Here is a 72,089-nt window from a genome sequence, read left to right as displayed (position 1 = left end):
AATCCATTCCACAGAATTGTGCTCCATAAATCAATGTAGAAAATGTGTGAAAAGTCTGAACATAATTTACATCTCCATCGTAATCCACTCAAGAAAGACATTTTCATGGATGAACATCCTCGTTATCAGCCAATCAGATTTTTTTTTAAAAGTTATATTTATGGACTTTTTGTGCCTTTATTCAGAGAGGACAGTAGAGAGCAGACAGGAAAGCATTGGGCGGAGAGAGGGGGGCAGGATCGGCAAAGGACCCCAAGACGGGAATCGAACTCGGGTCGCCGTGAATGTATTTGCGCCATACGGTGCACTAACCACTAGGCTATCGGCACCAACAGGCAATCAGATTTAAAGGGTTAGTTCACCCAAAAATGAAAATTATCCCATGATTTATTCACACTCAAACCATCCTAGGTGTATATGACTATCTTCTTTCAGCCAAACACAATCGGAGATATATTTAAAAATATTCTTGCTCCTCCAAGCATTATTGTAATGATGGGTCGGCAGAGTGGGGATCCATTTGCAGCTTTATTAAGAATAGTAGATACACAGGTAGACAGGGGCAAAGGCAAGAACATAAACAAGAACAGGCAATGGTCGAGGCAGGCGGCAGACAAACAGTATCAGGTCACAGGCGGAGATCAGGGCAGGCGGCAAGCAAACACAGTCCAGTATACAGGCAAGGTTCAGGGCAGGCAGCAGAGAATCACAACGGGTAAACAGTCCAACCGTAACAGAATAAACAATCCACATGAAAACGCTCAGGGATGATCACCGGGGCAAATCAAGACTTCGCGGTGAGAGAGAGTGTGTGTGTGACTTAAATAGTCCAGGTAATGATCTGCAGGTGTGTGTGGCAATTGGTGATTGGTGTGGAGTGTGCATGTGGTTGGAAGGGAGGATTATGGGAAATGAAGTCCAGGAACTGACAGGAACAGACGGTGATCGTAACAATTATAATGGTTGTGAATGGGGGGGCCACATTTTGAAGCAAAAAAAAAAAAAAAAAAGTGCATCCATCCATAATAAAAGTAATCAATGCAGCTCCAGGGGGTTAATAAAGGCCTTTTGAAGCAAAGCAATGGGTTTTTGTAAGAAAAATATTCATATTTAAAACTTTATTAACTATAATAACTAGCTTTCGGCAGACAGCTGTATGCATCGATTTACGGCGGAAGAGTATCCTTTGACCTGACGCACGACGTAATGACGATGATTGAGGATGGAGCAAAACAAAACACCAGTCATGAATTAGAAGTCTAAAATGACTTCTAATGTCGGAGGATTTCGATATAAGAGAAGAGGAGCTTGAGTTTGTTGCTCAGCCGTATTTGTTTGAACCGCGAGAGGCGTCTAAGCTTATGATACTCCAACATTCTCTGTCATACATTGGGTGAGAGATTACTCATTTGGCGCAAGTCGACTTGCGCAGTATGCATACGGTTGTCTGCCAGAAACTAGTTATTCGAATTTTAAAGTTTTAAATATGGATATTTTTCTTACAAAAACACATCGCTTTGCTTCAGAAGTCCTTTATTAACCCACTGAAGCCGTATGGATTACTTTTATCATGGATAGATGCTTTTTTTTTTTGGAAGGATGGCTTGAGGGTGAGTAAATCATAGGATAATTTTCATTTTTGGGTGAACTATCCCTTTAAGATTTAGGTTAGGGGCTTAAACCAAACTTTTGTTGAAATTTTATGGGTTATGATTATGGTTAGGGAGGGATATTGTTTGGAGTATGATTGTTTAGGAATGTGATTCCACTAAAAAGGATTTTGGGAAATCTGTTGAGAAGTCCATGGTAATTTGGGAAATAAGATACAGATTGTACACAGGAAGGAAAAGTGTAGGTGTACAGTTGTGGCCAAAAGTGATGTCTGGCCTAGGAAAATTGACATCTAAATCAAAAGAAAATCAATCTTTAACAATTTTTTAATAATAAAGATTTTGTAAGCATATTCTGTAGTTGTGCTTTGAGTCAATTGTTTTATTTGTGAGAACGCAATGAAACATGCCAAATTGTGCAAACATAATTTTTGGCCAGACTGTCATATAAAGAAATTATGAACACATGCAAAAACAAGAGAAATATTAATAACTGATAATGTTGTAGATAGTGTATGCTTTTTTCTTTAAACTTTTAGTTTTTCTATGCATTTTTTGTTTTTGCATAGTAAAATAAAATGTAGCTGTAGTTTGATTTTTTTTTTTTGCAAATAATTTTGTCAGATAAATACCTTAAATCAAGTTTTGTGTATTGTTCTTCCCTCTGAAACTGAAATATTTTCCTCATATTATATGGTTTAGTCAAGCTTTTAGAGTCATTAAAAAACAAACATCCCCTCCAGGTTTCGGCTGAATTTACATTTATTCATTCACATACTTTTATCCAACATTGCACTCAATTTATACATTTTATCAGTTCATGCATTTCTTAGGAATCAAAACATGTGATCTTGGTGCTGCCAATGCCATGTTGTACAGAGCTATAGAAATCACAATACTATATGTGATGAAGCACATGTGCTTCATCACATATAGTATTGTGATTTCTATAGCTCTGTACAACATGGCATTGGCAGCACCAAGATCACATCTTCAGGTGGACACCATAAATTCATCAGCTCTCTTTCCCTGGTTGTGCAGCTCATTATTGTGTGGTTTCATTTGGCTGCAAAGGGCCCAAATCAAAGGTGATGGGTGGGTGGAGGTGCCACTATCACACTGTCAGTGTTTCCATGTGCTTATAAAGAGTTTTACAGTGACGATGAACAAAGACAAAAGTGCAAAACACACACAAAGCTCTTCTCAATCCACCCAACAGTGTGTTGCCATGAAATGCAGCAAAGACCAATGAAGCACATGTCACATGCTCAGTGGCATTTTCTCAAGTCAGAGCTTCTTGGGATGTCCACCTGGACGCCATTCATGTACATCAATTAAGACAAGACCAGCTTGGCTGCCTTATTTATGTTCAATAAACCATCTAATCTGTCTTCATCACATCTGTCTCTGGGTCATTTTGAAGGCACATTATCAGATGGTTATTATCTGAGTGATGAGAATTATAATGTAGCAATATATTAATTGTGAAACTTTAAATAACTTAAATAGCATTAATATTAACATATTTCAACATAACATATGCCATTTAAAATTTTAATTGCTATAATAATTAACAATATTACTGTTTCTACTGTATTTTTGTGCATAAATGCAGCCTTAGTGAGATTAAGTGACTACTTTCCAAAACCTTAATGACCAGTATGACCCAAACTTTTGACCAGTACTGTATATCTTTTCATAAATAACTGTAACCAAAGCAAAAATGCATTATAATGTTTGTAGATTCCTTGTTACATCTGAAATTGGTTGTTTGTCATTTAAAATTTTCTTTGATCACCAAAATTACATATTTAAATGTTTTTTCCTGTGAAACAAAATTCTTCATGCCTTAAAATAGTTTGAATGTAACTTGCCTCATTTAGTATATGCGAATCTATGAATATGCAAATTAGCCCCGCCTCCACTCACTCACATCAGCTCAGAGATCCACTCGGTCAACTTACTGAGGTAATCGCTGCACAATGGTATCGCTCTTTACAACGTTGGACATATGATGGTAATTAAAATGATTAGCGTTTTGCGTGACTATGTTATCAAACAGTTAACAATGTGTCGCTAATGTTACACAAACCTTGTTCCCGTTCACGAGTCAGACGGCTGCCTTCTAACAATCAGTACCCTTAGAAACGCTTTGAACAACTCAGAACGTCAGTGGAGAAAGGCATATAGTTCATCATAACATTGTAATATACATCATACACCCACTATAATACTAAATCTATCGATTTTTCATATCAACAGAAAAATATACTGGGATAAACTTCTCTGGAGACTCCCCTGCTTCAGAGCGGTCATAGTTAATGATATGCTGAAGCCGCTGGCACATAGTTTGTGATGTCAGAAACACCAGCGATTTCAAACCGCGTTTTTGAAACTGTCTTTATCACTGCAATTTTAAAGATAAAATACTCTGCAATGGTGTTGACTTATGAATTTGCACATGGTTTGTCTTAAAGCATATTAAAAGCACCAGACAGACATATAAACAACATTAAAAACTTGATTTTCACCACAGGGGGACTTTAAGTAAAGTTTTACTAGTTCTTTTAAGAACTTTTCACTGATAGGTGATCCTTTGGGGAACCCAAATTTCCATTTTTGGGTGAACTATCCCTTTAAGAGTTAGGTTAGGGGCTTAAACCAAACTTTTGTTGAAATTTTATGGGTTATGATTATGGTTGATATTGTTTGGAGTATGATTGTTTAGGAATGTGAATCCACTAAAAAGGGTTTTGGGAAATCTGTTTAGAAGTTCATGGTCATTTGGGAAATAAGAAACAGATTGTACACAGGAAGGAAAAGTAGGTGTACAATACAAATAATTTTGTCAGATAAATACCTTAATCAAGTTTTGTGTATTGTTCTTCCCTCAGAAACTGAAATATTTTCCTCATATTATATGGTTCTTCTATAGCATTGCTGAGAAGAAAAACCCTTTTGGAACCTTTATATTTGTTGATGATGTATGTTGATTTTATTAGCGTTTTCTTTTTTTAACATGTACAGCACATTGGTCAACTCCAGTGTGTACACACTCACACACGCACAACGCAGCTGTATAACAGTAATTCTTCTGTCAGGAACAGTCTGTTAGAGATTTGTCTGTCTCTCTCACTCAGTGTCAGCATGGCTGGACCTTCTGTGTTGCCCACAGAGACAGAGCCTTCCTCTCCTGTCAGAGGATATTTTGCTTTATGGTGTGTGTGTGTGCGTGTGTGTGTGTGTGTGCGTTTGGACGGGACCCTGGGGCAGGACAGCCACATCTCTGTTTGTCAATAGGCAGAAGAGAGAGGACACAGTGACGAAGGCTGAGATGACTCAAGCAGATGGTACTCTTAACCTGCACTTAGATACTGTATTGAGAACAAAAGAAAATGTAGCAGTGAAGCGCTCACATTATAGCCTATACAGAGTGTTCAAGGTATTGCAGAACTGCCTACAATATGATAAATGGTTTTAGGATAAAAGTCAAAGCTTAACATAGAAAGGCTGGATAAGGGTAAATCTACAGCTAGTCTGTTTAATTTTGAGAGTCATTAAAAATATTAAACACATACTATATACATTTATTTAGCACAAAGCATTTACTTCATGTTTTATTCTTTTCTGTATGATTTTCAAAAAGTGTTAAGACACACATATATCAGTCCTGAAGCTGAACTCGTTTACCTGTAAATCATGGAAAAATTTGTTGTATGGATAAATTATTCATATATCAAATCCAAATTTTAATATTTCATTCATAGTCTCTATATGACAGAATTTCATATAATCAAAACTAAGCATCTAAAATATAACTTCAACTGCAATAATGGCTGATTTAAAAAACAAAAATTGTGTAATTACAGGAACTACCAGCAGGGGCTAACATTGCCACAGTGTGAACCAGTGTGAGTGATCAATCAAAATGGCTTCAGATAACCATAAAATAATATAAGGGAAAACAGTAAAAACAGTAAAAAGTACCATTTTTAGGTTCTTAGTTTAAAAAAGCTATATTTTCATTTCATATCTTGGGTGTAAAATCATTTATTGTAATTAGCAGGTGAGATGATCAGTGGGGCTGAATTTTTTCCTTTATCATTACGACTCAGAGTTTCTCAGTGAAAGACTGACCAGCGAATGAGTAGACATGAGATCTGGACTCTACATCATAGAAGGAGACCAGACCCTCCTCATAGTCCACAAACACCCCCACCTTCTGCGGTTTCACTCTCAGAGACAGGCGGACAGATGGAGCGGCACAGGTCCAATATTCATTCCCATTCCACAGACCCACAGTCCAGTATCCATTCTGAGGAGTCACTGTGATCTTTCCCTTTCTGTTAACAGATTCTCCAGCCACTCCTAAATCTATTTAGTCTTTCCCATCACCTGCACCTCAAAATAAAACCTCCCTAAAGAGACACAGATGCAGTTATCAAACCTCTCAGGGTAATCTGGGAGCTTTTGTTTAATGTCCTCATGTCTCGCTTTTCCCCCCATCATCAGACAGGATGAGATATAGATTAGCTGTATCTGGATCCAGAGGCACATCCATAGAGAGAAAGCAATCAGAGAATATGAATCACATCTTTACAATATAAAGATCTTTATGTGCTTAATATTTAATAAAGTGTTCAATATGCATTGAAACTATTGTTTCATCAACATCTAAACGCCTGTTAACTCTCAATAAGAGCTTCTGTAAACACATGACAGAAATAAAGTCAAACTGGTTAGTAATAAGTGAAGCTGGTAATGCTGTTTGTGGAGTTGTTTAATCCTCCTCTGCTGAGAGATTAAGGGTACGTTTACATGACAACGATATGCTTAAAACGGAGAAGTTTTTCCTTTGAGTTTTCCGTGTACAGACAGCACCATTGTCAAAACGATCCGTGAAAATGACTAAAAACGTTGTATTCTGCTGGCAGGCCATTAGATGGCGATGAAACACTATAGACTGAACATGTAATACGCATGTGCATGACGTCATCATTTTCACAAATTCGTGTTTTTGTTGTTTACACGGAGACCGTTTTCAAAAGTTTGCGTTTTCAGGCACCCAAAACACAGTTGTCATGTAAACGAACAGCCAAAACACAAAAAGTTTTCAATTTTTAGTTGAAAACGGTGTTGTGTAAACAGCCTCTTAATGTCTTTTATCTTTCATCTAAGGCTGTGGCTTAAGAAGTTATTGTTTCTCTTTTCTTCAGTGAAGACAAATCTGCTTGTTAACAGCAGGTGTTCATCACTAATGCTCAATCATCACTTAATTAATCACTTAATTACCTCATTAACTTTAACACTGCATCAATGTTACTTTAACAGTGGGACCATATGTACTCTTGAGCACTGTTGATTTAACACTGGGGATTTTGCTGTGTACTGTCAAAATCTGTGCACTGTATTTGATAGTGACTTACCAGTTTGACTGATTTTCTCGTCTGGAGTGTCTTGCAGCTGAGTCAGAGCTCTCACTCATATCAATGTTCATACTGATCTTAAGGCCAATTCCTGGGGTGTGGAGGGCTGCACAGAAATGGTTCAATCTGCAGCAGGAGAGAGGACAAATCCCTCAGCATTGGCGAGTGTGAGTGTTGTGCTGTGATGTGAGCAGACTGACCTGTAGGAGGTGGAGGTGATCCTCTGTGTGTAAGAGATGATCCAGCTCGTGTGTTTCTCTTCTTGAGCTCAGTGATTTCCTGCTGCAGCTCTTGAATGAGCTCTTCATCCTGTTTCTCTGCTGCTTTCTGTTTCTCCATCATCATTTACAGCAGATCGGACTGACATCTCTCAGTGGAGCGCTGAAGAGCTCAACACTAATGTTTTGCAACTCTTTTGTTAGTATCACAGTGTTTAGAATACAATATTTTAAATGCATTTAATGATCAGACTTTTTATAAGCAATAAACCATGGGAAGAGATCTGTGGCCTGGGACATTTAATGATGATTATGTCATCATCAATAACACACACCCAACAGATTATTCCCAGCATTCCTTTTGGCCTTTCTTTTCTTTTTTATTTATTTTTTATTTTTTTGGCATAACAACGGTGCCTTGTAAACACAGTTACTGCAGCCAAAATAACAAAAACAAAGTCATGAGCCCAATTTAAGCAAACACTGATCTCCATAATGGTAACATGAAACAAAACAATAAATCATCAACATCTAAACCTCTGTTAATTCTCAATAAGATCTTCTGTAGTTGTTTGACAGAAATAAAGTCAAACTGGTTTGTAATAAATGAAGCTGGTAATGCTGTTATTGTTGTTTAACCCTCCTCTTTTGAGATCTTGAGAGATCTGTTACTGTTTAATGTTTTGGTTTTGTTGTCTGAGTTCTGTGAGGTTGCCTGTGCTTGTGCTTCAGTCCAAGAGAAGAACAAGAAGCATTGATAATATGCTGCATGTTGCTTTATTTAAAAGACAGTAACTGTATTGCAGTGATGTATATTAACTACTTTGTAAAGTCTTTGCAGTTTAATAAATACAAATAAATGCACAGTCATTCATTGTTCCAACACTCTTTTGTGTGTCTTTGTATTAGCAACTTACGACTTTGAGTAAAATATCCTTAAGAAATTTAAGGCTATAATTTCCCTCATGTTTTCTAAGTATACTCAACTAATTACATTTTACAGTGCAAATATTGTCACATTTTTCAATATATGAAAAGCGACAATTCATGATGTATTATTCAGTATATTGTAATATGTTAAAAATTATTATTTCATATATTTTTCAGTATATTTAAACAATTTAGGCCTGGTTTTACAAACAGGGCTTAGATTAAGCCATGATTAAGCCTTAGTTCAATTAGGACATTTAAGTAGCTTTTATAAATGTGCTTTAGAAAAAAAAACATTAATGGTGTGCATCTTGAGACAAAACAAAGGCACTGATATATTTTACGTTTCTTTCAATTAAACTGCCCAAACGTGCATTTTAGTCTGGGACTAGGTTTAAACCTTGTCTGGGTAACGGGGGGTTAATATATTGATCATAAATATATGGAAATATATTTTTGGTCCATAAGGGACACCAGACAGGACTTCAGGGCTTTCATCTTCCATCACAGATGTCACAAAGAACATCTGATTTACTCAGACTGAACTTTTCCTGAAAGGGTTGCACAATCTGTCTAAGTGCTGTGTTGAGGTCAGGTCTTTTACTGAATGTTTCATTACAGATTGGACAGTAGCAGTCCTGTTTGTTGTCCCAGCACTGGTTCAGGCAGCTCTTACAGAAGTTATGTCCACATGGAGTGCTGACTGGATCAGTGAACACAACCAGACATACTGAACACTGAAGCTCCTCTGCCAGAGGACCACTGAAGAGCTGAAAAGAAGAGACATAATGAAAATATAATCACCTGCAGTTCACATCTGCACATATTAAATACTGTTTCTGTTCCATATGTAATTATGTTAATAGTAGGTAACTTACATATTATTTACAATATTTTTTATACAGTTTATTTTTTTGCTCTGGCAACGAAAATTGTTCTAACAAAGCCACAACAGAACACAGCGGCCTCCCTCAATGAATCAGTGTTATTGAACGGATTGCTAAAGTGAATGAATTAATGATTCACTCATAAAGACAATAGGCTCGTTTGAGATGCCAAACGTATCGCCTTGAATGTAGAGTAGGCGGCTGCAGTCAATAAAACGAGTGAAAAAGTAAGGAGCTGTTAAGTCGGACAACTGTCATTTTAGTAGTCCAGCGATATGCCTGAGCAAAGGCAAACAGCATTTCTAAAATGCATGCATCTCGCCGTAATTATCATCGGCTGATCGATTCTAAGCAGAATTTATGCTATTGGACAGATCGTTTACTAAACTGACTATAAGACAGTCACTTGGTGCCACCTACTGGTGTATCGATGCAACTTGCAGAAAATCCCCACCACTAATATACAGACTGTCTTGCAATGCTGTTCTGCAAATCCACACTTTGTTGCCCTCAGGTTTCTCAAATGATGTCATGAAAGGCAGTCTCCCTATAACATTAAAATCCAACTTTATATTTTATTTATACTATTTATGATGAATTTAACATGTATGCCAGCACTTTTGGATGTAAAATGAATCATATTCATTATGAATGCAGCTCTTAAAGGGTTAGTTCACCCAAAAATGAAAATAATGTCATTTATTACTCACTCTCATGTCGTTCTACACCCGTAAGGCCTTCATTCATCTTCGGAACACAAATTAAGATATTTTTGATTAAATCCGATGGCTCAGTGAGGCCTGCATTCAAAGCAATGACATTCCCTCTCTCAAGATCCATAAAGGTAGCCTACTAAAACACATTTAAAACAGTTCATGCGAGTTCAGTAGTTCTACCTTAATATTATAAAGCGACGAGAATATTTTTGTGCGCCAAAAAAAAAACAAAATAACGACTTTTCAACAATATAGTGATGGGCCGATTTCAAAACACTGCTTTGCGAATCGAATCAATGACTCGGATCTCCTATCAAACGGCTAAACTGCTGAAATCACGTGACTTTGGCGCTCCGAGTCACTGATTCGATTCGCAAAGCAGTGTTTTGAAATCGGCCCATCACTACATTGTTGAAAAGTCGTTATTTTGTTTTTTTGGCGCGCAAAAATATTCTCGTCGCTTTATAATATTAAGGTAGAACTACTGAACTCGCATGAACTGTTTTAAATATGTTTTTAGTACCTTTATGGATCTTGAGAGAGGAAATGTCATTGCTGTGAATGCAGGCCTCACTGAGCCATCGGATTTAATCAAAATATTTTAATTTGTGTTCCGAAGATGAATGAAGGCCTTACGGGTGTGGAACGACATGAGGGTGAGTAATAAATTACATTATTTTCATTTTTGGGTGAACTAACCCTTTAATCTAAATAAATGTCTTGCATTTTAAACATCATTAAAATATACAATTAATGGAATTTTCTCACCTAATCCAAAAAGTTTTCAATGGTATTTCTCTGTCCTGTTTCCAGCCCAAATATCTAAAAATCTTAAATCAAGATGCAGATTTGTAAAATGATATAAGATATTATGTTTTGTTTTTGGGGGACAATAGGGCAAATAATATAGAGTACTTGAGTGTAGCCTGGTCAAAGCAGTAATATGGTTAAAGGGGACCTCTATTATGCCCCTTTTTACAAGATGTAACATAGGTCTCTGGTGTCCCCAGAATGTGTCTGTGAAGTTTCAGCTCAAAATACCCCACAGATCATTTATTATACCATGTTGTAAATGCCCATTTTTAAGTGGAAGGAAAAACATGCTGTTTTCATGCATGTGTCTTTAAATGCAAATGAGCTGCTGCTCCCCTTTCCAGAAGAGGGCGGAGCCTGTACAGTTTGTGCCTCAGATACTCTGCCAAAAACTAAAACATCTGTTTGTTTTTGATCATCATCTCTATCGCTGTCATGCACACGTGACATTTCAGTTCTTCATCATTAAAGTTTATTATCTGCATGCATTTTAAAGCCATATCAGTCTAAACTTCTGATTTATGGTTTTCTGAGCGCACACATCCAAAGAACGTGCACAGAAAGCTGTCAGTCAGACGCCGCTTGAGTATTAAACTAAGTTCTCTTTCACGTCTTACTGCGCTTAAACTGTCAAATACACACAAAGTTTACATAAACAGTTGATTCTGTCTGTGAACGTAAACAGCAGGGAAAGAAATTGCATGTATATATTAGATCTGTGTATTAAAAATGAAAGCAGCATAATATACAGTACCTACTGCTGTATATGCTGTTAATATGAATCAAACAACAAAAGAAAAACATAAAATCACTCATTGCCCTTGACTGAATAACTTTAGTAGCTTTAATAAGAATACGTTTCTTACTTGAATGCTGCTGTTAATTGATCTGGCGAGGAGATAAACATGGTGGACTGTGTACAGCTCACTCAGGGCAGGGTCTATGCTAATAGGGCAGAGTCCGTCAGCAGTTGTGGGCGGGGCCTAAGCATTTGTGACGTAACAAAAGCAAATGGTTTGTTCTGAGACTTTGATTATGATTTTATAGGGATTAAAAAAAGAGGAGTGGGTGGATTTTTACCATAATAGATTGGTTGTGTACACACACTGTCGACACACATTTATGTTCAAACACCATGTAAAAGTGAATTTTGCATAATAGGTCCCCTTTAAATACATAAAAAAAAAAAAGTAAATCTTTATATATACATTACGCAACCTCATTTTCTGTTTAGTTTGCTCTGCTTTTATTCTACAATCTGTTCAACCTGTTTTGTGGCATGAGAGTGGAGGAGGAAGAGAAAAAAAAAATAAGAGAGGAGCACTGAAAGTTGGCTAACTAAACAATTTTCTTTTCTTGTTTAGCTTTTATTTGTTACGCAAATGGATTGACCACTAGCCAGCGTGCCAAGAGAGACCATATCATCTGCGTGTTTTGCAGTTTATGGCATTTTTATGTTATGACAGTATATAACTTAGTCATAGTTAACTGGAAGTGGCTCGTGGTGTTCAACACATCAGTGCAAGGATGTCATTTTTAGTTGCCAACCAACTGTGGATGTCAGGACAGTGTGTCATTGACTTGTTTTTCAAACAGTATTGTTCACTAACTTGCACATAAATACTAAGAACTTGGCGGTCAGAAACAGTCACCAGTTGGAAAGGGGGTCTTTTCTGTTCACCATAAATAAGAAAAAAATTAGAATAAGTGTTTAATATCCTAACATCAGGTTACTTTTGGCATTAAGCAGTTATGAAAAGTAGTAGTTAAAGTAGTAAAAGTAGGATGTACAGTGCACAGCATAAATGAGTACACCCCCTCTGAAACTTCTGAAAGTCAGCAATTACTCAATTACTTGGAAGACATGTTAGGGTTCTTTAGAGATATAATGTTCCAGCAAGTCCGCTTAATCAATTACCAAAGAAGCATGTCAAAATTATTCAGGAAAATAAGATTTTCTTATCAGGGAGATAAAATGTTGTGTAGCAAAAATGAGTACACCCTCCTAAAAGTTACTAAATAAATGAAATAAAAAATTTTCTGGTGTAAGTTTAAGGCAATGTTTGATCAACAGTATGTTGAACCAAAACATTTAAAGAGAAGTAATTTCTTGACAATTAAAAGTGTTATATAGCCCATTGAATCATTCTCAGACTTAATGCTGACAACAATGGAACCACTTGGGAGAGAACTGTCAGGAGACTTATTTCTTAGCACAAAAGAGGACAGTGGTACAAGAGGATTACCAAATCATTGTTTGAAAATATAGCAAAAGTAACACAGAAATTCAAAAACAATGGACTTGAGACAAGGCCCCTGAAATAATCAGGCCTTCATTTTAAGCTTTCATTTAGTGATGAGGGATTTTTTTGCTAGACAAAGAGCAGGAGAAATACCAAGTGAGTGTCTCAGAGCCAGCTAAAGCTATGAAAAGAGTGACTGTTTATCTCACAGGGTAAGATGCAGCCTGCAGAAATGACATGCATGGTTGTTGTTCTCACTGGAACTACCTACTGTAGTCAAAGCACAATAAAGTCAGTTAGCCATTTCCAAAGCCCATATTTACAAAATATAGATTCTGGGAATCAATACTCTGGTCTCATGAGACCAAATCAATCATTTTGGATCTAACAGCATCCAAAATGTTCTGGTGTTGCTAGAGGAGGAGTACAGTGAGAAGTGCCTGGTTCCCACAGTAAAGTTCAGTGGTAGTAAAGCTCTTATATACGGATGTATGAGTGCTGAAGGTGTGAGGGAGTTGTGCTTTATCAATGCTGTCATGAATTCCCACACCACTGTGTAATTTAATACACAAACTTGAAACAGAAGATGTTACCCATGTTTTTCAACATGACAATGAGGATATGCATTCTCCCAAGGTAAAAAAACCTTCTGTGGACATGCATTGCACTCAATCATAACACTTTTGAGCACCTGTGGGGGATTCTGTAGAGACGAGTTGAGCAACACTCCCCATTAAAGATCAGGGCATTTAAGCAGCTCATCATCCAGGAGTTAAACAGGACAGATGTGACAATTTGTCATGAACTTGTACTCTCCGTGCCAAGAAGGGTCAGAGCAGTATATTCAAAATTATGGAGGGCATACTAAGTACTAAAATATTATACATTTGTTGAATTAAATCTAGGGTGTACTCATTTCTGCAATCCTTAATTTAAACAAAATTGGCTAATTTACTTATTTTATGGCTATTAATGACATATATTTCTCAGTTTTTATTATGTATATGTTTAATACATTTTAGCTTTCCATGAATTGTATTGGTGATCATAAAGAAAATACATCTTTTGTATTTGTTCAGAGGGGGTGTACTCATTTACAGGTGCTGGTCATATAATTAGAATATCATCAAAAAGTTCATTTTTTTATTATAAATTATTTTTAAAAATGAAACTTTCATATATTCTAGATTCCCTACATGTAAAGTAAAACATTTAAAAAGTTTTTTTTTTTAAATTTTGATGATTAGAGCGTACAGCTCATGAAAGTCCAAAATCCAGTATTTCAAAATATTAGAATATTTCCTAAGATCAATCAAAAAATGGATTTGCAAAACAGAAAAGTTCAAGTATTTTAAAGTATGTTCTTTTGTGCACTCAATACTTGATCGGCAGGACATATTACAGCAAATGACTTGCTCCTAGCACAAATTACTGCATCAGTGAAGTGTGGCATGGAAGTGATCAGCCTGTGGCACTGCTGAGGCACTATTGAGCCTTCAGATCATCTGTATATTGTTGGATTGACTGTTTCTCATCTTTCTCTTGAAAATATCCCATAGATTCAGGTCAGGCATATTGGCTGGCCGATAAAGCACAGTAATATCATGGTCAGCAAACCACTTGGAAGTGGTTTTTGCACTGTGGGCAGGTGCTAAAGTCCTGCTGGAAAAAGGAAATCAGCATCTCCATAAAGCTTGTCAGCAGATGGAAGCATAAAGTGCTCCAAAATCTCCTGGAAGATGGCTGCATTGACTTTGCACTTGATAAAACACAATGGACCAACACCAGCAGACGTCACGGCCCCCCCAAATCATTATTGACTTCAGAAACTTCACACTAGACTTCAAGCAGCTTGGATTCTGTGCCTCTCCAGTCTTCCTTCAGACTCTGGGACCATGATTTCAACATGAAATGCAAAATTTACTTTTATCTGAAAAGAGGACTTTCGACCACTGTTCACTGTCCAGTTCTTTTTCTCCTTAGCCCAGGTAAGATGCTTCTGACGTTGTCTCTGGTTCAGAAGTGGCTTGGTAGTCCTTTTCCTGAAGATGTCTGAGTGTGGTGACTCTTGATGCGCTGACTCCGGCTTCATTCTACTCATTGTGAAGCTCTCCCAAGTGTTTGAATCGGCTTTACTTGACAGTATTCTCAAGCTTGCGGTCATCCCTGTTGCTTGTGCACCTTTGCCTACCCAATTTCTTCCTTCCAGTCAACTTTGCATTTAATATGCTTTGATACATCACTCTGTAAACAGCCACCCCATTCAGTAATGACCTTCTGTGACTTACTCTCTTTGTGGAGGGTGTCAATGATTGTCTCCTGGACCAATGCCAAGTCAGCAGTCTTCCCCATTAGTGTGGTTTCAAAGAACAAAAGATAACCGGAATTTATACTGTAGGGATGGTCATTTAATGAAACTCAAATGTAAATATTCTAATATTTTGAGATACTGGATTTTGGACTTTCATTAGCTGTACGCTCTAATCAACAAATTTTTTTAAAAAAACCTTTTGAAATGTTTTACTTTACATGTAAGGAATCTAGAATATATGAAAGTTTCATTTTTTAAAATAATTTACAATAAAAAATTTTTTTTACGATATTCTAATTAAATGACCAGCACCTGTATGCTGTGCACTGTAGTTCATGCACTCATGCAAGTATTTCAACGACCTCTAGAGGGTGATAGAATACAAAAAGGAATTCTTCTTTTGCAGAAATTAGTATGAACATCACAGTTGTTGGACTATATGAACCCTCAAGACTACCCAACACACAAACTGTCAGTGTGTCACCTTAAAGCCTTGGCCTCCACTAAACAGTGATAGATCTGGAGTAAACTTTATGGTTAGCACTATTAATATATACTGTTTTGAGGAACTCACAGCCAAACCTTGTCACGCTTTTGAATCAGCTGTATCAGTGGTCGTTTGACAGTTTTATTCCAAATTTTTTTTTTTTTAAATAGTTCTTCACAAGTACAAAGGAAAAGAAAATGGATATAAAACTAACACATAGCCTGTGTGTGTCTGTGTTTTATTTTCCAAACATTGTCATGCAAGACAATTGTTTTAAGCTTATAAGGCACAAAAGCATAAAAAACAAACAAAAGAAAAATGGAAATCAATTCACTATATTAATAACAATGTAGAAACCAAACAAAGTCAACATAGTTGTTATAAATAGCAAAACCATCCCCTTGAATTTATAATTCTGCATATTCAAAAACAATCATATCAAAGCAGCTGAAAGCAGTGACCGCAAGAAATACTTCATTTATATGATCCATTACTTGAGTATTACCATATTCACTCACATAATACACTCTGAATCCTTGATAGGGCACAAAACAAAAAAAGATAAAGGACAGGAAAACAGCATTTTTCAATTGTGCCTGTAACTCTAGACATTGATGTGTGGCCTCAAATTGCTTAATAAATAGCAGAAAAAAAAGTGGGAAAAATGCCAGAACACTCCAAATCAGAATCACTAGTATGCAAATAACATAGTTTAACGTCTTAACAGCAGGGTTCTGGAGAGCCTGACCGAAATGAAAGCACTGCGTAGAATCATTCTGCGCGATTCCGTAGTTAGCCATAGTTGGGAACAAAGCTCCCAATATGACCAACCAGATGGCTGCACTTGCAATCGTGGCGTGAAGGATGCGATGAAACTCTAGCCTGTGCTGCTGATCACAGTGATCCACATTACGCAGGATAAGAAGAAATACATAAAAGATGAATGCAAGATACATGTGGGCATGGATCATAATACTGACAATTTTGCAGAAATACATGCCCAGATTCCAGGTTTCAAAAACATAATAGTAAATGCGAAAGGGCACCGTGAGCAGGAAAATGGAGTGCACTGCTATTAGGTTTATTACAGATACTTTGGTGAAAGAGAGACGTCTTTTGGACTTTAACATAGAGGACATTAGTAAAACATTATGAGTCCCAGAAAGAAAGATGAATGTGTGTAAGATGCAAAGAGAAATTTTGAAGTTCTCCGGAAGGCCAGTGTTTGTGGTGTTAGTTATTATCATGCCTGACACTGTGCTTTGAAAAAAAGTAACAATTAAAACAAGTTATGTACAGTATTCAATGCTAATCATATTGCAATAGAGTCTACACTCTAAAAAAAGATGGTTCTTTGAAGGTTCTTCACACGTAGTAACAGTTCTATTTAGAACCGCATGACCCTGAAGAATGCTGAAATGGTTCATTGTGTTAGAGTTTAGGGTTCTTTTTTCTCGCCTTTTTGTTTTTCGAAATCTGTAACTTTCAAAGCCACATCATTACTGGTTTTCTGGACCATTCAATTACATAGACTGTCAACACATTCTCAACAGGTAAATGATTTTTCTTAAAATGTCTACAAAATTTAACTTTCAAATTCTAACTGGTTTCCTACCAATTACCTTTTTCACACTATTGAGGTCCTATAGCACTTTCAAAGCATGGTTATTTATGGAACCGTATAAAAATAGCAGCAAAAAGGGTTCTGCTATTGTTACAAGCCGAAGAACCCTAATTTGGTACTGTTTAGAACTATTTTTCTTTAGAGTGTAAGAAATGTATTATTATGAGATTTAAGATAAAACATAAACTCACTTTTCAACTTTTTTCCTGGTAAAATGTTTTTGCCCTGAAAAATATAAGATAGACAAGATAGATTCATTACATTTCTTCTTATCAATGTTTAACATTTTGAAATGCATCCAAGAGCCTGTTCATATCATACCTGTCAAAGTAAGAGGACTTGAAGATCTTCTAGGGTGTTTTAAATGTGCTGAACTTGACACTTCTTTCACACAAGGTAATGTTAGCAGTAGAAGTTTCAAACACTTTCCTTGTAATGCTTCTAAAACTTTTCAATTTTAAAGGAGGAAGCAAAAGAGAAAAGAATGAAAGATAAGAGAAAAAAAATCTGTGTAACTGACAGTTTTAGTCAAGGCAACCTGCACCTATATTTATACATTTATTTTAAAGTGTTTTTTTTTAAATCTTATAACTTGAGGTTTATTTTGCAAAATTATACTTACCCATTTACCCTAGTATCAATCGTATGAATATCAATATTCCTTCAGCAACAGCAGACAGACAGTTTGATCTAAGAGAAACAGTTCATCCATTCACTGTAGGTGCCAAGAGAGCTGAAGATCAATGTGATGTCAGCTTGTCAGTTCATGTGTAAATCTTCTGTCAGTGTCAAACAGCCAGCCTCCAAAACCTTCAGGAAACACCTCTAGACTGTTATTTGCCACAGTAGAGATTAAAGGGTACATAACACACACAGTTTCTCATGTTAATCTTGAGTACCTATAGAGTAGTAGTGCATCCTTCCTATCTCCGAAGAGTCTTTAGTTTTATCAGATTTATAAAAGACAGATATGCTGTACCGAGTCTTTCCGAAAACAGCCGAGCTCCCGGAGGCGTGCCGTGTGAGCGGAGCTAAAGACTGACGAACACGCGCAGCTTTTGTGTAACGATCGTCTGCAAGCTATCAATGGTCAGCAAAACAACTGTATTTAAACACACACAATACACCAACGCATTATCCATGGATAACTTTTGATTCATTATACGTTCGTGTTGTTTACATTATATGCGCCTATTGCCAACAAAACAGACATTTGAAGCAGTTTTACTCACCACCTGCAGTTCCGACTCATGACTGGGATCATTATCGCTGTGACCGCTCCATCTTTCAGTTTCAAACGATCTGTAAATCCAGCGTAGATCTGGGCCTTGTTTTTTTAAAACCATAAGCGCCGATCCTGAGGGCTCGAGCAGCCATGGAAAAATACGAGATATTCTCCATTCATTTTAACCAATAAAAAAGTGATTGCAACTTTCAGAGATGACTTTATCCTCATTTTGATATTTAATTTAAGGCGGTTTCTATGGTTATTTTAATGACAAATATCGAGAGTGCATCAATGTAATGCGTGAGCACAAATCTCTCAGCTCAACTTAACGCTGGGTTCTTTGGGAAGCAAGGTTATCTTTCCCTTACAACTAAAAACACACTTCTTAGGTGACATTGTTGATTTCGTGGTCTAAAAACAAAGTGATAAATTCTTTCTCGAGCAAGTCCTGTGCAGTGCTGCCGATGACTTCCGTTAAAAGAAACGAAGCACGTTGATGGGCAGCTCTTGCTCTCTCGCTCTGGTTGATGTGTGCGCGTGCGCTGTTCCGGGAGAAGTGCCCGTACAAGGAATTGTACAGGGCCATACTCCAAAAAAAACTTCCTGAAACTTATACGAACCCTGATGGAGTGTATTTGGCACAGAAATACTCTGTTATACGTTCAACTAATTTTTTTTAAACTTTAGCCATGTTTACCAAGAGAATCCAACTTTTTAACAGTGTAAATAAGTCAGAATGCATGAAATAGCATTCATGCATTCTGACTTATTTACACTGTTAATAAGTCAGGATAAGGTCATTCAGTTTAACCGTCCAAAGGCCAATACAGCCATTTCATTTGTGATTAAAATATCTTAAAATGTAATAAATGTATATATTTTTTATTCTGGCATGATTTTATAACATCATATATCAACATAGTGCAAAATGGTATTAAAATTATGTGTAGAAGTCGTTTTGTCATTATGTGTATAAGTTGTTTTGTTATGAGAAAGAATGTCAGGAAAAATGAATTTTACTGATGTCATTCGGAGTAAAAAATATACCATTTCAGATCAAGTCATGTGTCAATATCATGTGACAGGATGTGACATCATTCAGACAACTGCAAAGGAACACATGGTCGGTCGTGATAGATAGATATCAGTCTGTTAGCATTGTTTGAAAATATCGTCATTCGGTATAACCAAAAGTATCATTCATTAAAACCGAAGTTATGGTTAAACCGAATTACTTTTTTGGTAACAAATTTTGTCCATCTTGTAAAAAATGACAAAAGCAGTGTTAATTGATTATAAAAACTACAACCCCATTGTTAACACTTAATAAAACTTCAAAATTAATAATATCTCCATTGTATTTTTTTTTAAAAACCTTATTCGTCAATGACCCATATGTATGTATGTACATATAAAAAAATTCCTTGTGTTTGCGCACAATAAAGCGAATAAAGCTCATTCTGATTTAACCTCCTTACTAGTGTAGTTTACGTGTTTAAATTCACATGTTTTTGAACTTCCTGGCTTTCCATACGCTAGCGTATGCTTGAAAAAATGAAGTATACTTTGGGCTTCACAAGGTGGCTTCAGTCTGTAGGGGAAAGCAAAGGCTGACAATCACATGAGCGTAAATGGACAGAAATATCTGCGTGCTATCAAGGTGTGAATTACAGGGCGTTTAATCTGTCTTCATATGTATATATTCATATTTAATTGTAAATATTAATAAATATGAATATACATTTTTCAATAGCTCTGATTTTAAAGTGCCATTATCCATACCTAAAATGGGCAATAGCCTACCATTGCAACAACCTGAGCAGTTATACTCTAGAAAACCTTAAGATTGTGTATTTATTGCATATACAGTGCAAGAACATAATGTACTGTAAATGTATAAAATGCACATGTAATGGGTCAAAGATGTGCTTCCACTTGCTACACTTTCTTTCATGTATGGCCCTTTAATCACACTCTACCTGCACTCTCCGCCCAGATCTTGCCCAGATAATGAACTGGTTCAACTAGAGTCATTTACATTCATGCCAGCCGAGAGAGAGAATTGCTGCGGTGAGTGGTGCTTCATGAGAAAAATGTATTGTATTAATTGTATAACTGTTTTATGGATTAGATATAGATGTGTTAAGAAGTATATTGTATGCTTGTTGTTCATGCCATTGTTATATGTGTGGTAAAATCCAGTTTGATGTTCACCTCCATTATAGAGCATGGGCGAGTGTGATTGCCGAATCTGATGTGTTCAATGTGTTGCCAACAGGTTCAGACTATGTTTCAAACGTGTTGTTGTGTAACTTATGTAGTTTATGAAAACGGTAGTATTTGAGGGGCTGCTGACACGACACCTTTTTCAACTAGAAAAAGAAAACTTTTTATGTGTTTGGCATTTCATTTACATTACAACGGCATTTTGACGGCCTGAAAATGCAAACTTTTGAAAATGGGTTTCAAAGTGCAAGTTTTTTAATATGATGCCGTTATTGTATCCATGTGAACAAAAAACATTGTTGAAAACGATGACGTCATGCGCATGCGTATTATGTGTTCAGTCTAGGTGTGTACTGTATCTTCCGTTTACAATGTTGTTGTTGTGTAAACCTACACTTAGATTCGAACTAAGCTGCGAACATGGGCAAGTGTAACTGCCGAATCTGATCACTGCTGTTCAATGTGTTGCCAACAGAATAAAAGTCTATCCTAAAGTGCAAACTGGAGTCTATCATGTGAGTTCTGCACAACACAACGCAGAGGCAATCCTGTTACACATACAAGTTAAGCTGAAACCTTGCCATCTTTTGGCGCTTATCCACTGCATGGTACTGTTTGGTACGGCTCGCTTAAATAGTACCACCTCGGTTGAGGTTCCAAGAGTGCCATACCGATACTAAATGTGACATGTAACACTGTAGATCACTGATTGGTCAGAGAGAATTGTCACTACAAGCATCATTGGATTTGAAACACGAGACACCAAACCCGTTAGATTTAAATAGTAAGTAACAGCAAGGTCCCTTTCAAGGAAAGTCTGTTCACTCGGCGGCCATATTTGCAACGCCTCTGGGCAGCTATTTCGGGCATCCAAGACCAAAGTTGCATCCCAAATGACACACTATACACTAATACACTATGTACTTATGCACTATGTACTCATCCATGTAGTGCGTGAAATGCATAAGGTTATTTTGTCATTTAACAAAGTAGTCTGATACCTCATTCCCCTTCGCTATTAAAGCTGCGACAATTGAGTGCATGAAGTGTCCAACATTCCACACTTCGTTTTTTCTGTTAATTTAGTGCATCATCCGGGTATTTTAAGTGCACTTTTTCTGTGTGAATGCTCTACTCGCACTATTTGTACTTAAAAACGTCATAGAAAAGTGCATAAGTACGCGAATGGTTCTCGTGGTTCTGGTGTTGCGCAAAATTAATGTGGAGGGCAAGCAGTGAAAATTAGAATGGAAGAGATGGGGAAAAGTCCGTTCTGTGCTGGTTTAGAAAGGTATAAACAGAAAATCACAACATATTTTGGACGTGAACCTTATGTTATGAAGAGAAGCGATTTTTCTACTTAATTGAAACACTTGACTGTCATCGAAGAGGTAGATATATGTGAAGCTGCTGTCACGCCATGTTCAGTTCTAGTCTGGTTTGTTTATATCGCGCTGCTTTTCTGCTAGTGAAGTTAATGTATTTTTGATTTTCTGTTGTGATTGTGAAAAATGTCGCCATTGTAGGTCATTTATGCTGAATCAAGAATTGCAACAGGAGCTCACATCATCATTCAGGGAAAAAACTGGACGGTGTAATACAATTTTCGCCTTTTCTATGTGTAAAAACACTAAGGGAAGCAGGTTGAGGTGGTGACGGGAAGACGCCGTATATCAAATCTAATAATGTCACTGACTGAACCCACTGCCTATCACTCAATAAAATAATCACATAGCTGAGTGTTTCTGAAAGTTTTGTATTTTGTTTGGTTTAGTAATTAACTTTACATTTGCGAGTATGACTCTCACTCGGCTTGTGAATGAGTTTAACTTACACGCAGCCACTTTAAAACTGTTCACAAGCTTCTATGGGTTTAATTTTGGTTGTCATTTGTTGAAATAAATACAACAACAACAAAAAAAAATGCATTGTGTCGGTGTCTGTCATAGACTGTAAAAAAGGGTGTCTGTCCGCTGTATGCCCATCCGATTCTCCTCCATGGTTATATGGGAAAGTGAATATTTACAAAGAAAACATTAAAACTAGTTACATTTACACCCTTCCAACAAAGAAATTGATCGACTTCGGTCAGCTTGTTGAACACATTTTTTTATTTGGACATTTTCTACCATATGATGGCTGAAGCAGCAGCGCGTGACACTGTTTTCACGGTCCAGATCAACATTGTGAACGGAATTCTACAAAACTGAAGTGAAAACACCAAATGATCATGCAATGGGATAAAATATCTTCTCTTCCCTGCAAACGATACCATGAAGAATGTGATTATATAACCAAGTCAAAAACAAAAAAGGTAAAGCAGGTATCCATATTCATTTCAGTATCAGCAGATGCAAAACGCTATAAAAGGTGACAACTTTTAAAGTTAAAAAACGATAAGTTACGTAAACGATAAAAGCTCATTGTGGTTTCTCGGTTTGATAGATTTGAGCAACCATAAACGACGCAAAACATTTGAGTTTGTGATAGGATTCCTACATAGAAAAATCACTCCTTGCCCTCCAGTCGCATTTCGCATGCAGATATATTCGCATACGTTATGTGCAAACAACCTATTGGGATGCACCTCAAGTCCTATCTATTTGAATGGAGGAATCCTGAAATCTCAAAAACTGCTTGGCAAACTCCCTATTAAATTACATATTTCAAATCAGCAACAAAATCTGACATGAACCATCCCATAAATGTTGTTTCTTATGCTAAAATAGTCTTATTTTTCAGGCTAGACGAGGCAATGTGCATGTGCAGTCCTATGTGCGAGTCTCAAGGTTTCTATGGAAACCGGAGCCTCTAACGGCAGCTACAGTGACGCAATGACTTTACTAATCAGCGATTGGCTCTTTTACTTAGAAGGCGGGACTTATTCCGCCACATTGCGTGTTGCAGTTTCTCCCATTCATAGCTAATAGGAGTGAACCGTCTTTCTGTATCTATAATCTTTGGTAACAAACACCGCAGTATCATTTGTTCACGCGACTTTTTTAAACGACTTGCTTTAAACGACCGTCGCACTCAACTTGAAAAAAGAAATGGCTGTATCGTGGTAGTTTGATACACGCTCCAAACCACTGATTCGAAACAAAAGATTCATAAAGCTTCAAAGCTTCATGAAGCAGTGTTTTGAAATCGCACATCACTAGACATTGCTGAATAAAGTCGTTATTTTGTTTTTTAGCGCACAAAAAGTATTCTTGTATCTTCATAACATTAAGGTTGAACCACTGTAGTCACATGAACTGTTTTAAATATGTCTTTAGTACCTTTCTGGGCATCTGAAAGTGTTAATTATCTTGCTGGCAATGCAGGCCTCACTGAGCCATCGGATTTTATCAAAAATATCATAATTTGTGTTCTGAAGATGAACGAAGGTTTTACGGGTGTGGAACGACATGAGGATGAGTAATTAATGACAGAATTTTTATTTTTGGGTGTAATCGCCACTAACCATGAGTCAGTCTGACTTCATCAAGGTAAGGTTAGCCTCTGCAGTTGCTGTTGATGAGTTAAGTTTAGGTGGTTAGTGGCCCAATTAGCACCCGCTGGTAGAAATCTTTACTACGCCATCTGTCTTTCTACATTACTGGCCATTTAGAAATATTTGTGCTAATGAATGAAAGTTTCTAATGAAACATTTTGTAGTTAAATTGCACAAATTTTGTTGTATAATAATAATAATAAATTTGATAAAAATTAGATATTTTAACTGAAAAAAATTAAAATAAATACTTGTTGAAAATAAGATTTGTTTTGCAGTGCACCAGAAAGTAAACTACTGTTTGTAAAGCACTCAATGTATTTTACCAAGTAGATCAAAGTTCCAGAACCAGGAAGACTGTAAAATTCTTTGTAGTCTTATCTGTATCGCAACCAAAAGCCACACACACACACACACACACACACCCTATAATGAGTACAAAGGTTGCTTTTGTCAAATATAAAATCCTTAGAGATATTCATCTCTAAGGATGAATATGATTTCATGTTGGCTGAGCACCTTCTAATTCCATTATGCAATTTTTTGAAGATTCTTAAAATAGCTACACAAATTTAAAAAAAAATAAATAAAATAAAATAAGAAAAGCCCATGATCGTTGCTGTTGGTTCTCTGACAGAAAATATATTTTCTTTTCTGGATTATTCCCAATTCTGTCCCTGGAGTAATTACGGAGACCGTTCACTCTTTGTCATGAGCACTGAATAATCTGTGCATTTACCCTTAATGTGTGTGGCATTTGAAGCCAAGCAAAAGTATAAAATATAAAACACTCCCACCTTCCCAGTGTCGCCAAAGGGGGTATCAAATTTGAGTTTGTTTACTTAGTTTTGCTTAGTAAACAGAGATTAGTCCAGTTAACGAAGATCCAGCTTTAATTGTCCTCCTGTTACTCTGTTTTGGTTAAAGAAATAACCAACCCAAAAATAAAAAATTCAATCATTATTAGCCCTCATGTTGTACCAAGAATAATAAGCATAATGAAAGTATCAGAGAGGTTGTCTGAGTCATGCACTACATTTCAGTCATGTTAGTTTTGTGTAAGGAACTAACAGAAAGCTGTTGTTTACTGACAAAGAGAGAGCTCAATGCACTGCAACTGAATAAATCACATGCAAACAGAAAAACACCAGCAAATTAAAAAAACATCTTCATCAATTTGACAACACATGTGCTGCAAATACTCACAACGCACATATGATCAGGATGTTAAAATAAACAAAAAAACTCACCTTTCAGGTCATCGAAAACACCAGTGATTGGTCGACACTGAACAAAAAGCATGTCCCAACCAGGTTCCTCAGTTGTTGGGGACCCCTTATGACATTTCCGTTGTGTTCTGTGCTATTTGCAGTGCTTTTCTGTATTTGGTTGTGTTGTGAGTTTCTCTTTTACATGTTTTGTCAAACTGATGAAGATCTTTTCTTCCTTTGTTGGTTATTGGTTATTTCTATTTGCATGTGTTTTCTTCAGTTGCAGCACGCCTAACACCTTCACTAACTAAAAAAGATCCTCAGAAGAAAGACTTCCCCTTTTACAAGAATAGGCTACTAGCTTATTTTTGGCTGCCTCATGGGTTAATATTTCCAGATCAACTTAAATCCTGTAAAAATATGCAAAATACAGAACACAACCACTGTTTACATTAGGTATGTGCATAACCCCAAGGTGAAAAAAGTACACTTCCATAATGTACTTAAAGTGCTCTATTTTTGCACACTAATTTTGTACTTAATATACTAAAAATTCTTCCTTAGTACTTCTTAAGATAATCTTAAGAACATCTATGTGCACTCAACTGTGCTAGTGTCCGTGACGTCACCCGTAGGTTTCTGAAGAGCATTTTTGAAGCCCAAAGTGGGCTGAAACCACTGGGCTGAAACCACGCCCGCCTAGCTCGACGCAATCACGTTAGCTCCGGCTAAGGAGCTATCTATCTATCTTAGATACTATCTAAAATATTAATAAAGATAACAAATTATACATCATTTCAAAAGTTCTAAGGGTTTACTGTCAATCTATGGTGTCTGTTTTATGATATAGATGCTCCAGCAACAGTAATAATGTAATTTTTTGTCGGGTGTGCAAATGACAACACGCAAAATCAAAACGGGACTTCATGGGCCCTACCATACACGCAAGTGTTTTTTGCTAGTTTCAGCCTGATGCAGTTTTCATTTTCACATCCTGCGCCACGTTGTTTAAATAGTGAATGCATTTGTGCCCATTTGTGCGCCCATGGGCGTGCTGGTCTGAAAACGAGGTGTGTTCAGAAGCATTGTTGGGGTGTTACTGAAAATGACTGTGCAACTGAAAACGACTGTGCCATTGACCAACTGAAACCTTTTTTGTTAAAGAGCGTCCTTAAACTAGCAAAAGTGGATTTGGACACGCCCTAAGCGCACTTGCGCCGTGCGCTTTAGACCATGTGCTTAGATCGTTAAAACAGGGCCCTAAACCTTTGTAATGAAATAGCGATCGCGAGATGAGTCCAATCCGTCGCACTTGGGTAAAATGTCCATGATAAGCGTCCATTGAAAAACATCCAACAGCACTTTTTGTCCATAAAAGCGTTAAATCCATGAAATATTGATATACTGTCCGTTGTTTGTGTCATGTTTGTACTGAACGATCTGCCCTCCATCATCGTTCTTTAAGAAATTATGCAATCTGAGCACTGTTTATGTTGTAAAACTCGATATGATCGTATACATTGGACTCTCACAAACAAATGAGCCCGCGTCCAAAGTATATTTTTCAAAATAGTGCAGCAGTTTTAGTTATAATATCCAAACAGTGCTGTCGGATTTTGTGGTATCTTGAGAGGCCTATTCTCCAGCCATTGTCATTGTAGTAAATCTGACAGACTAAACTTTTAGCCAATGCCAAGACGATCCAGCAACGTGTGTTCTGTTTATCTTCCGCATGTGTGCACATGTACACAGACGTACATCTCGACCATTCAGAAATCAGAGTTAGTATGTTTTTTTTTTTTTTTTTTTAATCTGTTAGTACACTTAAACACACAGCAAGCCATTTTATTCAATAATTGCATAAAATAATCCTTTAAAAACCACAAACATGGCAGAGATGCCAAGTTCAGCGGCTGGAATTAGCTGAGGTGACGTGATGGCTAACAGACAGCTGACAAGCGGCTAGTAGTGACAGCAGTGGCAATCCACCTGTCACTCAAGTGGCCAAGCCCTTAATTATGCAGAACCTTAAGGCTTAATATAATTTAAACGGATGAGTTATAAAAAAATTCACCCCCCTCACAGTTGAAGGGCAAAATTAGCTATAGACCAAAACCATTTTTGTACCAGGCTGTAAACATTTTTTTTCTGCTGTAAAAGTTGGGCGTGGAAGAGAGAGAGAATGGAAGGTTGCCGCTTGCTCAACAGGGTGGTGTGAATTAATATTTATGTTTAATTAAGTGTGTCTCAAATTGTTTTGACCAGGTTTAATATCCCCCATGATTTAATGGATATATATATATATATAAAATACAAAATAAACCATTTTTACAATTACAAACCATCATACTCTGATGAAACTAATAAATTGTTTTGCTGTAATCAGACTGAAGAGTGACAGTGAAGGTCATCTGTGAACTGGACACATTTAGTCGAACGATCACCATGGATTCCAGGTGAGTTGAAATTCACATGCTTTTACAGGAGGGTAAATTATTTACTTTTTAAAAATCAAATTACAGATAATGAATTATGTTTGTCTACCCAGCAAACACAGAATATTCCCCTAATGGTCACATATGGTGATTTATTTATTTTATTTAGTTAGTAAACAAATAATAACGTTTTAGGAACATTCACTGTAGGTTATTTTTTAGTAACCAAAGATTAACCTTCCCAGAACATTGCAGGGAGTCTTTTTTTCATTGTTGTTTGGGTGGTACTAATGGGATAATCATTACTGACGTACCAGCAGTAGGGCAGAAAAGCAGGATTCCACTCTAGTCTAGATGCCCATGGTGGACAACTCAGCATCGAACTCAGGCTGGGCCACCACCCCCAAATGAGGGAGCCGTTGTAAAGATCATCAAGATCATCAAAGATCATCAGTTCCGCTGTAAAGATCATCAATTATTAAATTAGTTAATTTAATCTGTAAAGCAGTTCTGAAAAAACGATATCATCCAGCTCAGTTCCGTTCTCAAACAACAGCGTCAGTACAGTCAGATCAATAATATTGCAGAATATTAAAGGGATAGTTCACCCATATATGAAAATTTGATGTTTATCTGCTTACCCCCAGGGCATCCAAGATGTAGGTGACTTTGTTTCTTCAGTAGAACACAAATGATGATTTTTAACTCCAACCGTTGTGGTCTGTCACTCGTATAATGCATGGCAATGGGAACTCCATCTATAAGATTAAAAAAAAACATGCACAGACAAATCCAAATTAAACCCTGCGGCTCGTGACGACACATTGATGTCCTAAGACATGAAATGATCGGTTTGTGCGAGAAACCAAACAGTATTTATATCATTTTTTACCTCTAATACACCACTATGTCCAACTGCCTTGAGCATCCGGTGTGTGAGGTCGGAAAACGCGCTCTGATGACGGAAGTGATGTCTCGCGCTTATACTTCAATGAGTGCGAGAAATCACTTCCGTTGTCAGAGCACGTTCAGACCTCACCAACCGGATGCTCAAGGCATCAGGTGACCGAACGGAGAAAAAACCTTGGAAGAAACCAGGCTTTTGGGGGACCAGTCCTCCTCCGGCCAACAAACGAACAAGGTGTTATTATGATTTAGGATTCATCCCGCCAGTATGGATCCAAAGCTGGCCATAGGATCAGTGCAGAGGACCTGTCTGGTTCTTGTGGTCTTTGCTGAGGATCTGGGCTGATGGCTGTCATGTCGACAAGGCCTTCAAGGGGGATTGTCTAGTAGACACGGTCTCTGCTGACTTCACTTTTACTGAAGTGGCCAGGGGAAACTCTTGCTACACTTAACTGTGCATTGGGTGGAGAGGCCACTGCAATGCGCTGTAGATTCCCAGCAACGGTTCCAGAGAGGTAAATTAATTGAGTGTTTGGCAAAGGACATCCACTTGGCTCAGAAGAACAAATATGAATGAGCAATGCCATGCTGGCCTCTTTTAGACCGGTATGTCGGGGCATGGCCAGCTATGCAACTCTTGCTCGCCAATTTCATTGGCCTTTTCTTAAGTAACAGAGGTGTTTGGGGCTCCCAAGAGTGACCCCTAGTGTCAGTATTCAACTCCACAATGAAGTGACTGCCAGATAGGGAACTGATTTTTATATAAATCCAACAGTCATAGCCTATTTGTCACAACTCTGATTGTGTAGCAATCAAACAAACAGAATAATCAACAGAATAAGCATCAGCATATTGGTTTTATAATACTGGTTAATAACATAGATTTTATGACGTTTGCATCGTTCTCCCAGTACCAGTCCATGTCATGATGATATGCAGTGGGGGATAGATTATACGGCGGACGTTCACATAGAATGCATTTTTACAATCTACTGCATTGTTTTTTCATTATTTTGCTTATGCATAAGTGCTAGATGGATGTGACCGTTATGCTCACATCTTTTACAGTGTCTTGTGCATGAAAAAGTGGTTCTCAAGTTAAAGTAAGTTCATCTTTTTAAAACGCGTCTCCTTGACTTTTTTCATTCCACTGACCAGCATCTGTCGGTTTTAACTGCAAAAACGTATTCTGTGTGAATGGCCAATTTAAACAAAATTAATTTTTTTGTTCCGTTACACTGCTTTTGAACTGTTTTTCAGCATCTTGCACATGAGTGCCACATTTTTAAATTTAAATTTCAAAGAAGTTCAACTTTTAAAGCAGCGCAATGAGACGCTGTGCTCTTTTCAAGTCCGCTGCACTTTTTTTTTGCCTTTTGTGGACTGCTGACCTCAAGGTAAATATGAATGTTGTAAATGTCAACTGTAATTGAAGTAAAATATTGTTTCTTTAAATTATTATTCATGTATTTAACACAAAATGTCTGCATTTTGATGGGTGTTTGAACACACAATTTCTGACACTTGCCTCCATCTTTATTTTACAGACAGCCAAGTCTTCCTCCACGCAGACCAATTCTGATTCATCAAGGACCTCCAAAAAAATACCGGCTATATACTGAGAGAAAAGTGCTTGATGATAATGGAAAAGTCAGAAAATGGACTTATGGGATAAGAGACACCAAGAAACAAAACAAAATTATTCTGCTGGTGGGAGAGACCGGCGTTGGTAAGACGACTCTCGTTAACACCATGGTCAACTACTTACTTCAGGTGAAGTTTGAAGATGAAATATGGTATGAAATCACAGAAGAGGAAGCCGGAGACCAATCAGAATCACAAACCTCTGAAATCACCTTGTATGAGGTCTTTCCTGTAGAGAAATCTGTATCTCTCACAATCATTGATACTCCAGGATACGGAGACACTAGAGGACTGGAAAAGGATCTGGAAGTTGATGAGAATTTATCTGTTCTGTTTCAGAGCAATGATGGAGTTCGTGAAGTCGACGCCGTGTGTTTTGTAACTCAAGCGTCTAAGTATCGTCTCTCAGACAGACAGCATTACGTTATCAGTTCAATTCTGTCTTTATTTGGAAAAGACATTGTGAACAACATTGTGTTTTTAATCACATACTCTGATGGTATGCCACCCAAAAACATCCTCGGTGCCATTAATAAAGCTAAAATCCCCTGCAGACGAGACAACACAGGCCAACCTGTTTATTTCTTATTCAACAATCGGCAGGCTGATGACCGTCACAGCGAAGAACCTTACATTCTTGCTCAAAGAAATGCATGGGAAGAAAGCATGAATGGCATGAAGAAATTCTTTCAGGCTGTGAATGAAATGAACAGAAAAAGTTTGGAGTTGACTTCAGATGTCCTGATTGAGCGCGTTCAATTTGAAGCATCCATCTGCAACTTACAGCTGAGAATTCAAGAGATGGAGCTGAAAAAGGCTGAAAAACTTCAGATTCAGGAGGCAATGACGCTCAACAAGGAAAAGGTTGAAGGGTGTAAAAACTTTACCGTTACATTAAAAAAGACTGTGAAAGTGAAGGTGCCCATTGAAAGTGCATCATGGAAGAACAGGAAGGCAACGACCTGCACTGTCTGTGAGGAAAACTGCCATGAGTTTGGCTGCTGGTGGGCTTCTAATCCCAGCAGATGTGAAGTCATGAAAAACGGCTACTGCACCGTGTGCACAGGGAACTGTCATCACAGCAAACATATCAAAGAAAACAAGAAATACGTCGTCAGAAACTCAAACATAAAGATACAATTTGACCAACTGATGAAAGAATATGAAAAAGCTCAAGAAGAGTTCAAGACGTTTTCGGCTATAAATGATAGACTTGACAAAGATCTGCAGGAGATTGAGGACCAAAAGTCAATTCTTTTGTTTAATGCTTACAGAACCATCAGGCATCTGTCTCAGATCGCATTAAAGCCAGATTCGGCGTTCACTCTTCAACATCTCGACTTCTTCATTCCCAGAGTGAAGGAGGCTGGGAAAGTAAACTGGGTCAGAGAGCTGGAGGAAATGAAGAGAAACGCTGAAGCTGAGGAAGCAAACAAAGATGCTCTGAGTTACCTTCAAGCTGGTCTGGCAAAACTAGATCATTTCCTTAGTGGGCGATGAAGATTAAGAAGACTGCTTACAATGAGAAATCACTGCAGGTGACTCCCTGTAGATCTGAAAATAATAACATTCATTTAACCATAGTATCAAGTTCATTGTCATCCCTGCTTTTAGTGTTTATTTAAAACTAGACAAGCTTGGTAACATTTTAATCTCCTGTTAGTTCATGTTCTGTAATCATACTTCAAATTAGTATTTTAAATTTCTGGATACTAGATGGTAGCTTTAAAAGCATAATATGTAAGAATATTTAATTAAAATATCCAAAACCACCAGAACAATGTTATATATTTTGTTGATTTGTGTACTTATATTATGCTAAATGTTTCCAACAATGTTTAAATCCAGAGAAATCTGCAATTTTAGTGTAATGGCCCGTGTCCTCACGTTGCCTGTCAATGACGTCATATACACATTATCCTCGATTTCCGGTTTTACTTCCGTAGAAACTATGGACACGCTTTGATATATTATGTGTTTTATTAGAAAGGTGAGCAACTGTTTGGATACTTTTGTCGACTTAAAACTAATCATTGTTATATAGCTTAACACGTTTAGTCTTATTGCTTGAATCTCTTGTTTTCTTCATTTATAGCGAGTAACATGTTTGTGCCTCAGAGACAACACTATTTTGCTACGAACATAGCATAATCAGAAAGAGCTTTATTTGTAGTAACAATAATACAGCATTTTCTCTTCCATACAATATATTTTAAAATTAACTGCATGTAATTTAGCAATACAAGTCATCCAGCTTTTATTAATATGATATTCTAAAATAGATCTAGCATACTGCAGTGTGCAACAAGTGTCTCATACCAGACACAGAGCTAACAAACAAAGTAACCTTAGCATAACTTTCTACACACTTAAATGTATTTTTAGTATGACAGTAAGTAAAACAGCGCTGCGTTACCCCAAAATTTTAATTGTCAAATAAAGTGACCTATATGAGTTGTAATTCACTTAGTACTTGCAGCTGTTTCATTAGAATGAAATAAAATTAATTTAATTTAATTTAAGTGATCGAATGTAACTGTTACAATGTTCATGAAGGAGCCAGGAACCGGCAAATGTTAAAGGGTTAGTTCGCCCAAAAAATGAAATTTCTGTCATTTATTACTCACCTTCATGTCGTTCCACACCCGTAAGACCTTCGTTCATCTTCAGAGCACAAATTAAGATATTTTTGATGAAATCGAGAGTTTCTGATCCACACATACGCAGCAACATCATTGCACCTTTTGACTTCCAGAAAGGGAGTTAAAAACATGGTTAAAATAGTCAACTTGACTATAGTGGTTCAACCTTAATGTTATGAAGCGACGAGAATACTTTTTGTGCACACAAACAAAACAACACCACAGGAGGAGGGAACAAATGGGAGTGACAATAAAGCAAACAGGACCAGTATCTTTCAACATTCAGGGATCAGTCGAGACCACGGGTTGTGGTGGATGAGCTTGTTAAAGAGACGGACTGCTCAGGGACTGGCACTCTGATTCAACCCTGTGCACCAGAAGAGGAGCAGTTCTTGAGCCTTCTCAAGAGGACAGTTGGAGGGGTTACAGGGGTGGCTCAGAGTCCACATCGCTCATCCAGAATTTGTAAACCACCGAAACGCTATGACCTATAAAACATGGAAATGACACCCTTGCAATAGCACCCCAATTTTGGACTGTTATGGTCTAAAGCAGTATTTCACTACTCCAAACTGCACTACAGGACAATCGCCAGCGGATCTTTTTCTTAAAGGGTTAGTTCACCCAAAAATGAAAATTCTGTCATTAATTACTCACCCTCATGTCGTTCTACACCCGTAAGACCTTCATTCATCTTCAGAACACAAATTAAGATATTTTTGATAAAATCCGATGGCTCAGTGAGGCTTGCATTGACAGCAAGATAATTAACACTTTCAGATGCCCAGAAAGCTACTAAAGACATATTTAAAACAGTTTATGTGACTACAGTGGTTCAACCTTAATATTATGAAGTGACGAGAATACTTTTTGTGCACCAAAAAACAAAATAACTTTATTCAATTGATTTTAAAACACTGCTTCATGAAGCTTCGAAGCTTTACGAATCTTTTGTTTTGAATCAGTGGTTCGGAGCGTGTAACAAACTGCCAAAGTCACATGATTTCAGTAAACAAGGCTTTGTTACGTCATAAGTGTTTCAAAATTTCAATGGTTCACCACTGGGGGGCGTGGGGGGCATTTATTTTTTTCCCCCATAGAAAGCAGTGTACTTAACACATTCAAGGTCCAGAAAAGTATAAAAACATTGTTAAAACAGTCAACGTGACTACAGTGGTTTAACCTTAATGTTATGAAGTGACGAGAATACTTTTTGTGCACAAAATCAAAACAAAAATAACCACTTTATCCAACAATTTCTTCTCTTCCCTGTCATTTTCCTACGCTGTTTACTTTGCAGCGCTTCCAGGTTCTACATCAGAACGCCGACTCAGTATTGGCTGATGCTGTTCACGTGAGCAGCATGACGCATGCGCAGCACTTTTAAGTGTTCGTGCTCACGTAAAGCGTTTTAGAATGTCCCGCTGTTTTTAGTGATTGAAATACTGCAGCAGGTGCTGTATGTGGATCACAAGTGCCCAAAACTTGCATCTTGTTCACATATTTTCGTTTTTGAGATGGAAAATTGACAGGCTTGTGCTGAAGCCTTGTGGCTGTTTTACCCATTAGGCCTCCACGGCAGTCATGTGACTGAAAACTATCACTTTTTTAACAAGGCTGTTGATATCAGGATATGAGGTTGTTTCATCACTACTGACCACCAGATGACGCCCAAGAGCCATAAGATGAACTCTGACCTCTCTCATTTATGCTCATTTCTGTCTCTTCTGTGAATCTCCCTTCCTTTCACTTACTTTGTGTTAATATATAGAATTAATTTCTCATTTGTTTTGCTCACTTCAGCCCAGCAGTTCTTCATTAAGTGGCCAAACACAGAGAGAACATAGTGAAATTTCTCTGGTCATTTATTGGAAAATGTTTTACTAGTGCTACTAATACTCCTGTTGTGAATATAAAAAGGCACATTCTACATATAATATGCTTTTCAGGAGAACATTGTATACATTGTGGAAAAACAACATCAAAGAATGCAAATATTATGTTCTTGCTTCCTTAACTGTAACTCACATCTTTTATAATCATACATATTGGACGCTTGCCAAACTACAAATGTATTGCTGAACATTAAATGTATTTTTAAACACTGTAATGCATTCTTAAATTGTGAAGAACTAAGGTTTTTTGGGGGGGTGGGGGAATTTGTGACTCGTTTAAAAAAAATAACTTTAAATTGTTATTATAATAATAAACATTGAAAGTTGTTTATTGAAATTTCTGAATACTCTGCTTTTTATTTGTATACAGCAATAGCTGGAAGAATTTATCATTTGTAAGGGATTTCCTGGAACATAAGTTTTATGACTTCTTGTCTCACTTTTACATTAAAGTGTACATCAACAAATGTTTAATTGTTTATTTTCTCTTTGATTGGCCCAAAGACTCCAAATAGATTAATGAATAATATGTAACGTGTCTTATTGTTCATTTGTTGCCGGTGTTACTGCTTCAGTCAACAATTTGAACTCAAAGTGATCTAACCATGTGGTCACAATGTGAGCAATGTAAGGTCACAGTGATCTAAAAGTGTAACCTCACAGCGCACTCACTGTGTGCTCATACTATGGCAACAATGTGAGGTCACCCCAGCTACAAATTTTATTGCTCTAAGAATGTTATGTTCTTGTGATGTTTTCAGTAGCTAGTTTTATTTTTGTTACCAGAATGTTCTCCTAAAAGGTAGGATTAACATTCTCTAAAAACATTCTAAACATGTTTAGTGATAACATTGATAGAGCATTATCCCCTAACATTCTTATAAAGTTTTAGAGGGAATTTTCTGAGCAGGCACTGGACTCCAACGTTGCTCAGATGTCAAATTTTGGTTGAAAGTGAAAATTGGGTTGAAGTCAAGCTCCATCGTCATTAAACAACTCCAAAAACAGCATTAGCAGCTTCAATTATTACAAACAAGATTGACTTTATTTTTGTTATTTGTGTACAGAAGTTCTTATTGAGATTAAAAGAGGTTTAGATGTCGAAGTTTGTTTGAAAGTAATAGTTTGGTTTGGTCACCATTATGGTGACCAGTGTTTGCTTTAGTTGGGCAGTTTGACTCAACTTTTTAATGTTAGTTTTTCTCTGACTGCTGTAACTGTTATGACAAGAACAGCAAGAGAACATTTTATGAATGTTGGCTACTTGATGATAAAGATATTACTGATTTCATCTAATCTCTGGTATCAATTTTACATGATCATAAAAATCCTGAGATTGAGCAGCGCTTTAATCAGAAGATCTGGAGGATTCAATATATATATATATATATATATATACATACACACACACACAGTCAAAACAAAATTTATTCAGACACCTTAAACATTTCATTCATTAATAGTTTATTCACTATAGTTTAAAAAATGGTAATAAAATATGACAAGATCTCAGAGTTAAACTGTGTCAGAAAAAAATAATCAATTATGTCAGATAACACTTAAGCAAAACATGGTCAGGTCAAAGTGTCCGAATAATTTTTGGTTCCAAATTTTTATTTTTTACTGGTAGTCCACTGTATGAAGGATTTTTGGGTATAATATGTCACGGTTTACTTTATTTTGCTATCCTCACTTACATAAATGAACTATAGTGTGATGCACCGACTAGTAAAAAAAAAAATATCAAAAATGTCTGAATAACTTTTTGTGTGTGTGTGTGTGTAAACATATGTTCACAATAAGTTTTAAACCTCTACACTCTCTACACAAACACAAACCTCAAGAATCAGCATATGAATCTCAATAATGGTGACATGCTTCATGCTGCAATGCATTCTGGGTGCATCATATAAAACTCATCAGTGACTCCCAGAATGCATTGCGGCATGAAGCATGTCACCATTGTTGAGATTCATATGCTGATTCTTGACGTTTGAGAGCGTCGAACTGAAGCAGCAGTTCAAAATGTTTAGTGTGTTCTTAAAATTATAGATTTTCTTATTAAAACACAGTCTAGATGAAATCAGCTGATCAGAACAGTACTTGATGATTATATTAGTAGCTGACATCATCTGGTCATATTTTCTCTTGCCATGAACATTTAAAACAGCCAGAGAAAAACTAGCATTAAAACATCAAGAGTCAAAATGCCCACCTAAAGCAAATACTGACCACCATAATGGTGACATCAAACCAATCTGGTTTGCAATAAGTGAAGCTGTTAATGCTGTTTTTGGAGTTGTTTAATGATGTTGGAACCTGAAGTCAAACAAACCCAATTTTCATTCATTTTCATTTGGTTTTGCTTTGACTCTCAACTTTGTTTTGTGAAGTTCAGAGCTTATCTGAATATTTTGTTGATTGTCACCATTCTTGAGGTTTGTATGATGAGCGTTGATGTCTAAGTTTGTCTGAAAACCCACAAAATTCTTGCATATAAATGTTTTAGCACCTTGTGAAAAGATCTGTTCACAAATGCAAGCCAGTGTTAGTCACAGTATGAAAATAATTTACAGCATTCGCAAGGCAAGTACTGTATTACAATTTGTCATGTTTCAGTTTTCTGCTCCAGTCATTTTTTTTTTAATTTTATAATCTACAACTGATAGATGTACTGTTACTACTAAGGATATCACAGATGTAGAAATGATTCTATTTAACTTACTATCTGAAACCAAACTGCAATATTACACAATGTGCGAACAGATGTATGTAATTTAATGTAATTAAAACAAGGTATGTATACTAGGCTAAATTGAGTCACTAGAGCCCTTACTACAGTGTGACGTGTAAAACTTTATTGAACATGAACACAGTGTATTCACAAACATAAATAATATCACTCGTAACTTTCATTCACTCGAATAAATGAACTATAGGAGAAATGTAAATCACAGTCTGTAATGAAGTGCAAAAAAAATCTGTTAAACCAGAGATCGCAGTCACACACAATTTGTATATTTGTAATCACTTATAAACCTCATTTTTTTTAAATCAAGGATGGAGCAAGTAATTGATAAAACATATCTTTTTTTATATTAAGTAAATGATGTCATATTCTTTCTTACAATCCTTATTGAGAGGAACTAAAATAAAAAATTGAAGACACATTCTGGCAATGTTTTTAACATGCAAGCTTTGTTCATCACCAGAAATGCACAGCCACCCAAACCTATGAGAACTAAAACCCATTTAGTAATGCAAATGATTTTACTGCAATTATATAAATATTAAGTGGTTTACATACCACAGTATTTTGTAAGTAAATAAATTTGAGAGGTAAAATGAAACAAAGGGACCAAACAAATTTGCGTAAATGTTTCATTGTAGCATGCACAATTCAAGGTCTTGTTAAGGGTGTTTGTGGGAAAAGAGGGTAAAAAAAAACAACAACAAAAAAAAACATCTCTGCAGTCTTCAGCTCAAATCTTCTTGATTTTCTCCCCAACGACAAGCGGGTTTTCTTTCCTTATTTTCTCAGCTGCATCAGCCTTGTAATCAAAGCTACAGTTGTGAACATCTGAGTATCGGTGAATGCTGCAAAACAGCTGTCCACACCGGCAGTCAAAGCCTGTCAGAAACAAATGTTAAATTAACTCAAGAGACCTTCATACAGAAAAAAAAGTCATATACTGTAAATGCAACAAATCTCAGCAAAGCATTTAGGTAACTCACAAGGTTTTGGAACAAAGCCTGTGTGTGTATGTAAGGGATAATCCACGGCTATCTGTGCATTAAACGATTTTGCAGAGGTAAAGAACCACCCGACGTGAAGCAGAGTGCATTCAAATAGTTTATTGCACAGCTAGCTGTGGATTATTCCTCTTATACCATGGCCATTTGCCAGAATTGGCAAGTTAAAGCTGTTATTGATGTTTGCAGCAGGGTTGCCAGGTTCTCACAACAAAACCCGCCCAATTGCTACTCAAAACTAGCCCAATCACGATTCGGGGGGGTGCCCTGGTAAAAATCACATTCCGGGGGGTAAATATCATGTTATTTGGGGTTGCTTCAACCCGCGGACATGAAAAACAACCTGCAACAACAGTAAAAGTAGCCCAAAGGACTTGGCAACACTGGTTTGCAGCACAGTATTTGACCGGAACAGTAAAACTGACGGTTATTTTCATCAGTTGCGGCCCATTAGATCTAACATTCTGCCTGCTTTGAATCAGACAGAGATCAGAGAGAGAAAGTAATGCGGTGAGATTACCTTGATTTGAATGAACGAATAGCATTTATTTCAATTAATTATCGAGAGAGAGAGAGAGAGAGAGAGAGAGAGAGAGAGAGAGAGAGAGAGAGAGAGAGAGAGAGAGAGAGAGAGAGAGAGAGAGAGTGTGTGTGTGTGTGTGTGTGTGTGTGTGTGTGTGTGTGTGTGTGTGTGTGTGTGTGTGTGTATTATCTGCGTCTGTGCAGCATCGTTCTACTAAAGGTGTTAGCCCCTCGTTGCTGAGAAATATAATGTAGCGATTCAGTAGCTAGTAGCTTCAGAAGCCATTTTATTAACAAAAGCTGAAGCATTGACAAGTTTCTGTTCTGTAGGCTTATAACTTTGACTATTTTTTTAAATAAAAGATTACCTTTATCATAAATCGATGAACTTTTGCTTAAAAACAATGTAAAAGGCCCTAATTCCTCTAAGTTTTTTTTTTTTTTTTTTTTTTTTTTTTTTTAAAGGTCACTACAGATTTAAAAAAAAAAAAAAAATTGGAAAAAACCATATAACAAACGTAGCACTTTACCTAGAATTATCCGGAGCAAAAATGTAGTGAGATTTCAGCAATCAAACTGAAGAAGAGGAGGTGTGGAGCAAAAATTATGGAAGAATAAGTGGAAAATTAAATGTATTCTTCTGTAATTTTGACTTCTTTGGAAATTTCCAGTATTCGCTCCTTTCTTCCTTTGATTTCTGCTCCAAGAAACTGGTACCATCCAATAATTTGCATTTGGAGTGGCATTCTGCACTTTTCTTCTAGTGAAGATTCTTTTAAATACTCACTTCTTCTTCTTCTTCTGTGTGATTGCTAAAATCTCTCTAGACTTTTTGCTCCAGATAGCCTTGTTCTTCTGTAAGGTAGTTTCGCTTATCTTGTGCGTCATTATATATTGCTACTGAAAAAAGTATCAAGTTGAGTTGCTTGCTCATAAAGCTCCCTCTCTCCTATATATATATATATACACACACACACACAGACAAACACACAGTGCTCAGTGTAAATGAGTACACCCCCTTTGAAAAGTAACATTTTAAACAATCTCTCAATGAACACAAAAACTTCCAATTTTCAAATTTCCAAAATGTTGACAAGACTAAATTTAATATAACATCTGTTTAACTTATAACATGAAAGTAAGGTTAATAATATAACTTAAATTACACATTTTTCAGTTTTACTCAATTTAGGGTGATGCAAAAATGAGTACACCCCACAACAAAAACTACATCTAGTACTTTGTATGGCCTCCATGAATTTTAATGACAGCACCAAGTCTTCTAGGCATGGAATGAACAAGTTGGCGACATTTTTGCAACATCTATCTTTTTCCATTCTTCAAGAATGACCTCTTTTAGAGACTGGATGCTGGATAGAGAGTGATGCTCAACTTGTCTCTTCAGAATTCCCCATAGGTGTTCGATTGGGTTCAGATCAGGAGCCACTGAATCACTTTCACCCTGTTCTTCAGAAATCCAACAGTGGCCTTAGATGTGTGTTTAGGATCATTGTCATGTTGGAAAAGTGCACGACGACCAAGGGCACGGAGTGATGGTAGCATCTTCTCTTTCAGTATAGAGCAGATCTGTGAATTCATGATGCCATCAATGAAATGCAGCTCCCCGACACCAGCAGCACTCATGCAGCCCCACATAAGGACACTGCTACCACCATGTTTCACTGTAGGCACCATGCATTTTTCTTTGTATTCCTCACCTTTGCGACGCCATACAGTTTTGGAGCCATCAGTTCCAAAAACATTTATCTTGGTCTCATCACTCCAGAGAATAGAGTCCCAGTAGTCTTCATCTTTGTCAGCATGGGCCCTGGCAAACTCTAGGCGGCCTTTTTTGTGCCTGGGCTTTAGGAGAGGCTTCTTTTGTGGACGGCACCCATGCATGCCATTCCTCTGCAGTGTACGCCGTATTGTGTCACGGGAAATAGTCACCCCAGTTTGGCTTTCTACTTCTTTAGATAACTGCAGTGAACTTGCATGCCGATTTTCTTCAACCCTTTTCATCAGAAGACGCTTCTGTCGAGGTGTTAACTTCCGTGGACGACCTGGACGTCTCTGTGAGATGGTTGCAGTTCCATCTTTTTTACAGTATTCTGACTGATCAGTAAAGCTTTGCTGATCTTCTTGTAGCCTTCACCTTTCTGGTGTAAAGAAATTATTTTGTGACATTTCTCTTCCATGTGGTGCCATTGCTGACAGCATGAAATGGGAAGGGGTTTTAACACCCTCTCATAGTCAACTGTCTGCTGGACACCTGTGTAATGAATAATTAGACTCACCTGTGGTTGAATTCTTGTTAAATTAGACATTTGTAGTATAAAATTTAGCTTTGCTCCAGAGACTTTCAGTGGGGTGTACTCATTTTTGCATCACCCTAATTTGAGTAAAACTGAAAAAATGTGTAATCCGAGTTATATTATTAACCTTACTTTCATGTTATAAGTTAAACAGATGTTATATAAAACTTAGTCTCGCCAACATTTCGGAAATTGTTTTTGTGTTCATTGAGATATTGTTTAAAATGTTACTTTTCAAAAGGGGTGTACTCATTTACGCTAAGCACTAATATATATATATATATATACATATACATATACATATACATACACATATACACACATACATACACACACACACACACACACACACATATACACACACACATATACACACACACATATACACACACACATATACACACACACATATACACACACACATATACACACACACATATACACACACACACACACACACCAAGATTTGGATTGTTCTAGAAAAACAGTTCTAGAAAGTTACAGAACGTTCTAAACAGTTCTAGAAAGTTTTAGGAAGTGCTACTTATAAGCAGTAATGTTTGTTATATGGTTGTTCCAATTATTTTTATTTTTTTTATCTGGGCGAATACAGATTTTTTAAAATAAATTAAAAAACTTTTGTCTTTAAGCAAAAGTTCATCGATTTATGATAAAGGAAATCTTTTATTCGAAAAATAGTCAAAAAGTTATAACCCTAGTGTGCGCAGTGTGATCTCTGTGCACGAGTGACGTGTGTGTGCACTTCAATGAAAGCAGCACATTAAACAGTTTTAATGCACACCTTTCAGCCAATCAGAATAGAGCAGGGGTGTCCAAACTCGGTCCTGGAGGGCCACTGTCCTGCAGAGTTTAGCTCCAACCCCAATTAAACACACTTGAACCAGCTAATCAAGGTCTAATTAGGCATACTAGAAACATATAGGCAGGTGTGTTGAGGCAAGTTAGAGCTGAACTCCGCAGGACGGTGGCCCTCCAGGACCGAGTTTGGACACCCCTGAAATAGAGTATTCAGACAGACCATGGTATAAATATAAATCAATAATGTATAATATATAATTTCGCATACCAGTGAGCCCCACTTTCTTGCGGCAGGTGAAGCAGCGGTTCTTCTTGGGTTTGGATGGCTCTGGCACACCTGATGTCTGCTCTGAGACATCTAATTCTGAGGCTGTTAAGAGTTTAATACAGATGGCAAAGATTTAGAAATGCTGCAAACAAAAAGAAAATCTCAGTGAGATTTTGAACATCAAAAATTCTTGGTTGGAACCTGGTTAGAGTCTGAAACCTTTCCTCAGATACTACTGATCAGAACATGCTGAAGGAATGTGTGTTCTCATAACTAGGAACTTGTGGCAAGCATTAATCAAACTGATAAATATGAACTCTGTACTCACCGGATATTGTTTCTGTGGGTTCAGAAGTTTCATCTAGCTTTCTCTTTCCTCTCGTTGTGCCATCCTCCAGTGAAGAGCTACCTGCTGTAAGGAGCCTTTCCGTGGTGGATTCCTGAATGTTTCTCTCCAGTTTACTGCATGATACTTTTTCTATTCAAACAAACACACAGTCATTTTTTTCTAAAGAACATCTACATGAAGGGTCCATAAACTCAAAGACTTTTCACACTATACAGATGTAACCCTGGGTTATAAAGCTCTGGTTTAACTAATTTTTTTTGTTTTACACAATATTTATTCATGATGTACTAAAATTATTTTAAAGGGGACCTATTATGCCCCTTTTCACAAAATCTAATATAAGTCTCTGGTGTCCCCAGAATGTGTCTGAAGTTTCAGCTCAAAATACCCCACAGATCATTATAGCTTGTCAAATTTGCCCCTATTTGGGTGTGAGCAAAAACACACCGTCCCTTTAAATGCAAATGAGCTGCTGCTCCCGGCCTGCTTTCCAGAAGAGGGCGGAGCTTTAACAGCTCGCACTTCGGTTGCTCAACAACAACAAAGCTGGAGAATCTCACGCAGCCAAAATAATGATTGTCATATGGCTGGACGATTAATCGAAAAGTAATCGAAACCGAAATTCAGAACCTCTAACTGACGTAATTTTCCCATGTCAGCTATTTCGTTTTTTTGAAACCCTGTTTATACTTCCCACTTAAAAACATAGCCACGTGACTCAACACACAGGTGAACGCCGAGTCAACAGAGACGGTGCGTGAGCGTTGAGCCTTGCGTCTTCACTAAACTTTGTCAGTTGTGTGTGTTTTAAGGTTTGCCAGTTTGGACATTCAAGTGATTTAGACGATCGGATGTGTATTATTATATCGAGCTACTGTGCTCGCGCAGCTGCATTGTGGCACGAACACTCATACAATCAGATTTATCACTAAAGTAGCTTAGAAACTCAAAAGTTATTATAGCATATATTTTTCTACTTTTGAAGGAACTATTTACATCCCACAGCTTTACAATTAATAGAGAAACAGTATGACTAATTCACACACAAAAATTGCTCTCTTTACGTACTGGTAATGTAATGTACGTATTTATCTTTATCTGATTTACAACGAGCAGAAATCTGTAAGAAATGTTACAAACCATAGATAAAATAACTGCTGAAAGTGAGCTGTTATGTCAGATCACTCTTTCAATAGGAAAAAATACCCCACCTTTAATAGTCAAGCATATTTACAGTACAAACCTTGTAAGTGAACTATGAGGGCAAAAATAATCGTTCATTAATCATAATCGAGGTAAAATGTTCAATTAATCAAGGTTTTGATTTTAGGTCATAATTGTCCAGCCCTAGATTGTGAGTAACGGTGTTCAGCCTTACATTGTTCAAACCGGAGTCGGACACTGATGGACAGACTCTGGAAGAAGTTACAATTTTTGCAATTTTAGAACTGGTACACCGTTGTCGCTTGTGAAAACAAAATGGCAGCACCACGGGTGGAAACGTGCAGATTAAGGAGCGGTAATATTATAATAAGATTCCCTTCCTACATCACAAGGGAAGCGAAATCTGAGCGGCTCGTTTTTTCACATTCTTGCAGAGAAAGGCTTGCCAAAACAAACAAACACAAAGTTACTGAGTTGTCCTTTTTCACGTTTCTGGGTTGGTAGATGCACCGGGAACCCGATTATAGCCCTTAAACACGGAAAAAGTCCTATTTTCATGATATGTCCCCTTTAAATAAATCCACCTTATTTTGCTACGCAGAAGTGAATGTGAGTGAACTTCTGATTCATTGTGTGTGTGTGTGTATATATGTATGTATTATATAATAAGAATGTTAGTCAAGTCAATTTCAGCTGTAAAGCAGCTCTACAAAAGATAATAGAGTTATTATTCAGCTCAAATTAGTAATGTTGTTTCAATTCAGTTCAATAACTTAGGCCGATGAACAACCCTGGGTGAACAATTTCAAATGTGGACAGCCCATATGTAAAAGAAACTACTCAACTAACATCAGTTTGCTGTTAGAACTAAGTTAAGTTTGTTATTGAGAGAATATAAAGCAATGACTAAACCAGTGTGCTCTGGTCTTCAGTCAACATCTGTTATTTAATGACTTCATCATCAATCTCTCTAATAAACAACTCTACCTAACAAACAAGAGTCTGTGGCACAAAACAAGAACAGGGATTCTAATCAAATACAAAAAAAAGTGACCTTTGAGCACTTTCTGGCCTGGTCTCAAAGCAAACAATCAGATGTATTTGGAAGATGGTGTCTGGCTGTTTCTGTGGAGTTCTGGAGAGCTTTAGTCTCTTTCGGTGTCATGGTAATCTGCCCAGTGTCTGGTTTTGGAGCAGTGGATGACATAATAAACGGGTCAAAGTGAAAAAGGGAACATACCTGGCATTTTCAGGCCTGACTGAGCTGCTACTGAAGCACCATCTTTATGTGTAACTACTGCTGCTGGTGTTGAGAAACACTGACTGTAGAGGAGGATGATGATGATTAGAAAAGATCATGTTGTATAAGTGAAAAGACATCGTAATAGTGTAAAATGTGGGAGTGGCTGCTATGACCAAAACCTTATATCACAGTATGAGTAGTTTTTAATCACAGCAGGAAATTAAACGAGAAAGTATATTTGAATAACCACGCTGTGATACCCATTTGTGGATAATTCAGTTAATTAAATACATTACAAATAAATGGTACTTATTTGATTGGCATATTTCTCAATTTAATTGGAACTTGATGGATGGAAAATTTAAAAAAAAAAAATATATATATATATATATATATATATATATTATATATGACTATTCCTAAATGAACAAGTCTGGCATCAGTGCAAAAACAGCTTCACATTATGTAATATGTAATACCTGAGTTTAACACAAAAGAACCAAAACAGTAGAACTGCCCACTGATAACCATACAAATATATCTATTGTTATATAAATGGCACAGCAGAATCTGCTGATACATAAGACCAAAAACAAGCTTTTACTTGCCCTTTTGAAATAAAAGTTAGATCCTATGCAATCGCAATGACTTACACAACTGCTATGAGACATTTTGGAGGGGTGGTAAAGAGGAAGATGTTGTACCTGTTTTGTTCATGCTGTGACGTCGATTGTACAGTCATAGATTCTCCTTTACTGCTTATGCTGGAAGACACTGCAGGCAATGAAAACCCAAAATGTCAACACCTCCAATTTAACTTCTCCTTATTCAGCAGAAGCTGATGAAAGTAACAGAACAAGTGAGGGTTTGTTTTTTGAGACACGTTTCAGTATGACACCGTGTCCCCAACCAGACATGATGGAACAACTTACAAGTTTCCAGCAGCAGGTATTTTTTGCATTCCTGAATGAAGGGTAAATGCTGTAGAGAATAATGAAATTACAGCTTATCAAAAACTTTTTGATGTGGATAAGCAGGATTTTGGTCCAATGATATTTTATTGTGGGCATTGTTGCACAGCACAACACACACACACACACACACACACACACACAAAATAATAAACCATGTAAATGACAATGTTTTGTTGCGTGTCAGTAATTAGAACAAAAGAAATTAATCCTTTTATTCAAGGATGCATTAAATTGATCAAAAGTAACAGTGGAGGCTTTTACTGTATGTTACAAAAACTATTAAGGGCATCAATTGGATATGGCAGGGTTTTACGGCTGCCATATTTTGGCTGCCTGGGCAGGTCAATGCAAAGTAATATATTTTTATTGCAGGATTAACAGAGTCATATTACTACATGTAACATAATTTGGAATTGTTTAATAAAAGAAAACAAAAGCAAGTAAATTAACGAAATCTGGTTGTCATATTCCTGTCACACGAGATCAGCGGCGCTGCAAATGTGTCTATTTACAACATGATTTTGTGGTGTTAATTACTGTAGCCAATCACAGGCGTTTCTGTTGAAAATAATGATCAATCAGAGGAGTTTAAGTTACCGGTAGTGAGAATCCGCTCAGTATCTCCAAAAACACTGAATGAGTTTATGTTCGGCTCTAGTTTAAGTTCTACATAAGCATAAATCTCTCATTATAACAAACAAAGTGGAAACACGATGTATATAATGTGTAAAGTTTTCGCACTCAATGGGTTTTTCTGCTGAACTGACTGACAGCTTCTCTGAAAGAATGCGCACTTTACTTCGCTTTGTGTAATTTCATTCGCAATTTGAGAAAACGTTTTTGTTTTGACTTTTCCTACAATTATATACGTCTTACTTCAGTACAAAAAAAGTGACAAAAATAGATTTTTAAACGTTATAATGATGATTTGATAATGACTAAAACTAAATTCAAAAGCAATTAGGGAGTGGAAATGGCTAATGAGTCGATACATGCTCCTCTGCAGCAATCTACTGGCTATAGTGAATAATTGAATGTCTTTTTTTTAATTTGTGTTTGTTTTTCACCAAGTGTCACTTTTCCTACATCGTAAAACTTTTAGTTTTACAAATGGGGACAATCTTTGACGGATTAACAAAAAATGTTTTTGGTCATCACAGTAAAAATAACATTTAAATTGGAAAATATTCAGACATTTGAGCTTTGAAGTGCTGGAAAAAGATGTGTGAAGTACTTGAAAGTCCTTTATTCTTATAACAGTGGTCTATAACTGTCTAATTTACTGGGTTATGATGAAAGCTATATGCGATTCATCTATGGACGCACCACACACTCACTTGTCGTATTTTAAGGTTGGTGCTGTTGTCAACAGCATTTTGGTTGTTTTTCCTTCTGCTATCGCTATACCTTTGCATGAATTTAAATTATGCATTTCAATTTAAAAAAAAAAAAAAAAAAAAAAAAAAAAAATATGTGACTGTCATGTTGAGGAGTAAAATTTGATGGTGTCATTTTTTGCCATACCTTGGCTTTTGGTGAACTGACGCCACTGCTTGATATGATCAGATACCATTGAATTTTTACATAAAAGAAAAACAGTAATTGCTAACACAGAACAGCTGGAAATGTCTTTTTTTGTAAGACATGTGACTCACCTGGATCACTGGATCTGCCGCTGTTGTTCCGCCGCTGTAAGGAGTCTTTGTAGCAGACCGAGCACATGCCGTTATTACGTGGATTCCCATAAAACCCACAACCATTAGAACAAAGCACTTGGGTCTGATTGGTCTCCTGAGCCATATCCCTTTCCTGTGGACAGAACAAAGCAAGAGATTACTATTAAAAAGTCATGGTTTTTCACCAATGAATTGGTCACATTAAAGTAACAGCTACTTTGACGTCAAAATCCGGAATTTATCATTTTAGTGGCTAAACAACAGACCTAAATGAATGCATGAGAAACGAATGGTCTGTTTCACCTTAAAAGAGCTCTGAGTCTACAATCTGTGCTTTGAATACTGAGTGTATGGCTGAATTACACTTTGTGCAGATGTTTGAGTGAATAGACACTTATCTGATTGTCCTCTGACATGTTTTAACTGTCTCTCTGCACCTGCCTGTAAGGATCTGTCTCTTAGACTACCTGTGCGGCTGTCTCAAACTCATACTGTACAGGAAATGTCCTCACTGTGCTGAAAGTTGGCAAAAAAGTGGGAATTATACGATAGATAGATAGATAGATAGATAGATAGATAGATAGATAGATAGATAGATAGATAGATAGATAGATAGAATAGATTAGATAGATAGATAGATAGATAGATAGATAGATAATAGATAGATAATAGATAGATAGTAGATAGATAGATAGATAGATATTAGATAGATAGATAGATAGATAGATAGATAGATTAGATAGATAGATAGATAGATAGATAGATAGATAGATAGATAGATAGATAGATAGATAGATAGATAGATAGATAGATAGATAGATAGATAGATAGATAGATAGATAGATAGATAGATAGATAGATAGATAGATAGATAGATAGATAGATAGATAGATAGATAGATAGATAGATAGATAGATAGATAGATAGATAGATAGATAGATAGATAGATAGATAGATAGATAGATAGATAGATAGATAGATAGATAGATAGATAGATAGATAGATAGATAGATAGATAGATAGATAGATAGATAGATAGATAGATAGATAGATAGATAGATAGATAGATAGATAGATAGATAGATAGATAGATAGATAGATAGATAGATAGATAGATAGATAGATAGATAGATAGATAGATAGATAGATAGATAGATAGATAGATAGATAGATAGATAGATAGATAGAATAGATAGATAGATAGATAGATAGATAGATAGATAGGTTAGATAGATAGATAGATAGATAGATAGATAGATAGATAGATAGATAGATAGTTAGATAGATAGATAGATAAGATAGATAGATAGATAGATAGATAGATAGATAGATAGATAGAAGATAGATAGATGTTTTGGGTTTAATACAGGTAAAACATGCGCAATAACACCAGAAACATAAAAAAAGAAAGACAGTCAATACTGCTTCCATGTTGACTTTAGCATTACACAAACCACCAAAGATTTCAGTAGCTTTAGAGTGAAACCAAACACAATGAGAACACTGACATGTTGAAGCAGTCAATGTTTAAGCCAAACAGCAGCTTTGAATCAACTTTCAAACAGGTTTAAGTTGTACCTAGTGCTGACATGAGGCACGAAAAAGAGATTAATTCTGTTGTAAAGGTTAAAAATTGAAGCCACCAAACAATTCAAGTTGCTTCAGAACAGTTAAACTACTGAAATCATACTCATCAAAAATGTGCAGACAAACCTACACTCTCTGGCTAGTGTACAGTAAGCTGCTGTGCTCACATGCGTTGCCCTGTGAGAAGGTTATTAAGCGACATGCCCTGGCACTAGATCAACAGGTCAGATAAAGACAATCAGTTTCTCACCAGCTCCAAGCAACAGGATCACAGAAGTCAAGAACACTAATGCTACAACGACTATTACAGGAAACATTGTCAAAAGTGCATCTTTAGACACTGGCCATACATTTGAGAAAATAAAAAATAAATTTTATTTCCATCAAGATGGGCATCAATTTTTGGCCAAGATCTTGTATTGACAATGCAAGAGGTGAGCACTCTGTAAAGTCTCCTCCAGCACATCCCAAAGACTTTCAATGAATAAGGTCTGGACTTAGAGGTGTCAATTCATGTGTGGAAATGATTTTTCATGATCCCTCCCAACCATTCTTTCACAATAGGGCTTTTCACACTGTGCTTAACCCCGGGTTATCGTCGTTCTAAACATCACTTTTAAAAGGTGCGTTTCACACTTGTTATTTAGATGCACCGCTTTTTATCCGGGGTTATGAAACCCTGCTCTGGAGTGAAACACGGAAAAAGTCATTTCTGCATATGATAGGAAAAACGTCAAACGGCGATGGAAAACGCAACATTTTGACTGAAGAGGAGACTGTCACTCTTACCTTTATAGTTCGAAAAGTTCACTTAGAAAAAAACGTGATATTACAGTCAGCGATGTGTAATATGAGGACGCGCAATTCTAGAGCTTTTATGTAAACGGGTCACGTGCTGCGTTTGTCCAGTCAGTAACACTGACACCGCAAATATGCTTTATATACCTTATCCCTGGGTTTAGGAATGTGCAATGTGAAATGGCAGTTTATGAATACCCAGGATTAACTGTCAACCCCAGGTATAGTATGAGCAGTGTGAAACGTGAATAAAGATAACCCAGGATTTCATTTACCAGGGGTTTAGAATGACCCAGGGTTAACCATTTCAAGTGTGAAAAGCCCTAATTTGAGCCTGATGTATCTTGGCTTTGTCATCCTGGAATATGGCCATGATGTGTCTTTCTACATGGTTGTGAAAAGCTACACACTCCATCAATTAGAGTTAGAAGAACTGTTGCCAAACATATAACATGACAGAAACATAATCACTGCAATAACGATCCAATCATAGACTATTAAGCATTTGCCAATTTAAATCCAAACAGTGACTTTTTTTTGTCCAGGCGGTGTATACAGCAGAACTGTGAAGCAGTTTTTCTAAGGCAAGCATGATAACTACTGTTCAAGTTAAGGTTCAATATGAACTCCTAACCGTGAGTATTGAAGTTTGGGGTGTAACTTGTCACACACTTTAAATTATTTACTTGTACTTTACAGAGGGAACAGGGAATTGCACCGCATTTCATTTCCTAAGGTCAGAAACTATCTCATTTACAACTGGAATTGACATCTGTCTCAGGTGATCCAACCACAAATGGACAGCGATAAAGCCAGGTCAAAACATGATCCAAATTTTGTGTAACTGGATTATTTAAACATTATTCAAACAAATGTGACTACATTGCAACAGGTTTGCAGTCAGAACTGAATGCATATTTACTGTATGTAAATGCACATTTACTGCTGTAATATGATCAGACAACACTCTTCGTGTATACAATGAACTTCCTTTCAACTACACAAATCAAATACTACCTACACTACTACACTTATTTTAAGCAAATAAATCAGGCTTTTGGCAAAAAGGAAAACAAGTACCGTGTCCCATTTGTTTCATTAGGTTGCAGAATCTAAAACCGTTTGATCACAACGAATGGAAAATGTTTAAGTGCTTGTGCAGTTACATATGTTAGCAGTTTCCTTAATAAACAACCAGATCACATCCTGATACTCTAGTCTTCTAAGCTACCTTCAGTAGCATGTAACTATTTATAGTGTCACTGTTTAGGACAAATCAATACAAGTAAAGTAAACCTACACAATGAGTCTGTTTGATTATCAATTACACTGACTACAAACAGAACTTCTAACAGTCGGTTCTGAGCAATGGGGTAATCAGGTTTCCACGGTAACTTGCACTATTTACACCGTCCTTTGTTTAAATAATCAATTACTATGAATGCCAACACCATAAGAAGCAGATTTCAACGTAATATCTCGCTCATACAGCTGCCTTCCTTACCTGGATAATGGTTTATAGTGAGCACTACTGTTTATCTTCTACGTAACGTCGCTTGATGTTTAAATGAAAGCTGGACATCGTAAAACACATTGAGTAATAATAGAAAGCGTTACGTACACGCCCACTGAAACGTTATTGGCTGCGTACTGTAAGACACGCCCACGAGCATCACGATGTTCTTCTAGTTTTAGCGAATCGGTTCATTTGAACAGTTCATTTAAAGGTCAATTCGGTCTGATTTGTGAACGAATCGTTCACAGTTCAGACATTTCATTGACAAGAATCGACTCGTTCACAAACCAGACATGGATAATGTCTTTATTTTACGCGTGTTAAGTTAAAGAAAGATGTATGTTGATTGATGTCGTGTACGATTTTACGGATTAGCAGCGACTACTCGCAATGTATTAGAAATGTTAAAAATGTATACATCACATATCTACTCCCTAAAGATATAAACATAAGTTTAAACATCTGGCATGCAGATTTCTAGTAGACAGCAATTCGTTTTGGCACAGACCTTGTAAACTAAAAGGCAGTATAATACAAATTAGCAAACGGACAACGTAACACTGGTTACTATTGCATCAATGTTTACTTTTCCAACTAATGATCATCTCGTTATTAGCTTGTTGGTGACAAAGCTACGAAGCTTTTCGAAACTAACGACTATTTGCTCTCTTAAAAATAAAATAAATAATTATTAAGTAGCTTTCGCCACGCGACCATATGTACAACAGGTTTTGCTCTTGTCAAGTTGGCTAACAGATCACAAAACGCCGCAGCTGTTTCACTGATTCAGTTGATTAACGCTCGCATTTACACTCACCTCCCGACTCCTGGCGATTACTATATCAATGTCGATGGGTTACAAGAGTTTTCCTTATTGTCTTGCACTATTAAATTGTTTGCGAAGTGTTTTCGGCTTTGGCCAGCTTCCCTTCCCCCACCGTGAAACAGCCTGTTTGTTAGTTTTGACACTCCAGCCCCCACTTTAACCTCCCCAGTGACGTCATGAAGGGACTTTATAGTTTTCTAACGTTGACGTTATAGCTTCTTTTAGCTATATTTAGCATTCATACATGTAAATTTGGGTGAAATAAGCCTTTGTTTTTAATTTTGAAATCAGAAATCAAACAATACCTAAATACAATGTTATGTTTAAAAAATAAAGCTGAAAACATTTCCATATTATTTAACTTTTAAATTTGTCTGGTTTATTTATTTATGTACTTGTGTTATGATTGTTTATTCAATGTAGGCTACCCCCCTGACTGTAACTGTAATTCTTTAAAACAATAAATAAATAAAAAAAGTTGACGTTGTAGACTGTCCCACGTGACATATCATCGTTTCACATATTTAAAAACGTTTTTAAAAGGTATACAGGCACCTTCTGTGACACTCCAAATAATTTTGTACTATGTTTCCCTTTGGGACTATTCGTTTATAGAAATATTTTGGATAGACTTACTGTTCTCTTTGTTTTGTTTTGTTTTTTGTTTTTAGAGCAGAATGTTAATGTATTGTTATTCTTTTACTTTTAGAACGAAACCAAGTATTAAACATGCATGTGAAATTATTATTATTATTATTATTATTATTATTAGTTTACTTTATGTTACATTCACCTGGCACTAAAATGCTATATTTTTAAATATATTTATTACCAGGTAAAACTTGAAATGACTATATAAACATAACCCCCAAAATTGCTTCGTATTATGATTATACCATTAATCTGTTTATCAATATAAAAAAATTAAGAAAAAATAAAATAAAAATGTCTCATGATGTACTCACTGTCAACCTCTTATTCTTCCAAACCCCAAATTTTATATTGTATATTGTGTGTTTATGTAAAACTCGGTACGGCCAGGACTTCCTGGAAGAGGTTTTTATCCCAATGGGATCTTCCTAGTAAAATAAAGGATAAATAAACAAATACCATTGGCCACAATCATTGTATGCCAAAAAGATGTCAACTCAGGCTGTCAGTCCTGGCAAAAATCCTATTGTGTGTCCCACGGAATAAATTAAAGTAAATCGAGTTTATAACAACACGAGAGTAGGTTTTCAAAAGACTTTTAATTTTGTGGTGAATATCCCTTTAAGGCTTTTCCCTTGAACGTTTACCTTTCCTCGAAAGGCAAGAGCTGTAAGCTGACTCCGCCCACTCAGGATGACTAATCCATTTCTACACTGGCCCCGCCAACTCAGGACGACTAATCTATCCTGCATTAATAGATCACACGCACATGTGATCACTCCACTGATGTTATCACTTTCTCACGAGTTAATAATTAATTGAGCTGCTGCAATGATTACATCGCTCTGTATTTTAATGTGTCCATTTGCAGTCTAAGTGGATTTGAGCAGTGCAGATTCATAATGGCAGCTTTGCGTGCAGCAAAACAAGCTTTACGAAGAGAAATCAAGGGACGAGTGGCTGCAGTGAGTGATCAGGAGAAACTCAGACAGTCTCGAGTTGTCTCACAAAAGGTAAATGTCATCGACATGTCAGCCGAGGGGCACGAGCTTGTAATATTCGGGACGGTGCACATATATTTACATATGCGCTGGTACTTGGCAATATAATAATATCCACCATGAAAATATTATTTTGTTGTCTCAGGGTAAAGACTTTTTAATCACATAATACGCGGTGTTTATTAGAGGAAAGCAAATATGCACAAAACATTAACTTTTTATTATTTATAATGTTGAATATGTAATTTACTTTAGTCCAGGGGGCCACAAGGAAAGGGTCTAGAGAAAAACTAAAAATAAATACATTTAAAAAAACAATATTTAAATAAATAAATAATATATATATATATATATATATATATATATATATATATATATATATATATATAAGATTTGAGTAAGTGAAAACAAATTAGATTAAAAAAAACGTAAATAAATGATTGATAAATTCAATTCAAGTTTATGTGTATAGCACTTTTTTTTCAATACATTGTTTACAAGCAGCTTCACAGAAAATTCATGCTTCATTATTGTAATCAGAAAGTTTTCTGTTATTGGTCAGAGATGAGTGTGCCAAAGTAATGTTCATATGGCAAGATAATGGTAAGATATGTTGTTAGTAACTTTATGTAACTTAAAAAAAAAAAAAAAAAAATATTAATATTAATTGTTCACAGTATAAATTCAGTCTTTATTCATCTAACTGTATAGATGCCTTTTCAAATTTAAAGATGAGGATGATCATATTTGGGTGTCTGTGGCATCTAAAAGATTGAAACCCCCCTGCTTTAGAGGTTATAAACCTTCAAACCACATTTGTTGCTCGTGTGAATGTTCATATTCATACTCCCAAGATCTCAAGACAGTTGTCAATTGCAGGTGTATGGAAACGTTTTTACTCCTAATCAGCTAAAATGTATATATACACAGTCATGTGAAAAAGAAAGTACGCCCTCTTTGAATTCTATAGTTTTACATATCAGGACATAAAAAATCATCTGGTCCTTGGCAGGCCTTAAAATGAGGTAAATACAACCTCAGATGAACAACAACACATGACACATTATGCCATGTCATGGTTTATTTAACAAAAACTTGGCCAAAATGGAAAAGGAGTGAGTTACAAATTCACTCCAAGGCCAGACCGTGTAATGCTCAGAGAAATTGCTACATCTCAGACTCTACAGGCCTCAGTTAGCATGTTAAATGTTGAAGTTCATGGCAGTACAATTAGAAAAAGACTGAATAAGTATGGCATGTTTAGAAGGAGAAAGCCTCTTCTCTCTAAAAAGAACATGGCAGCACGGCTTAGGTTTGCAAAGTTGCTTCTGAACAAACCATAAGAATTCTGGAACAAAGTTCTTTAGACAGACGAGACCAAAGTGGAGATATTTGGCCATAATGCAGAGTGTCACGTTTGGTGAAAACTAAAGACAGCATATCAGCACAAACAACTCATACCAACTGTCTATCACGCTGGTGGAGGGCTGATTTTGGGCTTGTTCTGCAGCCACAGGCCCTGGGCATCTCACAGTGAGGCGATCTGTCTGACAGCTAAAGCCTGGCCGAAATTGGATCATGCAACAGGACAATGATCACAAGAACACCAGCAAATCTACAACAGAATGGCTGAAAAAGAAAATAATCAAGTGTTTCAATGGCCCAGTCAAAGTCCAGACCTCAACCAAATTGAAATGCTGTAACGGGACCTTAAGAGAGCTGTGCACAAACAAATGCCCACAAACCTCAATGAACTGAAGCAACGCTGTAAAGAAGAGTGGGCCAAAACTCCTCCAGAATGATGTGAGAGACTGATAGAGTCATACAGAAAATGATTACTTCAACTTATTGCTGCTAAAGGTGGTTCTACAAGCAACTGAATCATAGAGTGTACTTAGTTTGTCACACATGGCTTCTCTATTTTGGCCTAGTGTTTGTTAAATAAAACATGACACGGTGTAATATGTAATGTGTTGTTGTTCATCTGAGGTTGTAATTACTTAATTTTAAGACCTGATAAAGACCAGACAATGTTTTATTATGTCCTGACTCCTGATACGTAAAACCATAGAATTCAAAAGGGTGTACTTTCTTTTTCTATTAGGGATTTATTAGGGGTGGGTGATATGGCAAAAATATCATATGATTTTTTTTTCAGGCGAGATCACGATCCATGATCTTATCACAATTCTTTTTCATATTGGTTTTTAAGACTATTTTGCAAGCCACTAAGCAGTACAGCCAAATTAATTTCTAAAAAGCTCAAAGGAACACTCCACTTTTTTTGAAAATAGGCTCATTTTCCAACTCCCCTAGAGTTAAACAGTTGAGTTTTACCGTTTTCGAATCCATTCAGCCGATCTCCGGGTCTGGCGGTACCACTTTTAGCGTAGCTTAGCATAGTTCATGGAATCTGATTAGACCGTTAGCATCTCTCTCAAAAATGGCCAAAGAGTTTCGATATTTTTCCTATTTAAAACTTGACTCTTCTGTAGTTACATCGTGTACTAAGACCGACGGAAAATGAAAAGTTGTGATTTTTCTAGGCCAATATGGCTAGGAACTATACTCTCATTCTGGCGTAATAATCAAGGAACTTTGCTGTCGTACCATGGGTGCAGCAGGCGCAATGATATTACGAGCGCCTGTGACCCCCTGCTTGCACAGGGAGCGTGCCTTGCAACCATGGAGACATTTGTGAGAGACGCTGCGTAATATCATTGCGCCTGCTGCAGCCATGGTACGACAGCAAAGTTCCTTGATTATTACGCCAGAATGAGAGTATAGTTCCTAGCCATATCGGCCTAGAAAATCACAACTTTTCATTTTCCGTCGGTCTTAGTACACGATGTTACTACAAAAGAGACAAGTTTTAAATAGGAAAAATACCGAAACTCTTTGGTCATTTTTGAGAGAGATGCTAACGGTCTAATCAGATTCAATGAACTATGCTAAGCTATGCTAAAAGTGGTACCACCAGACCCGGAGATCGGCTGAATGGATTCGAAAACGGTAAAACTCAACTGTTTAACTCTAGGGGAGTTGGAAAATGAGCCTATTTTCAAAAAAAGTGGAGTGTTCCTTTAAAGGGATAGTTCACCCAAAAATGGAAATTCTGTCATCATTTACTCACCCTCAAGTTGTTCCAAACCTGTATGAATTTCTTTCTTCTGCTGAACACAAAAGAAGATATTTTGAAGAATGTTGGTTACCTAATAAAAATGATTAGCTAAACTACCATCATATTGAGGTGTTTTGTTACCCATTTTCATACAGAGATATCATGTAATTATCCTAGATGGAGCAATATACACTCGGCCTGTTACAGTAATCGTATATTGCAGTAAAACGGTCATGTTAAGCATGCTACAAAATAAACTATAAATGATGTAAATATGGTTTGTGTTTATTAACTTCTATCCAAACTCATGTCTAGTTGTTCAGGCATCCCAAATACCTGTCCAGCCAGCGGGTCGCTGTCTTCCTGAACATGCATGATGAGGTCTGCACAGAGGACATCCTCCAGGACATCTTCAAGAGGGGCAAAGTGTGCTTCATTCCCAGATACTTCACCAAGAGCAGTCATATGGACATGTTACGACTTCAGGACATGGAGGACATGAACACGCTGCCCCTCACATCCTGGAACATCCGGCAGCCAGCTGACCAGGACACGGACAGAGAGGAAGCCCTAGAGACAGGTGGGTTAGGCCAGAAGATTTACAAGTCTTAGACAGTGGACCTATGGTAGCTTGTTTCTACCAAGCAATAAAAAATGTTGAGAAAAAGTCTGCATTGCAAGTTATAAAGGTCCTGTTGCGAGAAATAAAGTCAGAATTGCAAATTCTAAACTTGCAGTTGTGGGTTATAAAGTTTGAATTGCGAGGGGAAAAAAAGTCAAAATTGAGAGCTTTAAACTCGTAATTGTGATAAAATCAAAATTGCGAGCTATAAACTAAGAATTGCAAGTTATAAAGTCAGAATGAGATATAAACTAAGAATTGCGAGAAATAAATTAAGAATTGCAAGTTATAAAGTCAGAATAGGGAGTTATACACTAAGAATTGCGAGGAATAAATTAAGAATTGTGAGTTATAAAATCAGAATAGCGAGTTATAAAGTCAGAATATCAAGTTATAAACGAAGAATTGCAAGTTATAAAGTCAGAATAGTGAGCTATAAACTAAGATTTGCAAGAAATAAATTAAGAATAGCAAGTTATAAAGTCAGAATAGCAAGTTATAAAGTCAGAATAGCAAGTTATAAACTAAGAATTGTGAGAAATAAACTAAGAATTGTGAGTTACAAACTAATGCGAGAAATAAAGTCTAAATTGTGAGATATAAACTTGTAGTTGCGAGAAAAGTCAGAATTGACAGATAAAAACTCACAGTTACCCTTTTTAATTGCAAATATATATATCTCACAATTCTGAGAAAAAAGTCAGAATTGAGAGCTATAAACTCGTAATTGTGATAAAATCAAATTTGCGAGCTATAAAGTCAGAATAGTGAGTTATAAACTAAGAATTGCGAGTTATAAACTCAGAACTGCAAGAAATAAAGTCAGAATTGCAAAATATAAATTCACAATTCAGACTTTTTTTTCTCAGTAGTGCAAGTTATAAACTCAGAATTGTGAGTTATAAACTAACAATTGAGAGTTAAAGTCTGAATTGTGAGATATAAACTCGCAATTGCAAGAAAAAAGTAAGAACTGTGAGATAGAAAGTCACAATTACCTTTTTATTTTTTTAAAAAAATAAATAATTTATTTTTTAAAAAATAATTTATTTTTTAGTGGCGGAAACAAGTTTCCATGATACCCTCTTACAAAACTTTTTTTAAAATTTTATTACGGGTAATGCTTAAGTGCATGCTTAAAAAACAGCCGAATGCTGCATATTTTGCCAGATATTGTGTGTTTGTCGGCTAGTGTTATATTCTCAACCTAATTCATCATATTTTACATGTTGGAACTATTACAGTTTTTAACACAACATGTACTGAGGTGAGGGGGAATGATCCCATCACACTGAATTTATTTATTTAATTTACTTAGCAGCAAAAACAGCCAAAAGTTCGTAGAACGTCTGTGCCAAATACTGAAAAAGTTGGTAGATAAAAATGACAAAAAAACATACCAAAGTTCAACTAGCAGAGGAGCTCGCATATATAATAGATTTCTTACAAACATACTTTATTTAGACACTAATGACAATGTGAATCAAAAACGTTTTGTCTTTGCATTTGGCCTCTAAAGTATTTTTTTTTGTAAGAAATCTACTATTTGTGCAATCTCCTCTCCTTGTTGAACATTTAATTGTACTTCTAATAAAATTTGCAAAAAATACATTCAGAATACAGCACACAGAGCAATTATAATGATATTTATATAATATAATAATTTTTATAATGTGAGGAAAGTGTTATACAGGTATGAAGTGTGGAAAAGGAAATGTATTGTACCATTAGATGGTGCTGTCACCCCACAGGTTCATCTGGCCTCATATTCACTTACAGTATATTTATTAGGTTTTGATGTTTTGTATTGCATAGAACACAAGATTTTGCATCTAAACATTAACATTAGGATATTTATTTTAGTTTGATACTGTAATGTTACATTTTATTGTTGGGTATTTGCACTTTCCAAGTTATAAAAAGGTGGATACTGCATTGCAGTGTTTAAGAATTATACATATGCTGATTAATAGTATTTTAACCAAACTGCTCAATCATGTTTTTTTTTTTAAATTCCTCATGAGTTTATGGCTTAGAAACAGACTAAAGACCATAGCGCCACCTAGATTTACTGTAATCCCAATATATTCTCTCTCAATGTGTGATTTGGAGTCATGTATTAAACATGAAATGCACTTCCATAATTTTTGCATAATTCAGTTAATGCAGAAATTGATTCAGAAATTGATTGGATGGTGAAAAGTGGGTATTACCAGAAGGGAATCGGTTGGTTAGAGATAGTGTATTTTTTTTTCTTTTTAATAATATGCCCCAATGAATCATGCACAATAAGACCAGAAATGTGTATCAAGAAAATAAATGAGTTTTATGAGTGTATAATTTCTTCATTAATGTGTAATTTCAGTAATTGACAAAGTGTTTGTTGTCAGATTTGTGTTGTATATTTTGTTATACTGCCTGAGTCGTGAACTTGCCATCATTTTTAATATATTTCCCCACATTTATTTGTCGTAAGTGAATTATGATTCATAAATCATGCTGTTTCCTGCACACAGCTAGAATTTATGGGGTTTGTGACTGAGGACTGTTTATGGTCACCAAAGACGTGCTTTTTCTTCTAATCATCCTAATTTACCATCTATACAGTTTACGTTATCTCTGTAATTTATCATCAGGCTAATTATAGCTTCAGTAAATCTTACGTTTCAGCAGAATGGCTTGTTTTAAAAAGCAAATAGGAAAGAAATCACCCCGTCTCACTGTGTCCGTGTGGTGGAGAATATAAACTAGGCAGAACTGAGCAGGTGTTATAGGACGGCAGAGGCAGACCAAAGCCTCTCGCCCCTGTTGAGGAAGTAATAACTCTGAGATTAAAGCCTGTGTGTTTTAGACGCACGTTTGGTGGGGTGTTTATATGCATTAAAGAGAGAGAGAGAGAGAGAGGAGGGGATGAAAAATACAGCCATTCAGGAGAAAAACGATAGAAAATGCGGGTTGATATGTGAAACACACATGAGGAGGGGTGTAATCTCACTGAACTATCCCAGTGTGAGAGGAAGGTGGGTGTTTTTGTGCATTTTGTTCCTGCAGAGTGAAACCGTCACCTTGAGCTGTGAACATTGTTCGGCCTTTAAAGGTTCTTGCCTTTAAAGTCAACGTGAAATAAAAAATGACCTTATTTGCTTTCTTAAAGGGTTAGTTCACCCAAAAATGAAAATGCTGTCATTTATTACTCACCCTCATGTCATTCCACACCCATAAGACCTTCGTTCATCTTCAGAACATAAATTAAGATATTTTTGATAAAATCCGATGGCTCAGTGAGGCCTCCATTGCCAGCAAGATAATTAACACTTTCAGATGCCCAGAAAGCTACTAAAGACATATTTAAAAAGGTTCATGTGACTACAGTGGCTCAAACTTACTGTTATGAAGCGATGGGAATACTTTTTGTGCGCCAAAAAAACGACTTTTCAAAAATATCTAGTGATGGGCGATTTTACAACACTGCTTCATGAAGCTTTACGAATCTTTTGTTTCGAATCAGTGGTTCAGAGCGCCAAAATCATGTGATTTCAGTAAACGAGGCTTCGTTACATCATAAGTGTTACGAAATTTCAATGGTTCACGTGACTTTGGCAGTTTGATACACGCTCCGAACCACTGATTCGAAACAAAAGATTCGTAAAGCTTCGAAGCTTCATGAAGCAGTGTTTTGTGGCACAAAAAGTATTCTCATCACTTTATAACATTAAGGTTGAACCACTGTACTCACATGAACTATTTTAAGTATGTTTTTAGTACCTTTCTGGGCATTGAAAGTGTTAATTATCTTGCTGTCAATGCAGGCCTCACTGAGCCATCGAGTTTTATCAAAAATATCTTAATTTGTGTTCTGAAGATGAACGAAGGTCTTACGGGTGTAGGGCGACATGAGGGTGAGTAATAAATGGCAGAATTTTCATTTTTGGGTGAACTAACCCTTTAATACAGACTTCTGGTCCTAAGGCCCGTTCACACTAAGGACGATAACGATAACAATAAAAATATACTTCAAAAAATCGTTCTAAATATAAAAGAATAGCAGAGTGCACACCACAACAATACAATATAGATAACAATATAGTTGGAATCTCTTTCAGAATTTTTTTTGATGAACAATAAAAACGGTCAAATTATAACTCAAATATTAGGCAAATTTAAAATAAAAAATCAGAATTCATCCAGCTTTAAAGGGGCCATGAACTGCATTTTTATTATTATTTCATAGTGTTTCCTGAGGTGTGCTTATAATGTTTATTATAAAGTATAATTTTTTACATCAAAAATTGTCATCATTTAGAAATAAAAGGCATTTTTCCTACTCTGATTTTAGCCCTCTGATTTGAACTCTGTTTGAAGGGGCGTGTCTATGTAAACACCCACTGCTGTGATTGGCTGACATGTTTGCATATGAAATAAGTCTTACATGTGGAACTGGTGCTGTCAGGCAGTTAGGGATTGAACCCCAACTGCACAAACGTTACCATGTTTTTACTATTACAGCTGGCAAAATTAACTAATTGTGAAAAGTGTGGATTATAGCACTATATTTAGGTCTACTACCATCGCATGAAAGCTTGCAGCGATGAGCATTGTAGCCGATGACAGACAGCCTGTCAATCATGTGATGGCAGTTATCATGTCATTGAAACTTGGTTTCGGCACTCACAAATGCTTCTATCATTACTAACAGTGCAAACACGGTGTAAATACAGTTAGAGATTCATAACAGGAGTTTTGGCGAGAGTCGCTGATCTCACGCTGTTTGATCGACAGCTTTAACGCTTGTAAAGGGAGCGTTCTTTGATTGCTTTCTGTATATAATTTCATCACAATTTAAATAACTGATTATTTTCATGCTACTAAAAAGAAACAATATGAAGAAGATTGTTTAGTCACTGGCTTGATTTACTGACACAAACAGCTTTAAACCATTTTGAGACAAAGAACATCTGACTGAACTTGAATCATTACACATCAGAAATCACTGATCACAGATCAGGCATTAGAATGAACACTGTTACTTACATGTGGCTGTCAGATCCACATCTTGCAGTAAAAGTCTGTTTGCAATTGCAAAGCCATGTGCCGATTGTGACTGATTTACCAAAGAATCCACAGTGAAATGTAGCGAATACAAACAAGTAATGCTCTGCTGAGACTTTCACATAGTTGAAAATAACCAATTCCTAGCATTAGGATCCTTTGAAAGGTAATGTTTTTTTTTAGTCCAGTCAGTGATCCTGTATTGATTTTCTCTCACTCTCACGTCACTATTCACCAACACGCCAGTGGGTGGCACCAAAGACGCAACGATGTAGAAGTAGGTATTGATTTTCCTCAAAGAGGCGGTCTTTCGCTGCACTATGATGTAATAAATCAGCACATACCACAACGAGTCATTTACTGACCTTGGTTTCAATAAAAGCTGTTTTTGGACTAACGAGGAAGTTTTCAGTTCTGAAACTTACAGGATATTCTCATAGTATGATGACCTCTTATATGTCAAAAGCTCAAGGAAAATCTCAATTCATGATCCCTTTAAGCGCTCGAGTATTTAAAGTGGCAGACGACAAAACTGCAGTGCACGCTTATAATAAACAGAGCGATAACATGCGCTGGTGTGGACGCTATAGTTAACGTTAATGTTATCTTTATGGTTATCGTTCTTGGTGTGAATAGAACTTTATTGGGGATAATTCATCATGAGTGCATGTTATTCCTAAGAAAATGTTTTCTTTATTAACTGTAATAGCTATTTAGGTTAATATTCAGATTAAAGAAGTAAAATTGACATTGACTTTAAATGTTGCCAACAAAAAGAAATGATAGAGAGCTGAGATGAAAATGTCAGGTGTGTGTGTTTGAGTTGGAAGGAGGGACAAGCATTGAATCTGTGTGTGTAAACTGACCAATCTTTGCATGCTTGTATTGGTAGTACATCACTGTGACACTAAGTGCTAACAAGAGTGAATGGTTTGAATCCACCGAAGTGCACTTCATTGCCTATCTGTTGGTGTGTCTGATTGAGGTGCTCCGATAGCATTTAATCCCACAATAACACTCCATTCCTCACTGTCTTCCCTTAAGGTCAAATGCTGCCGCTTGTAAATCAGCAAGTTTTTATGAGATTCCAACAAACACTTAAACTTAATGAACTGTGCCGTCTGGTTAAAATGACTGTAACATTTCCACTTGCGGAAGTAAAAGAATCTCATAAATGCAGCTGTTAGTATGAAATAAGTCTCATACAAATACAGCTGTTTTAGTGAATGAAAAATGTGTGTATCTGTATGTAGTTTATTAGAAGTGAGCTAGTGCCTGATATTAAACACAGTTACTGCTGAATTAGGGTTAAGGGTTTGTTCAAATCATCTAATGATATAATACTGCTATTTCAAAGCTGGTCATCAGATCCTTTTTTTTTATGTAGTTTGAGTGTATAATTTAATAAATGAATAGTTTATAATTTATTTCTTTAAGACAGACAAGGCTTAAGCTAGTCCTAGACTAAAATGCATGTTTGAGCTTTTTTAACTGAAAGGAGCTTGCACTGACAAATCTTAAAATATGTCAGAGCCATTGTTTTGTCTCCAGATGCACACCAGTGATGTTTTTTTCTAGAGTGCTTTTATAGAAGCTACTTAAATACCTTAATTGAACTAAGGTATAATCCTGGCTTAGCCTAAGCCCTGTCTGTGAAACCAGGCCGTTAAGATTTAAAAATGTATTTATTATAATTTTAGTTCTAAGTTATCATTTGTATATTAATTATAATAATGTTATTTATTTTTTATAATACACCATTCAAAAGTTTGGGGTCATTTTAAACATTTTGTTTTTGAAAGAAGACTCTTATGCTCACCAAGGCTGCATTTATTTGATTAAAAAAAATACAGTAAGTATTTTTGTAATATTGTCAAATATAAAATTTCAGCTTTCTGATTTCTGTTTAAATATATTTTAAAATGAAATTTATTGCATTTTGTAATTGAATGCTGCTTAATATTTTATTTTTGTGGAAATTGTGATGCAGCAGGTGGCGCTTTTACTATAACTGAATATTGCCATGTAGATGTCTTCAGGCTAGGACTATTATTAAACATTTGAAGTTTGGAGTAGATCGGACATTGTATGCCTGAGTTACAACAACTTCCTGTTTCATAGCATTAATCGCACACATTAGCACTTAGCCAAGGGCTGCATGATTTAACGTGTTTCTAACATGTTTGGTACTTCATATTATATTTAAATGTGTTTCTGGGAGTGAATTACAGTTTAAAGCATGCCATTTGCTGTTGCCAGCAGAAAACAGGACCGAATATTGCCATGTAGATGTCTTCAGGTCAGGACTCTTATCACACATGTGAAGTTTGGGGCAGATCTGACATTGTATGCCTGAGTTACAACAGTTTCCTTTTTCATGGCAAAACTTCGAACTTCGTCAGGCCGCCACGGACACACCCTTCAGTGAAAACTCAAGATCTTCGCAATTTAACATCGCAAAGGCCTTTAGATTAGACTGACCAAATATGATGTTGATCTGATTAAAGCTCTAGGAGGAGTTCGTTAAAGTACAACGTCTGGAAATGGCAAAAACTGCACACATTTTGCAGAGAAAATTCAAAATATCTCACCTACTGTTGGGTTTTCAGATTTTGCACCCAGAGACTTTTTTGTAGGTATTGGGCTGTTACATGTGTGTACTGAATTTCATACTTGTACGTGAAACGTGGAGCAAAGGGCGCTTAATGTGTGTGTGTGTGTATAATTACATTATACATTTAAAAATAAATGTATATATTTAAAATGCATTACCAAGCATTTACAGCTAATTTAACAGCATAAATATCTCAATTTGTCTCTCTCTTTTCTCATTTTAGCAGCATAATGTGACTGAGGGTTTGTCATTGGGGAAAAAAATGAAAGCAATCATAAAAGCTGTGGAATCCCCATCGGCAAACGCTTTTGTTTCTTCAAATCCTTTCTGCTTCACCTTTTGCACCAGACCATTGTGAACTGGGATCAGCAGATAAATAGATGAGATGAAGAGAGAAGAAGACAGAAGAATTTTTGAAACACTGCTAAGGACTGATGCACTTTCAGATTGAAACCTTGAGCAATTTGAGGACAAAACAGGGGATTGATTTGGGAGGTATTGGACAGTCCCAGATGTTGCTGTGAGATGAAGCCTGCAGGCCTGAGAAAGATGTTTTGCAGCACTGATGGCTTGAGTAGGACATTAAATACCTTGTCTTGTTTATATTGGAGATGATTTAATTGGTTCAGGAGATGGTCTAATTGGGTTTTTTGTAATTAAACGACTCTTTACGATTTGTCACCACAACCGTATCAAGGTGAAAAATGTGTATATAATAATTCTGCGTTGATACATTATTAATGAATGTTGAAGACAGGCTTATTAGAACAGAGCCGAGAGTGAAATATTGAACGAGGTGCAGGAACAGGCTGCAATTGTGAGATGTCTACATCATCGATATCAATATTTAATGGGTTTGCTTGTGTTTGAAATTCAGACTCGTAACACAGTTCATGTAAACCAATAAATCAGACTGTCTGGTCACTGTCACTTGTTTTATCTTAAAAATTGGCAAATTTGTAAGGCCTTTATATCCAATGGACCTTATTCATGAATGTAAACAATGTTAATCACTTTGCGCATAAATTGTTGCTTTAAATCAAATACAATTTACATTCAAATGCATTTACAGAAATGCAGAAAATCATTGATTATTCATGAATGGGGCTCATTGTGCATTAGAAATGTAGAGTTTTTGTTGGCTACAGCAGCAGAACACAAATCTATTTGTATTGAACATAATGCAACATTTATGCAACACTTGTGTACACTTGTGCTCACAAACAGTTAATGCAGGAATTTGTTCTGCTAATGCTTTAGGAGGCTGATTGTGTGATTTTTAATATGTAGTGTTTGTTTGCTTTTTTACACAAGCAGAAAGTAAATGTACATAAATTGGTGAATGCAGCTCAATGACGGTTTACACACTAATGGGTTTACGAATGATATGCATAGAAACTTGTTTCATTTGCAACAATTTGCACACACTGGTTTACAAAATGTACCTAGAAATTTGTTCTACTCATGTTTCTTGTGGCCCAAATCAGTGCTTGAATCCATTTGTACATAAGTACTTTGCGTACATATGGATTTACCCATGATTTGTACAATTTGTTTGGCTTGTTTCATGAATGTAAGATGCATGAGCATAAATCTATTTGCTTGTGAATCGTTGCACTGAACTTTTATGTACAAATGTGTTTAAAAACAGTTAACAGAAATTTTATCACATTTCATGAGGCTCATTGTGTGAGTTTGGAAAGTAGAGTGTTTTTTTAACTAGGCAAACAAGACACTTTCTTCCTCTTACCATAAAATTAAGGTCAGAATTAAAATTTGAATCTAAGTGATATTAGTTTAGACTTACTTTTGCAGTGTTTTAATTGCTACATTCTTGTTAATAAACTTTCAAAACTTTTGTATAATACCATAATTATCCACTAATTAGCTGTCATTGCTTTACATGTCTGTAATTATCAGTTGATAGTAGCTAAGTCATGCATTGGTAGTTATGTCTGTCAATTAGGAAACATGCATGAGGCATCTTTTCCATTATAAATCGAATCTTAGTGCGGCATTTGACACCATAGTTCAAGAAATTATTGCACGGCTTGAGCAGTTGGTAGGGATGCGAGGTGCGGTTTAAAATTGGTTTAAGTCCTACCTAACTAACAGTTTTTCAGTTTCCATGGGTGGATTTACATCACCTTCGGCCCCACTTACATGTGGGATTCCTCAAGGATCTATTTTGGGACCCATCCTGTTTATTTTATATATGCTTCCAAACGCAGAGTATCATTTTATTGTTACATGGGTGATACACATATATATGCCAGAAAATAAGAAAGATAATTCATTAGGACCTCTTCTAGCATGTCTGCATGACGTGGCCGTGAATTTCCTGCATCTAAATGAATGCAAAACTGAGATTGTGTTTGCACCCTCTAATGTACTGTATCTGGGTCCCCTTGTATTGATTTAGGCCCTTTATCTATTTATGGTCAATCTATGGTAAAAAATGTAGGGGTAATTTTTGATGACGCTGTTGTCCAATCAGGCTTCTTTCAATTAAGAACTTTGGCAACAGTCAAGACATTTTTGTCATTTTATGATTTGGAGAGAGTGATGCACGCATTTGTGTCTTCACGTTTGGACTACTGTAACTGTAGGGATTGTATGTAGGGATTAGTCAGTCAACATTGACACGATTGCAAATTGTTCAGAATGCTGCAGCGTTGTTGACAGGTTCTCGAAAGCGGGACCACATTACTCCGATTGTTTTCTTTACATTGGTTGCCAATCCGTTATAGAATTGATTTTAAGATTTTGTTGGTTGGTTGTTAAACTTGAAATGGTATGGCACCACCCTATTTCTCAGATTTGTTAAAGTTTCACTCCCCATCAAGATCACTTAGGTCCTCTGACCAGAAACTCCTGACTGTCCCGAGGTCTAGCCATAAACTTTGGGGTGGTCGTGCTTTTTCAATTTTGGCTCCGAAGCTCTGGGACAGTCTGCCTTTGCAAAGAACCACATTTGGTCTCTCTCTTAAAAACTCTTCTTTTTTTCTCAGGCATTTTTAACTCTACTTGCTGATATGTTAGTAGCTTGTTGTTTTTATGTGAGCAGTTAGATGTATGTGTTGTATAATATTGGTGTGTTTTGTGTGTTTGCTCTTTGCATATATTTACAAATTGTACAGCACATTGGTCAACTACCCGTTGTTTTTAATTGTGCTTTATAAATAAATTGCCTTGCCTAAATAACCGGAATATATTTGCAAACAAACAGAAAAGAATGTGGATGAAAATAAGTGTTCTTTTTATAAGCACACAGATGTTTATAGCTCTTAAAAGACAGTCTGTACTGCCTAAATATCTACTATCTACGAATGTTTGGCTTCCCTGCTTGTTTTTGGTTATTAAGAACTTAAAATTCACTGTATCCTGCTGTAATGGTGTAATTTGAGCTCCAAAAACAAATCTGCATAATCCACATAATCTTATTTAATTACTTTCTTTCCTTTTTAATTTTGTTACAGGAGGACTAGATCTTATCCTCATGCCTGGTTTGGGATTTGATAAGAACGGGAATCGGCTTGGCAGAGGAAAGGGTTTCTACGACACGTATCTGGAGCGCTGTAAGGCGCACCCAAAGGGAAAGCCGTACACCATTGCCTTGGCTTTCAAAGAGCAGCTGTGCGCTGAAGTCCCAGTGGGTGAACATGATATTCTTATTGATGAAGTCCTCTATGAAGACGAGTAATGAACTGGACCGTGATTTCAGCACTGTTGAAAGTCATTTGAATTCAAAGGATTCCTAACAACATTGATCCTTTTGCTGAATGAAATGCATTAAATATCTTTGGACGAAATCTATATTCTCAAATCATATAATGGTTGCAGGCTCTTTTCGGAAAACCTAGAAGAGAGTATCTTTATCAGTAGAAGATTCACCAAATCTCCGGTTTAGGAGCAGAAACCAGTGATAAAAGCACTGCTTATGGGCTAACTATTTTTTTCAACGTTTTGTCCCACATTCAAGTGTTGATAAACAAGAATGCATAAAGCTAGAATAAAACTGTTTTATTTTGATATATTGCATGTTTAGAGAAAAGAGTTAAAGAGATCGATGTCACACCCAATTTTTTTATAGCATCAAATAACTAACCAAAACCAAACACTTGAACAAATAAGCGTGATAAGAACTACCTAAAATGCCAAAAAACATCTTTGAAAAAAATTTATTTGAATTGTAACTGAATTTGGCTCGCATCCCGTTTGATTGCAGAGTCGCCAGAGGGTGATCAAAATCTTTTGGCGTCACTTTTCATGATGTGTGTTACAGCATGTTCAAAAATCTTTTTTTTTTTTTTTTAATTTGGCATGAAAAGAAAGTTGCGATAGTCTTTTCTTCCATATTGTGAAATATATCTGACTAAAATATCTTCTCAAACAAGAAAAGATGTAGGGTGGAACTTCTGGAATTAATTGGATGGTTGTGGTTTTGCTATTGGTGGATCTCATGTGAGTGACAGGTTGCCCCGCCCTCGCACCAGTAAACATTATCAGAGAAGAGATGTCGCTGCAAGAGGAAAGGAAAGATATTTTGATTATAGATCAAAATAAAAATAAAAAATAATGTGCACAGATAAATCATTTATAATAAATACTGCAATATTCCATAAACAAAACAAGAATTGTCCATTTTGATTTCATGGTGACTTTAATCTTGCAATTTTGACGGTATAGTTATCAGTAATAACTTCAATTTCTGTCTGTTCCTCACACAAAGCTATCACATGGACTTCTTGTATGCTGTTTATCGTGTTTTTTGTTGTTGTTATTTTTGCAGTTTGAAATCAGTGTTCCACAGAAAAATTACAGCATACCGGATGGGATGCTGATGAGTAAATAATGACAGAAGTTGCAATTTGGGTGAACATTTGCTTTAAAATAACCTTCTGTGCCGGATCCATTCTTGATTTGCTGTATCATATTCCTGAAATGCTTTACCTCAGGCATGTCCAAACTATGTCCTGGAAGGCCACTGTCCTGCAAACATTAGCTCCAACTTCCCTCAACACACTGCCTGAAAGTTTCTAGCATAAGACCTTGATTAGCTGGTTCAGGTGTGTTTAATTGGGGTTGGAGCTGAACTCTGCAGGACAGTGGCCCTCAAGGACCGAGTTTGGACACCCCTGCTTTGGTTATAGCCTACACAGCAAAATCACCAGAGTTAAATCAACTCTGCTCAGAGTACATATGGTCCCTTTCTAAATAGTGTTAAAGTAACACTGAAGCAGAGTTAAAGTTAATGAGATAATTAAGCGATTAAGTGATGAATGAGCATTAGTGATGAACACCTGTTGTTAACAAGCAGAATCACTGAAGAAACGATAATCCTCCTCTGCTGAGATCTTGAGAGATATAATGTCTTTTATCTTCAGGTGATTTCATCTAAGACTGTGGCTGAAGTCAGTTGTAGTTCTTGTGTTTCTCTTTTCTTCATTGATTCTGCTTGTTAACAGTAGGTGTTCATCACTAACGCTCAATCATCACTTAATTAATCGCTTAATTATCTCATTAACTTTAACTCTACTTCAGTGTTACTTTCACACTATTTAGAGAGGGACCATATGTACTCCGAGAAAAGTTAATTTAACTCTGGTGGTTTTTGCTGTGTATATCTCCTCGTCTTTTATATGGGATCTGCTCATGGAGGACTGGTCACGTGAGCTAATGAAGCAAGATTGACTAAACTTCAAATAGAATATCCATAATATCCTCAAATTTAAACCGTTTGAACACTGTTATTGATTGGTGATATACTGCCTAAAATATATTGGCTGAATCTGGCTAAAAGAAGTCTTTGCTCTACTCTAATTTGCATTTGAATAAAATTTGTTAGAAACTGCTTTTGACATCCTTTATTGCCTCATTAAACCGCAGAAGTACTGAGACTTGCCCGGGTGCTCTTTATTGACAAACAGCATGTGAATTAAGACGGGCATAATGAGCAGTCTGTCATATGGTCTGTCAATGACTCTCTATAGTCCCTGTGACACTTCCTCCTGCTCTCCCTCCCCTCCTTTCTCCATATGTCTCTGTATTGACCTAATTGAATATCTCCGGGACAGTCTTGTCATTTCTACATTTCATTGGTTATTTCTTTGGTGATTGTGGCAAGAAAGTGCATCCTCCCACAAATAAGTTCCACTTTGCCACCCCAGGAATAAATGTAATTTTAAAATATATTATAATAGAAAACAGTTCTTTTAAAATGTAATAATATTTAACTGTTCTTCACCTATTAAAATAATAGTTACTCAAAAA

The 72,089-nt window shown here is 36.4% G+C and overlaps 5 protein-coding genes across 10 annotated transcripts; 2 read left to right on the top strand and 3 right to left on the bottom strand.

Moving 5' to 3' along the window:
* Positions 1-5,213: 5,213 nt before the first annotated feature.
* On the bottom strand, positions 5,214-6,171 carry LOC127516739 (zinc finger protein RFP-like). Its single transcript, XM_051901597.1, is given in 4 exon segments — positions 5,214-5,724; positions 5,727-5,987; positions 5,990-6,113; positions 6,115-6,171. Coding segments are annotated over 4 exon segments (510 nt in total). The 3' UTR covers positions 5,214-5,656.
* A 9,692-nt stretch (positions 6,172-15,863) lies between these two features.
* LOC127516727 (probable G-protein coupled receptor 141) lies at positions 15,864-25,878 on the bottom strand. Of its 3 annotated transcripts, none has more exons than XM_051901582.1 (5): positions 25,466-25,878; positions 17,888-18,075; positions 17,587-17,712; positions 17,457-17,490; positions 15,864-16,901 (listed from the first exon to the last, which is right to left on the bottom strand). In XM_051901582.1, exons 2-5 carry the CDS (start codon positions 17,889-17,891, stop codon positions 16,049-16,051), a joined length of 1,017 nt encoding a protein of 338 aa, XP_051757542.1. In that variant the 5' UTR covers positions 17,892-18,075; positions 25,466-25,878; the 3' UTR covers positions 15,864-16,048. The 3 variants fall into 3 exon arrangements, with proteins under 3 accessions (XP_051757542.1, XP_051757544.1, XP_051757543.1); XM_051901584.1 differs by having other exon boundaries at positions 15,864-16,896; XM_051901583.1 differs by lacking the exon at positions 25,466-25,878 and having other exon boundaries at positions 17,888-19,214.
* LOC127516720 (uncharacterized) lies at positions 20,547-35,321 on the top strand. Of its 2 annotated transcripts, XM_051901573.1 has the most exons (3): positions 20,547-20,563; positions 27,813-27,882; positions 30,315-35,321. In XM_051901573.1, the coding sequence occupies exons 2-3, from the start codon at positions 27,872-27,874 to the stop codon at positions 31,909-31,911; spliced, it is 1,608 nt and encodes a 535-aa protein (XP_051757533.1). In that variant the 5' UTR covers positions 20,547-20,563; positions 27,813-27,871; the 3' UTR covers positions 31,912-35,321. The 2 variants fall into 2 exon arrangements, 1 of the variants encoding a protein (XP_051757533.1); XR_007931059.1 differs by lacking the exons at positions 20,547-20,563; positions 27,813-27,882 and adding an exon at positions 27,913-30,164 and having other exon boundaries at positions 30,315-30,450.
* Positions 35,322-37,784: 2,463 nt separating this feature from the next.
* On the bottom strand, positions 37,785-52,938 carry zfand6 (zinc finger, AN1-type domain 6). Of its 3 annotated transcripts, none has more exons than XM_051901590.1 (7): positions 52,750-52,938; positions 48,011-48,164; positions 46,086-46,155; positions 45,379-45,461; positions 42,954-43,103; positions 42,626-42,727; positions 37,785-38,579 (listed from the first exon to the last, which is right to left on the bottom strand). In XM_051901590.1, exons 2-7 carry the CDS (start codon positions 48,153-48,155, stop codon positions 38,431-38,433), a joined length of 699 nt encoding a protein of 232 aa, XP_051757550.1. In that variant the 5' UTR covers positions 48,156-48,164; positions 52,750-52,938; the 3' UTR covers positions 37,785-38,430. The 3 variants fall into 3 exon arrangements, with proteins under 3 accessions (XP_051757550.1, XP_051757551.1, XP_051757549.1); XM_051901591.1 differs by lacking the exon at positions 52,750-52,938 and adding an exon at positions 51,921-52,165; XM_051901589.1 differs by lacking the exon at positions 52,750-52,938 and adding an exon at positions 46,314-46,362.
* Positions 52,939-54,154: 1,216 nt separating this feature from the next.
* On the top strand, positions 54,155-71,716 carry mthfs (5,10-methenyltetrahydrofolate synthetase (5-formyltetrahydrofolate cyclo-ligase)). The gene is made up of 3 exons (XM_051901592.1): positions 54,155-54,422; positions 57,847-58,111; positions 69,296-71,716. Exons 1-3 carry the CDS (start codon positions 54,312-54,314, stop codon positions 69,517-69,519), a joined length of 600 nt encoding a protein of 199 aa, XP_051757552.1. The 5' UTR covers positions 54,155-54,311; the 3' UTR covers positions 69,520-71,716.
* Positions 71,717-72,089: the final 373 nt, after the last annotated feature.

Source organism: Ctenopharyngodon idella, chromosome 7 (assembly GCF_019924925.1).
Source record: "Ctenopharyngodon idella isolate HZGC_01 chromosome 7, HZGC01, whole genome shotgun sequence".
Classification (NCBI taxonomy): domain Eukaryota; kingdom Metazoa; phylum Chordata; class Actinopteri; order Cypriniformes; family Xenocyprididae; genus Ctenopharyngodon; species Ctenopharyngodon idella.
This window is presented reverse-complemented; position numbering and strand designations above follow the sequence as displayed.

Excerpts from the sequence above, each read along its gene's own strand:
- zfand6 (XM_051901589.1), bottom strand. The coding sequence starts at position 48,115 with ATGGTTGTGGGTTTTATGGGAATCCACGTAATAACGGCATGTGCTCGG. Across the intron at positions 42,728-42,953 it reads ACCCACAGAAACAATATCCG|CCTCAGAATTAGATGTCTCA; the intron begins GTGAGTACAGAG and ends AACTCTTAACAG. Across the intron at positions 38,580-42,625 it reads CAAGAAAGTGGGGCTCACTG|GCTTTGACTGCCGGTGTGGA; the intron begins GTATGCGAAATT and ends TGTTTCTGACAG.
- mthfs (XM_051901592.1), top strand. The coding sequence starts at position 54,312 with ATGGCAGCTTTGCGTGCAGCAAAACAAGCTTTACGAAGAGAAATCAAG. Across the intron at positions 54,423-57,846 it reads CTCGAGTTGTCTCACAAAAG|TTGTTCAGGCATCCCAAATA; the intron begins GTAAATGTCATC and ends ACTCATGTCTAG. Across the intron at positions 58,112-69,295 it reads AGAGGAAGCCCTAGAGACAG|GAGGACTAGATCTTATCCTC; the intron begins GTGGGTTAGGCC and ends ATTTTGTTACAG.
- LOC127516727 (XM_051901582.1), bottom strand. Across the intron at positions 17,491-17,586 it reads AAGTCCTCTTACTTTGACAG|GGCAAAAACATTTTACCAGG; the intron begins GTATGATATGAA and ends TATATTTTTCAG. Across the intron at positions 16,902-17,456 it reads ACCAGGAAAAAAGTTGAAAA|CACAGTGTCAGGCATGATAA; the intron begins GTGAGTTTATGT and ends TTTTTTTCAAAG.